Source organism: Trifolium pratense, linkage group LG6 (genome assembly GCF_020283565.1).
Source record: "Trifolium pratense cultivar HEN17-A07 linkage group LG6, ARS_RC_1.1, whole genome shotgun sequence".
In the NCBI taxonomy this organism is placed as follows: Eukaryota; Viridiplantae; Streptophyta; class Magnoliopsida; order Fabales; family Fabaceae; genus Trifolium; species Trifolium pratense.
Window position 1 is genome coordinate 45,410,580 of NC_060064.1, and position 72,089 is coordinate 45,482,668.

Here is a 72,089-nt window from a genome sequence, read left to right on the forward strand (position 1 = left end):
AAATTTTATTTAAAATTAATCAAAAAGAAAACAATTCAAATTTAAATATAAATACTTATATTCAACTAATATATAATAAAATATAAAAATAAAATATTATATATAAATTTTATCAACTCAGCTATATTAATACAAGTATACAAATGAATGGTTTAATATATATATATATATATATATATATATATATATATATATATATATATATATATATATATATATATATATATATATATATATATATATATATATATATATATATAAATTACTTATAACTTTTAAAATTTAAAAACTTTAATTTCGAACGTAGAAAAATAAAATTTCAAAATTTGGTCATTTGATCCTTGGTGAGGGTGTATATAAATTGAGATACACTTTCATTTTTGGGTGGAACAATTATTTCTCATAGGAACTGAATGATTTTAACACAAAAAATATATTATATACACCTTTAAATATAAGTAACCAAATATACATTTAAATTTATTATTAAAAAAATTACATTTTAACCTCTTTTTGATCAAAAAATTACATTTTAATCTAATTATTATTAAAATACTATAAAAAAATTGATATCATAATATAAAATAATTTATATTTTTATAAGTAAAAACAAACTCGTACATTGCACGGGTAATTTATACTAGTTATAAATATATCATAAAAAATAATGAGGTAGAATATGCTGCCACTTTTGGGGGGCCAACATTCAATAATGTCACCATCGAAATCTGAAATACAAGATGACAAATGTTTCTCAGTTAGCCATAACATTCCCAATAAGCCCCAAAAAGTCTCTCGTTGATTAGCTTCTCTCAATCATCATCATCAAATAAGATAGATTAGATTGTTATAACAAACTGACTAGGACTATGTGGCCGTTTACTCCTGAAATAATGAAAATAACAAAAAGCAAAACAAAATAACTTAAGAGATATGAGAAGATAAATGAGAATGAGAGAAAAGAAAGAAAGATGTTTCAATTTAAAGAATTCTAAGATACGTATGATTGGTTGAAGCTATAACACTGTCGCTTTGCTGACCAATCAAAATTAGTCGTTGTCCAAAACCATCGATTGCGACCAAAAACCATAATTCTGACCACCGACAAGGTTCACATTTTAAAATGCGAACTCAATTCGTAGGTTATCTTGCAAATTGTGTTTCTCCAAAATTTACGTTTTTACACACTCGCTATTTAGTCTGCGGGGGAGATAAAAATGGAAATGCAGGGACATCGCGAGACTGACGAGGGGCGCAAAATGAAATCCCCATTAAACTTTCCTTGTCATAGATGGATTAGACCTCTTGGTCTTGGTAGCCATGAACACTTCCAAATTAGAATCCTCATGAAAGATGTAATACATTCCTACATTAAAAATTAAATTGCAAATACAACCTATCATATTGAATTTTTTTTCTCCATTTTACAAAGAAGAACATTAAAGAAGAACATTTTTTCTCCAAGTTGACAAGACTTAAATTTAGCAGGATGCATTAGTAATTAATGAAAACGATTAAATACCATTTTTATAATTTAGTTTGTTTAAACTTGGATACCTTAGACCATTATGGAAAAGATCAGATTCAGAGCATTTGCTAAACGGACTCATAAAATAATAAAATAACTTTTTCCCATAATAGTACACAATCATTCACCAATCCATTAGTTAATTTGGGTTCATTAATTTTGTGATTATAGCATTTGTTTAGCACCAAATACAACAACCATGCCATAAGTTAGCATTTTATTTTATTTCCTTTATCTTATGTTATAACATATTTCATGATGTAATTTAGTACCAATTTCAAAGGCTATGTTATAATTGACCATTCAAAATTTGATCTTAGAATCAACTTAGGTGTTTCTGTCAATTTCAAACTATTCACAAAATATATGAAGAGATTAAAATTTGGAGGAAGACAGTGCATTCTAGGGCAAGGATCATGTCCCATGGGAGGCCCTGCAGTGCAAATCCAGACTGTAAATTATTTTTTTAATACAAAGTCTGCCAGCGCACAAAAAAATCAATGGTCCAGATTTCACAGGACAACATTTTATGGGAGAGGATCCGCAAAATAATTCAGAATGCGTTTTCCGAAGTTTTTCGAACCTTACTAAAAAAAAACTTAAAGTTATGGAAAATTAACCTACAATTTGGGAATATAAAAATTGAAAACAGAGCTAAGAATAATTTTTTTAAAAGGGTTAACTAAGATAATAGCTTTAAAGCATTTAACCAAGTTCCATGTACAAAATCACAAGCAACACTCCATTTACAAGTGCATTGGTATTACTTAAGCCAAAATTTTAAATTACAGAATTAGATATAGCCAAATAACAAGTAATGAGAAACCATGTTCTTGAAACCATTTAAAAAAAAAAAGAAACTATTATTTAAATACAAGTGACAATAGTTACATGCAGAATGAAAATGAATGATTAAAGAGGAAGATTAAGGCCTTTTCCAATCTCAACTCCAATCACCTCAAGTATTCCCTTGTTGATTATCTGCAAAATACACCACAATTAAGTATTCACTTAACTATGAAGATCGAAGAATAATGCTTATGTTTAAAGGAGGATTGGGAAGGTGAAAAGAGACACCGCGAGCACACATCACCTCATCACATTTCAAAGTAAAATAACAAAAAACTCAAATTTTAAGATGATATCAGAATCTATCTAAGATAGATGTCCAGACTTGAAAATCAAGGTGTACGTTAAAAGTCTTGCATTAGATGAAATATTAAGTAAAAGTGTGTCTATAAATGAGAGACATCCCTCACCTAATAAATCGATTTTGTGTTGATTAGTTAGACATAGCATTAATTTTATGATGGATCTTACCTTTTTCCCTTCAACTAAACATTATTTAACCCTATAGATTTTCTACAACCATCAATTTACAGGCTCATGTAGTTATGCAAATCAGGACCATTAATTCAATCAAAATTTTCAACCGATTTTGTTATGTAATGTGTTGTACAAGATGGTGTCAAAACTTCTTGGGAACTGGATGAAAAATTTCCTTGATAAGTGTGTATCGGAGGAGCAAACGGCCTTCGTGGAGCATTATTCTTCAAAGGCTAAGCATTACTGTTGTAGAACCATTAGAAAATTAATGAAGGAAAAAGCATTGAGAAACAGGCTGCAGATTGAGGAATGACAAGCATTACTGTTGTAGGTAATGTGGCAGAGTCGCAATAACAAAGTGTGGAATGACAGCAAATTGAATGCCTGGCAAGTTGGAATGCAAGCTATGCACATGTGGGATGAATGGGCCAAAGTTCAAGGTCTGATGATGATCAACCAACAGTCCAGCAGCTGTTAACAGAACCGGCGCTGCAGCAGTGGCAGCTTCCTCGTTATGACACTGCGGAAGCAACTGGATGGGGTGGTGCCTAAGAGACCACCGAGGTAGATTTGTTCTCGCCGGATCTATCATCAGTCAAGGAAAGCTCAACATAATGGAAGGAGAAGCTATGGCACTAAAGGAAGTTATTTGTGAAGTGATGCATAGAGGACTTTCTAATGTCATTCTTGAAAGTGTCTCAAAAATTGTTGTTGATGCTATTTCATCTAGGCGTAGTGGTACTTCCAAATTTAGTGTTTTAATTCGCCATATTAAGTCTTTATTATTATTATTATTATTATTATTATTATTATTATTATTATTATTATTATTATTATTATTATTATTATTATTATTATTATGTCCCAACTTCGAGGTGAAGTTTGTGAAGCATCAAGCGAATAAGGTTGTTCACTATTTAACAAGGGTGGCCTATTCTATGTCTAGTCATTGTATTTTCGAGTCGATTCCTTTCTGTATTGACAATTATTATTTAATTAATGAAATGAGTTAAGTTTGTTTTGTCAAAATAAAAAAATAATTCAATCAAGATTAATCAACATAGATTTAAACTCAGTCATTGACACATTTAAGTTGTGGGTCGTTTCCGATCTCAATTGTTTAACTTCGATTACTCAACCGAAGGGAATCCAAATCCTATTCCACCTAATCTCTAATTTGTTTTTAATTTTATATAACACAGTTTCATCAAATGATATATGTGAAAGTAAAATGCTAAGTGATTAAAAATGAAGATAGAAGATACTCACAAGCTCTACAATGAAAGTTCCAATGAGTCCCATCATGCATGCTCTAGAGTTCCATACTTCTGCTGTCTTTGTAAACCCAAGAAATGGTGGTTTAAATTGAGGCTGTACTTTTGGAAATTCAACCTGAAAATAATTATAAAAAAAACCCAATAACCCAATTACTTCATAAATAAAAATATTATTATAAAAAAAAAAAGGAAAATTAACAAAAAATAAGATAATAAGTCCGTGTAACTCAGTTAGTAGCTACTAAAAATATTATTGGAGGAGTCAGGGTACAAACCCCGAATCCTCCACTTATCCACATTCAAAATGTGCGAATCTAGCCACTAGATTACTTTGAAACAAATGAGAACATAAATATTAGATATATTATAAAAACTAAGAAGATGAAGTGCATACACCAGAAGGGGGTTTGACTACTGCTTGGACAGTGAAGGAAATTCTCTTTTTGTGAGGTGCTGATTGATTGAAGTTATGATTTTGAAACAAGAAAACATGGTGATTTGTAGATTGAAGTGATGGGGTTCTTCCTAAGATGAATGATGATTGCAATGTTGTTAATGAGGTAGCCATTGCAATGGTTGATAACAGTAACTATTACTACTACTACTTCATTGTTGGGGTTATCTAGTTTATTTTCATAGTTCCTATTTTCCACTTGTTTTTGTGTGGTTCTAAACAAATTGGAAAAAAGTGGGTTGACACAATCGATACGTGTTACAATAACTACGGCAGATAACTAGATATATCATATATCGATATTTTTCATATATTTTATTTTCAATCAATTGTTTTCATGTACAAAATGTTAGAATTTCTTATAAAAAAAAATGTTAGAATTTCTACTGTTTTTATTGACGAAATTCTACTTAGACTCTCTTTAGTAAAAATAAGCTATAAGCTAGCTGATAGCTGATAAGCTAACTTATAGCTGAAAAGCTAGCTTATAGCTGATAGCTAGTAGCTTATAGCTGAAAAGCTAGTAGAATAAAATTAAAGTGTTTGACAATTTTAGCTGTTGTAAGTACAAAATGACATAAAAGTACATGGTTAGTGGGTAGTTTTTTTTTTGGGTAAGTGTTAGTGGGTAGTTATTACATAATTTTAAAAAATAAATAAATAAAACTAATAAGGGTAAATATGAAATAAAATGAAAAAGCTATAAGCTCATACGCTACTTGAAATAGCATCTCAAAAAAAGCTATAAGCTAGTTAGAGAAGCTTGTTACCAAACACTTCACATTTTTATCAAACAAGCTTATAAGCTAGTCCAATAAGTTATAAGCTAGCTTATTAGACTTACCAAACAGTGCCTTAGATAGATAGTGAAGACGAAATAAATAGGCAAAATATTTCTAGCTATTGCTTTTATTTAAGAATATTAAAACTCTTTTGAACATTCTACAATCTCATGAAAGGTATAAGTTTTATCGAAAGAGACATCAGGTTTAGGAAACCAAAACAAAGAAAATATACTACTTATATAACTTAATTCCATCAAAAGTAACATTTGAGCTATGGTTGAAATGTATAGAATCTGTTTTTCCCCCGTTTCTAACGATAGATTGGTTGATAGATATATCAAGTGGAACAATAATAATCCTTGTGTTCTTAATGTGGATGGAAGTTGTCTCGGTTCTCCCGTGTGATCTGGATTTTGCGACATTATTAGAAACACCTTCGGCCACTATCTGGAAGTCTTCTCAAGTTTTATTCAAGGGTAATCTGACATTTTGCTCGCTTAAATATATGCTATCTACAAGAGCCTCTTGCTGACCAAAGATATGAATATTGATGAACTTGTTTTCTACTCTGATTGTTTACATTGTGTCAATCTCATCAAAGGTCCCCAAGTTAAGTATATTCATGTTGTATTGATCTAAGATATAAATGAGTTATTCTCTCAAATAATTGTTTCTCTTTATCAAACAATTAGAGAGGGAAATTGAAGTGCAGGTTTATTCGCTAAACTTGTCAAAGAAGAATGATAATGAAATGACTTTATGAATTTGTTTTGGCACAATCACTTATATTTATATTTATAGTGAGTTAGAGAAACACAAAATTAAATAGACTTTATGATAATTAATATAATATTAAGACTTTTTTTATATTTTTTAATAATATAACCGTTACAACTTTAATATATCTAAATGTTTATTTTAATAATATTAATTATGTAATTGATGCATTTTTTATCTAAAATTATTTTATTAATTATAATTTGTTTGTAACTAATAAATGTATTATGCCACATTTATAATAATATTATTTAAACTATTAAATTATAAATTCATGTTTTTTTATAACCGGCAAAAATTAATGTAAAACTTAAATTTAGAATATTTTTTACTTTATATAAAAATATTATAGAAAATTATTAAATGGATTAATTTTCAAATGAACCATAGAAAAGAATGCATGAGTGACAAGTATTTGAGAGGAAATAGAAAGGTAAAAAGTTCTAGTTTATACATATTATAGATAAAGATTTTTTTTTTTTTTTTTAAAAAGTAGATAATAGATATAAATGTGATTTTGAAAGAATAAAAAAATTTAGTAGAAAGAATAATAAAATATAGTAATAAATAATTATTACATTTTAATAAGTTGGAAAAATGTAACAAACTTTCTTATTTGAGAAAATACTTTGTTGACTAAAGTTTTTTATTGCTACTATAAATTAAGATTGTTGTAAATCTTGTGGGTATTATGCATACAACAATGGCAACTCCAAATTCAACTACGTTAAAATTTTCAATTCTCCTAATTATACTACTTGCATTTCAAACCAGTGCGGGTGAGGTAGTGGTGACGATTTTCAATACACTAGTGGTACCTCCACATCCCTCAAATATGACTGTTCATTGCAAATCACAAGATGATGATCTTGGATTTCACACACTACAATATACAGACTATTATGAGTTTTCATTCAAACCAAATTTCATTCGTACTACATTATTCTTTTGCAGCTTTACATGGCCTGGAAACCCCCATCGTCATTATCTTGACATTTACGATGCTCAGCATGACACATGCGAGAAATGCACTTGGAATATAAACCTGAATGGAGGTTGTCTGAACGACCATAAGTGTGGCCCTTGGAAAAGTATCGATCTAATGGATGCCGACCCTCCAACCATTTAAATTATTTAATTACATATGTATCAATGTTAAAGTCGTATCTAAGTGCTATGATTTTAGCCTTGTAACCATTGGGTACTTATTCAAATCGTAGCAAAAATGGTCGTAAAATGATCATTATTGTCGGCTTACGTAATAAAACGTTTCCACTTAAAATTACTTATTTTTTGTCAACTAAATATCTGTTGTTTCATTTAAATATATGTCTAATTGTTCAAAATAAAAGTATTGAAAATAAGAAAGGGACATCTGTCTCCATCTTCCATTGAAATTTTTTAATTGCCACATGTCATTTATCATAAGGAAATAGAGTGGATCTGGATTAAAATGACTCATTAAATACTCCCTCCGGTCCTATATATAAGAAAATATCTACTTTTTATATTCATTGTGAAATGAATGTATCTAGATTATAATGTAGTCTAGATACATCCATTTCACAATGAATTTAAAAAGTAAAAGTTTTCTTATATATAGGACCGGAGAGAGTATTTATTAACTAGTAATCCTCCGGACACAATTATAAACAAAATTCATTTTTTAGATTTATTGAAAAAGTAATGTATTTGGTTTATATTATTGACTAGGTACATTACTTTTCCAATAAACCTAAAAAATGAATTTTGCTTATAATTGTGTTCGGATGGAGCATGAACTATAGTGCTAAGCACAAGTAGGATACCTATTAATTTTTGAAATATAATTTAAAATATTGAAGAAAAAAAAAGAAGAAAACTGTCCATAAAACTACATCGGATTTCGTAAAAGTTATGGCAGTTGTGGTTCAGTTTCAATTAAAATAGGCTTAATTAGTAAAATGGTCCCTTAAAGATATTTTTGGTTTCAGATTGGTCCCTTAAAAAAACAAAGGTCCAAATAGGTCCCTTAAAGAAAAAAAGGTCCGAATAAGTCCCTTAAAGACATCTCCGTTAATCAGTTTGGTCCCTAAAAAGAGGTCTGAATAGGACCAAACTGATTAACGAATATGTCTTTAAGGGACCTATTCAGACCTTTTTTTCTTTAAGGGACCTATTCAGACCTTTTTTTCTTTAAAGGACCAATGTGAAACCAAAAATATCTTTAAGGGACCATTTTACATAAGCCATTAAAATACTATTAATGGTGCATAATATTAACATCCAGCCCTTCAACTATTTGTGGCACTTGCCACAGTCATGATGAGTTTATTTTAATTGAAATGGATATCAGATTATATAACAATTTAGATTCGAACATGAGATTTATAATATATTCACCTTAAAATAATGAATTTCTTGTCACTAGACTACTTGATAAAAAAACTCAATATATATAAATTGAAATCCGTCATCCGATATATTAAATATCTCTACAATCTTTTATCATTGATGTCACATCATATTTGTTCACTTATCTTTCAGAAGGTGTTTCTCCCTCACTTCTAACGACAGGTTAGTTGATAGATATATCAAGTGGAACAATAATATTAATAACTATCCTTGTGTTCTTAATGTGGATGTAAGTTGTCTTAGTTCTCCCGTTCAATCTAAATTTTGCGGCATTATTAGAAATACCTTCGGCCAAAAATATGAATTTTGATGAACTTGTTTTCTACTTTTATTCTTTACATTGTGGCAATCTCATTAAAGGTCCCGAAGTTAAGTATACCCAAGATGTGTTGATTTATTCGCTAAACTTGGAATCTCCTCAGATGCCGACTTCTTGACTCACGTTTGTACGTCCTCCAAAAGGCGTTCGTGATCTTCTTAAGAACGACGCAATTGGAACCTTATTTTTTCGTGAATAGTTTTTCTTTTTGTTTTGTTTTTTTTCTTTTCTTTTTAGCTTCCTTAAAAGAAAAAAAAAACCAGCTAGTTATTTTTATTCGTCTCTTCTTATTTATCTCTATATTTTTATTTTTTAAATTAAAAATACTATAAAGTATATTTTAAAATGAGCTAAATGTGATTGAAGAATTATGTAGTCATTTATCATGTTGTCGATTCCTTCAATTATTTTTTAAAAAAATTATAAAATTCTTAATTTAAATAAAAAATTCTCCTCTCACTTTTCCTCTAAAAAACATACAAGCCTAAATTTCTTATAAAATTTGTATAAGAAACAACAGGACTTTGCATTTTTTGTAGAAAAAAGTAAATTACAAATACAAGATAATATGAAATAACAATGATAAGAGATAGTACAACATTTTTATATTTTTAAATCAAATTACAAAAATATTCAATTACAATCAAATTGTCCTATGACACCATTTTCAATTGATATTTTTTTTTAAAAGAAAGTAGATTATAGATATAAATGTGATTTTGAAAGAGTAAAAAAATTTAGTAGAAAGAATAATAAAATAGTATTAAATAATTATTACAATTTAATAAGTTGGAAAAATGTAACAAACTTTCTTATTTGAGAAAATACTTTGTTGACTAAAGTTTTTTATTGCTACTATAAATTAAGATTGTTGTAAATCTTGTGGGTATTATGCATACAACAATGGCAACTCCAAATTCAACTACGTTAAAATTTTCAATTCTCCTAATTATACTACTTGCATTTCAAACCAGTGCGGGTGAGGTAGTGGTGACGATTTTCAATACACTAGTGGTACCTCCACATCCCTCAAATATGACTGTTCATTGCAAATCACAAGATGATGATCTTGGATTTCACACACTACAATATACAGACTATTATGAGTTTTCATTCAAACCAAATTTCATTCGTACTACATTATTCTTTTGCAGCTTTACATGGCCTGGAAACCCCCATCGTCATTATCTTGACATTTACGATGCTCAGCATGACACATGCGAGAAATGCACTTGGAATATAAACCTGAATGGAGGTTGTCTGAACGACCATAAGTGTGGCCCTTGGAAAAGTATCGATCTAATGGATGCCGACCCTCCAACCATTTAAATTATTTAATTACATATGTATCAATGTTAAAGTCATATCTAAGTGCTATGATTTTAGCCTTGTAACCATTGGGTACTTATTCAAATCGTAGCAAAAATGGTTGTAAAATGGTCATTATTGTCAGCTTACGTAATAAAACGTTTCCACTTAAAAATATTTATTTTTTGTCAACTAAATATCTGTTGTTTCATTTAAATATATGTCTAATTGTTCAAAATAAAAGTATTCAACAATTAAAAATAAGAAAGGGGCATCTGTCTCCATCTTCTATTAAAAATTTTTAATTGCCACATGTCATTTATCATAAGGAAATAGAGTGGATCTGGATTAAAATGACTCATTAAATACTCCCTTCGGTCCTATCAGTGACATTTTCCCACACTTTGTTATTCCTGCGCTTCCATATGCTCCACACTAATACACAAAACAATTCTTGCTTGTCTTTATTCAACCGGTGCAAAATTGAGAACAAATTTTCTGCAATATTGTTATTAGCAACCAGACCTGTACCGATATGAGCCCACAAACCTGCTTGCTGCCAGCACTGAATGCTTCTTGTACATGAAAACAACACATACATACTATCTTCGTCTCCATCATTACAAACAACACAATGCATTGGACATTGTACTCCACGGCTATTAAGCTTCTTGCGTAGGTCCATTTGAATAATTATGCGGGTGAACCAAAAATTATGCACATGTGAACCACGCGTTATGTTTTTTATCTTTTCCAAATTTCGATGTGAACCAAAAATTAGTTTAATTGTTTTTCAATGTTTGATGATGCTAAATAGTAAATTGAATATGTGACATTAAAAATATCAATGTCTTCTAGCTTTTTAAAAATTTTAAGTTAACTTTTTAAAAGTTAATATTTAAAGGTGTTTACTTTTAAGTTTATATTTAAAGGTGTTTACTTGATTATTACGGCCTTATTAAAAATATGGCAAAATTTTAAGGATGTGTTGCTTTATGACAAAGAAGGTACTATCACCTTGGATGAAGTTCAATCGGCTTTGAGGACCAAAGAGTTGATAAAGTTGAGAGATTTGAGGGTTGATGATAGTGCGGAAGGGTTGAATGTGACGATGGATATAAGTGAGAACGAAGGTAGAGGAAAGGGGAAGAAATATGGATCCAAGTCTAGGTCAAAGGGTGATAGTGGTGGCAAGTTCAAATGCTTCCATTGTCAAGAACCGAGTCACTTCAAGAAGGATTGTCCTCAGAGAATAAGGGGCAATGGTAGTTCGTCAGCTCATGTTGTCGTTGATGAGGAAGAAGGCTATGAGAGTACAGAAGCACTCATAGGTACAAGTTGGGAACCATAGAGGCTCTATCATCCTAGGGAAGCGGTGGTAATAATACTCAACATCAGCCTGAAGAGGCGGTGGTAATAATACTCAACATCGGCCTGGAGAGACGCTGGAACAATACTCGGGTTACTTGTGAAACAACAACTTCATTGTGAGAATGCGGAAGTGCTAGTGTGGTGAAGTTGGGAATCAGTGGAGTTTAAGTCGTGGACTTTGGATGCTCCGATCACATGTGTTTTGAAGAAGAAGTACTTTTGAATCCTAGAGCTAGTTGGAGGTGGTGTTTGTTCATCTTGGAGACGGGAAAGCTTAAGGTTCAAGGTATGGTTTTAAATTTGTCTTACAAGGTTTGACAATTGTGGTTGTTTCTTTGTTACATGATGTGAGGTATATTCTTGAACTTAAATGCAAAGATAGTTGGTTCTACTATTGGTTATGCATTTATTACTAGTTGTGATTCTCATGATGTGGATAAGTTGTAGAACTTCGGTTGGTTGTTAGTGACATTGGTTGGTTTTAGTTGGACTAGTGAAATGAAGTTTACTAGGTGGTGAAACTAAACCGAGAAATGTTGGAGACTAACAATGACTTCAAGTGCGCTTCGGAGTAGTAGAAAAGTTTTACGTTACAAGATGGAAGACATAGTGGATATACCGGTTTGAGGCTTTGATGGAGAAAACTCGGTTTGAGGTGGAGGTACACCAAAGTGGTATGACTATGGAGATCTTGTGTGGAAGCAATGGTGATCAAATTTGGTAACTTGTAGGACTATTGGAGGTAGTTTGATGCAAGAAGAGTTTGATATTGCGGCTTGTGGAACCACCTAAAATTCCAAAGTTGGTTGGAGGCAAGCAAATCTTCAAGAGTACGGAAAGCTACAATCCGGGGTTTGAAGAGGGTATGCCTGTATGGTTTAGCTTGTGGATTGTCCTAAAAATCCAAGGGCAATTGGAGGCAAACATTTTTTGGGAGTACGAAGAGGTAGACTTTGGAGCCGAAGAGGGTGTGGTGTAAACAAGTGGAGAGAGCAGCACGGTGGTTGATGGGAAGTTGACATCACCATCGTTTTAAAGGCAAGGTGGAAATTTGTTGTAAATTGCCTTGAAAACGAGGAAGGGAGCAAATATTACTGGTTTGGCTCCTGGGGCGAAAATTTGGTGTCTTGGGCGAAAATTTCAGCAAAACAGGAGCTGACCCCGGGCGAAAAGTCCTGTGCCCCGGGCGAAAAAAGTTGCGCCCCGAGCGGAAAACTGCGCAGTAATATATATATATATGTCACTTTGTCTGATATTTGTAAGGTGATTTTAGGGTTTCTAAAGCCAACAAAAGACTAACGTTTATTAGATAACTTCTCTTGGGCATACTCTAGGGTTGGGGATTGATTCATCACCTTGTAAACACTTATTGATTGAATCTCTTGGTCACGGGGAGAGATTCGGGAAAATGGTAGAATTTAGGATAAGGCTAAATTCTTGCAACTCTTGTATTGAATCTTTGTAAAGCTTTTCATTGATAGTGGAACGGAGAGTGGCTCTCTCCCAGAGTAGGTCGGTTTTGACTGAACTCGGTAATAACAGTTTTATCGCTTATATTTTGTTCGTGATTATTATTGCTATTTCCAAGTTTTGATTGCTTATTCGATTTGCTACACACATCAAGATTATTAGTGCGATTCAATCCGAACTCAGAACATCAATATTATAGAAAGATTAGCTGAAGTACTCAATGTCCAAGAAAATAGACGGAGTGAAGGAGCAAATACAGCAGGATGTCTCTGGGGATGATTTTCTAGGAAATACAGAAGCAAACATAAGTCCAGTTGTCGATGCTCGTATTTCCAGGCTTCTGTAAATTGATCCATCTTCTGCTGCTGTAGGTTTAGGTTGAACTAATGATAAATGAAAAAAAAATTATGATGACACGACACGTAAAGTGATGATTGTGGTGAAGCATTAGATGGACTCTTTATGGAAGTAACATAACACTATCCATTGTTGGATATATTAGTACTTTAATCAATGGATTAGGTTTATTATTGGGAACTTATTAAAACTTGAAATTTGAAACTTTCAGATGAAATTCCTCTTATTTTTGCTTATAAATATACTAGTTGCATTGATATTTGCTTTATATTCCTTGAAATTTGAGGAGATGCTACTTTTATTTTACCAGCCACTTTAGACAAAAAAGAAGTGATCATGTTTGTAATCTCTTAACATCTTTAGGACTTGAAAGAAAAAGCCCCCAAAATCTTCTGGACTTGCGGCACAATCACTGTTTAAAGAAATTTTCAACACATTTTTAGTAACATTTCTTAGGCTGGCCCTGCTTGATGCACTTGTCGCACTCGGTTGGGGCACAATATGCCCTTGTCTGGGTTGCCCTACCCTTAGGCTGGCCCTGCTTGATGCAATTGTCGCACTCGGTTGGGGCACAATATGTGGTGGTGGTGCAACAGTTAGTCGTGGAACAACAGACATTGGTGGAATAATTGCATATACATTGCTTGATGATCCAATATTGGTTTCAGTAGCTTCATCTTGATACAAGTATGCTGTATGCATGAATCAAAAAACAAAATTTGATATTTTTCCACTGCTTTGAATCAAACTCCATTTACTGTGTTTTCACCCTTTGGGATTGATCATCGTATCAGCGGTTGTTTTTCTAAAGTCGCTTGGTTATGATCTAAATAGCCACACTTCTGCTTCTAACATTGTCTTGGTGGTAGGATTCCTTAGCTCATTATAAGCTTTCCTCCGCAATTTCTTATGCCTCTCAGGTGCCCTGCTCAGATATGGTCCTAAAATTGGTGCAACATCCACAATTGGCCACAATTTTGGTCCCGGTAGTCAATATGTAAATTATTTGGTTCCTTTTTTGCATAACCATTGTGTTTATTTAGAATTTTTTTGTGCATAGGATGATATGGCATCTGCCGTGGGTGATAAATGCACGGCGCTCGCGGAGAAAGAGTTAACCGAAGATTTTGAGGCTCTTAATGTCCGTGCTAGAGTACTAAAAGGGCTGATTGAACTTGTCAAGGGAGATATTAAGTTAGGTAGTGCTAAATGCTAATGTTCTATTTGTTTTCAATTTTATGTTGTTTTGTGAATTGTGCTTATTATGCTCCTGTTGCTTGCAGCTGAACCTTTCTTTGACCAATCTCTCCACAACAAGCCATGTGACAGTATCTTTTTTTCGACCCTGGATTGTGCTTATTGTTTCTTATTCCATTTGAAGGATTTGCAGGTTATTTCTGTTTACCCTTTGAATCTGTGATGTTGCTGAATAAAAATTGTAGTTTCTTTCTCCTACTCATGAGATATTAACTTAGATACAATAAAGCTATCATTTATCTATTATACTATTAACTCAAACATGATTTTACATTTGATTCATGGTTCCGAATTGCGGACTGCATCACCTGATGCACCCACAATAATGTGGATGCGGCCAGGTGGCACCGCAACTGCATCGGAATGCAATTTTTGTGGTATAAAGTGAAATCTCAAATGACGGCCGAAATGGAAGCTGATTGACACTACATCGGACCATATCGACACTACAATAAACCAACAATCTCGAATAATACATTTGTCAGCTATTTTAACCACAATCACATCCGCGACCGCAGCTGAAATTACATGTGCATCTTGAAATCAACGACCACCAGAGAGAAGTGATTCAGTAACAGACACAGAAATATGTGACATTGTCTTATCCTTGACAACTTCTTGCTCTTGGTACCCAAATGTTAATCCAAAAGAAGATAAACTAAGCAAAGACAAATCAGGCAAAGGTATATCCCTCTCCAAATACTGCATAACTTGCCTCATACTTGGTCTAGCCAAAGGTTCTGAATGTGAACACAACAAGCCAAGTTTCAACACCAATTTAACCTCATCAGACACATAATCTGATCCTAAGTTTACATCCTTTGCCTCAAGAATCTCTCCTCTTTTCCAACATTCAAACACAAAATCAACTAGAATAACACTCTCATATTTTCCTACACGATCTATAGGCCTCCTACCACAAACAACCTCAAGAAGAAATGCACCAAAAGCATACACATCAGAAAATTTAGTAGCTTTACCTGTTCTAGTATGCTCAGGAGCAAGATAACCTACAGTTCCAGCTACATGAGTTGTATCTGGATCAGCACCATGATCATATAATCTTGAAAGTCCAAAATCTCCCAATCTAGCATTAAATTCAGAATCTAACATCACATTGCTAGCTTTTATGTCTCTATGAATCACAACTTGCTCCCATTCTTCATGTAGATAAAACAAACCTGAAGCAACACCTTTGATGATTCTAAATCTTTGACACCAATTCAAGGTCACTTTTGGTTGTTTGTGAAGATAATTATCTAAACTTCCATTAGGCATGTACTCATAAACCAAAAGTAACTCGTCTTTTCGCCTGCAATAGCCGAGAAGAGGAACAAGATTCCTGTGACGAAGACGACCGATGCTAACAATTTCCGACACAAATTCCCTCATCCCTTGTTTTGATTCATGAGACACCCTTTTCACAGCAACCTCAAGTTTGGAACTTGGGATCACACCTTTGTAGACTCTACCAAATCCACCAACTCCCAATAGCCCTTTTTCCTTGAAACCCTTTGTAGCAAAGTATAGATCTTTGAACTTAAATCTATGTGGTCCATATTCATGTTCCCAATCTTCGAGAATCTCAGTAAACTTCTTCCTTTTGATATAATACATAACCCCTAAAGTTATCATGAAAACCAAACTTAGCAAAATCAATGGCAACCCAACAGTTAAAACTTTTGACTCTTTTTTCTCAGAAAATCTTGCTAGTGTTGGAAGTTTAGAGATTATAAGGTTTTGAACTTGACCATCAACCTTAAAACTCCAACCAAGAACATCATGATTACAACTAACAAGACCGGTAGCTGATGAAAACCCAACATACATAGTATTGTTAAGAATTGGAGAAAGATCTTTGGTCGTTGATAACAAAGGTCGTGTTGGTTTAACAACATTAATTGGAGCTAAAGTAACATCAATCTTTGTTTTTTCACTATCATATTCAATCCATATCTGCATAGGATTGCCACTCAAAAGGATCAAATTCTTGAGTTGACCATCATAATATCCTGCAGGAGTTGAGATATCTGATTTCAAATCATTGATATCAATACCAATATGGTTATCATTGATATCATCAAACTCAACATTTTGAATAGTATCAAGTTCAACACCAAAAACATGGTTGTTACTGTTTCCATTGTTTGACGAATCGAATAGACCAAGGTACTGACTTGGTAGTGAATTTGGTAGCCCTTTTGTGGGAGAAACAACAAAAACAATTCCATGGCCACCAAGAGTTGGATATATAGGTCTTATGGCAAATACAAAAGTAGTTGAGAAAGAAGACACCCTTCCATCAGAAGTTTTTTTGAAAACTATAGGATTTGGATAGAAAGCATGGCCTGTTACTCGCGTGTTATCATTGGTTAGTCTTAGTAAGCCATCTTCTATTACATCAGCAGTACCATCAAGATCTAGATCTGATGATTGGAAACCATTATAGGTGAAACTGTTGTCTTTACTTGCTACCAACGTAACAAGTAAAAACAACATAAACACCAGCTTGAGAAACATGACTATATTTTGTTTGAAGTGAAAAGCAATATTTGCATATTTAATGGGGCTTGCTAAGAAATGTCCTGGTAATTACCAAACTTAGCTGCCAATTAATTAATACCAAAAAGAAATATGAAAATTAGTTAATAAAAAATAATTTGTTACTTATACCAAGGTCCATAATTTGAATAATTATGCACATGTGAACCACTTGTTATTTTTTTTATCAATTCTACTGTTATCAAATACCAATTCTACTTTTATCAAATACATCAGGCCAATAAAAAACTAAGCAAAAGATACCAAGATATAAGCACCTAACGGAAAAAATGCATGCAGCACTATACAAATGAAAATCCAATCCAGCTAAGGCTAGCAAGACTTCAACCATTGCCAGAAGGATTAGCAGCACCCCTCTGCTAAAGAAAACCAGACTAGAAATCCTTCCAAAAATAATGCGTTTTAGAATCTCGCATCGCCACTAACTAACTCTTGGGTTTTAGAAGCGGAAATGCTTCTGTCCCAAGAGAACCGGACAATGACCTTAAGATAGGCAAGCAAAACATAATATTTATAAAGAGCGATTGCACTTTAACAAAACCACTTCCTCAATCTTGAGCCTGCGCCATATCAACCAAATTAACCACAAAATGAAAGAAGACACAGGAAGTGGAGATAACAGATCCACATTGGAACATCATTATTGAAGCCTTCCTACGTTGACTCCAACACAAATAGTTGAATCCATAGATTAGATCGGGCTCTAAGGATTCTCCAAGAATTAGTCCTTGATACCACTGCTTTGGAATCATCCTATCAGCAACGGTGTTATGATCTAAATCGCCACACCTTCTCGATCTAATAGTGTGCTTGTTATGTTCCGGTTGAAGCTGAACATTTATTTTACAAATCCCTCCACACCAAGCTATGCAACAATATCTTTCTTTCTATGTGGTACTGATGGGTTGATGTTTGGTTATCCAGACACTGCTGCTCTATCGTATGCAGAATTATTAATTTTGAGACTAAATTGCTTGACCACTACCATTTCGGGACTAAAATAGGTTATACACTATTTTGTTTTATGTTAAATGGTTGGCCTATGCCATTTCTAGCTGGTGTTTCCCTACAAATTCCTGATGGCTACATTAGTTTGTATATTGATGCTGTATGATGAATAGAAAATTTGAAATTCATCACTGTATTGTTGGTATCGTATGACGTTGTCTGTGACAGTGATTATAGTTATGCCATATTATTCAATTTTAAGGCTCATTCTGCGCATGCTGATAACTTATATCCTGATACGTCCTGTATATTGATATTGATTAGTTTCTCAATATTTTAGGTGGATATGCAGAAGTACTCAGTGTCGAAGAAAATAGATAGCGTGAAGGAGAAAAGATGAAGAACTTGTCTGACTCGTTATGTAAAAACAGCAGGATGTCTCTAAAAGATTTTCTAGGAAATACAGAAGCAAACATACATATGTCCGGTTATCGACGCTTATATTTTCAGGTTATTTCTTTGTTTACCCTTTGAGTCTGTCATATTGCTGAATAGTTTAATGAGAGATACAAACTTAGACAAAATGCAATTGCAAAATGAGAACAAAATAGTTTAATAAAAAAAGCTTTCATATATCTATTAACTCAAACATGATTTTACATTTGATTTAACAAACTTTATCTGTACGTAATACATTTTACCAATCCAACACTTTACAAAATAAAAAATAGACTAATTAAGCATCGATTTCATGTATCATAAAATCAACGACCACCGGAGAGAAGTGAATCAGCAATAGATACAGAAGTATGCGACATTGTCTTATCCATAGTGATTAGCAATGATCGTATTAAGAGATGTCTAACAATAAGAGGGTCCAATACTCATGTTTCATCTGTTCTATTCCTTAATGTGTGTTTAGTGTTTATTTATTTATCTAAGATTTTGTCCTAAGTGAAAAAGATAAATTGCAAGTGTCATTTAGGAGTCTACTAAGAAATATCCTGGAACCTATAATAGGGATCATTTGAAAACTTGTGCACATGTGAGCCACAGATTTTTTCCAACTTTGGTGGATAAGTCATAAAATTTACTAGTAAGTGTTTGATGTGTAGTATAGGAAATTAAAACATCAACGTCATCTAGTTTCTTAAAATAAGTATAATGTTATATTTTTTTTCACACTTGCATGTGTGATTTGAACAGTCAGTCTATGATTTGCTTGGCGGCTAAGAAAATGATGAATGAAGACGTGGAGGAGGAATGCAAAGAGATATCGTTTTCAATTGTCAATTATTATTGATATTTGATCTTACCTTATCAGATTCATCGTGGCCGCTAAAACGCTTCTACAATACGGTGGTGGTGAAAGGGGAGAGAAGTTCTTGCAAGACACTCTGACACTCAAGTCAGTGTTTGTGTGAAGTGAGAGGTTTGAGAGTAAGAATGATACATATATAGCCATCACTGCTAGTTAAGACCGTCAACATGAAGGAAAATCTGGCAAGCTAAACATTGATGGTTGTCTTGTCGGCCGTTACATAAGTGTCAACTTCTGTGGCCATTGAATAGGAACGTGTGACCTTGGACTAGTGTACTATTGGGCTGAGCTCAACGCCGAATTGGGCTTAGGCCCAGTCTAGAACAATATCTAATCCCCATCTTAGTCCCTCCTAATTAAGATTCTTTTGTTAATTTTGAATGAATCAATCATGGGCTTGGCAGCTTGAGAAACGATGGATGATCACGTGGACGAAGACTCGAGGAAAATGACATAAAACATCACTAGCGCTATCAGTTTAATTTGACATAACTACTTATCTTTTGTTGTTTTTCGTTTATTTATTTATGGCATGATTTGAAGACTCCAACAAACAAAGTCTAACATTAATTAGATTAAAGTTTGAATATTCAACCCATTAAAAAGAAAAAATGTGAGGATTCAAATCACGTGTAGACATGTTTCTCAATATAGTTTTTTTTTTTTTTTTTGAAGTTAAGACCATGTTTCTCATTATAGTTGAATACACATGAAGTATGATACATAATCTAGAAGGAGAGTGACTCCGGTTAAAATTTTCTCACAAGAATCTCCAACTCTTCATTTTTTTATAACTGCTTTATTGATTAAAAATAAAATAAAAGGAAATGATGGGCACAACTTTATCTCTAGTACAATAATTTGGCATACAACACCTTGTTTGATATTTGAGGGTGCAAATAATGGCTCTGATTCTCTAAAGTGAATGATAATATATTAAACGTTGATTAATAAATCAAAGGTAGATATTATAAATATATCATAACAAATTATGAGGTTGTTATAATCATGAGATAAAGCCGAACATGTTGCCACTTTTGGGGGCCAACATTCAATAATGCCACCATCAAAATCTGGAATACAAGATGACAAATGTTTCTCAGTTGGTCATAACGTTCCCAACAAGTCTCAAAAAGTCTCTTGTTGATTAGCATATCTCAATCATCATCATCAAAGAAGATAGGTTAGATTGTTATGACAAACTGACGACAGACTATGTGGACGTTTACTCCCGAAATAACGAAAATAACAAAAAGCAAAACAAAATAACTTAAGAGATATGAGAGAACAGAAAGAAATATGTTTCAATCTAAAGAGTTCTAGGATACATATGATTGGTCGAAGCTATAACACCGCCGCTCTACTGACCAATCAAAATTAGTCATCGTCCAAAACCATTGACTACGACAAAAAACAAAGAATTATGACAAGACTTAACTTTAGCAGAATGCATTAGTAATTAATAAAAACGATTAAGAACTTGGATACCTTATTTATAAGAAAGAAAAAAAAAACTTGGATACCTTAAATCATTATGGAGAAGAAGATTCGGAAAATTAATCATTTCATAGCACAAATGGTTGACGAAGTATAGAAAAATTTCCAAGTCTTTTTAAAAGGGTTAACTAAGATAATAGCTTTAAAAGCATTTAACCAAGTTCCATGTACAAAATCACAAGCAACACTCCATTCACAATTGCATTGGTATTACTTAAGCCAAAATTTTAAATTACAGTATTAGATATAGCCGAATAACAAGTAATGAGAAACCATGTTCTTGAAACCATTTAAAAAAAAAAAATTAAAATTAAATACAAGTGACAATAGTCACATGCAGAATGAAAATGAATGATTATAGAGGAAGATTAAGGCCTTTTCCAATCTCAACTCCAATCACCTCAAGTATTCCCTTGTTGATTATCTGCAAAATACATCACAATTAAGTATTCACTATTGTTTGATGGAATGACCCATGAGCTGCTCAATCAATGTTTATTTCTCCTAATTTCTAGGCAATAAAGTTTAAACTAGTTATTGGGATCAGAATAATTAAAGTCTCTAAGTATCAGTTACATAGTAAATGTTTTGCCTTTTTATTTTTCCTTATGGCTGTATAAGTACCAAGTTTTGCTGCTCAATAATACAACAAGCCTTTTTGCAGTCAGATTACATCTTAGTTCTTGCTTATACAATCACTATATTTCACTAAATAACCAACAAATTGGTATCAGAGCAATCTTCTTACGGGATCTGTGAAATGGATGCCGGAACAAATTTTTCGCAGGTTGCTCCACCTATTTTTGATGGAGAAAGCTATGACCTTTGGGCTGTGAGGATGGAATCCTACCTAGAGGCTTTAGATCTTTGGGAAGCTGTAGAAGAAGATTACGATGTTCCGCCACTAGGAGAAAATCCAAGCATGGCTCAGATTAGAAATCACAAACAGAGAAAAACCAAGAAGGCAAAAGCAAAAGCATGTCTATTTGCTGGTGTTTCAAAAACTGTATTTACTAGAATCATGACTCTCAAATCAGCGAAAGCTATTTGGGATTATCTGAAAGAAGAATATGCAGGAGACCAGAGGATACGAAGCATGCAGGTGATAAATTTAAGAAGAGAATTTGAGCAACAAAGAATGAAAGAATCTGAGACAATCAAAGAGTACTCGGATAAATTACTCAACATTGCCAACAAGGTTAGGTTGCTGGGTGCTGAGTTTCCTGATTCAAGAATTGTAGAAAAAATTCTTGTGACAATACCTGAAAGATATGAAGCATCTATAGCCACCTTGGAGAACACAAAAGATCTATGCGATATTACACTGGCAGAAGTATTACATGCACTGAAGGCACAAGAGCAAAGAAGGCTTATGAGGCAAGAGGAATCTATGGAGGGTGCATTTCAAGTCAAGTTGCAAATCAACAAAAAAGGAAAAGGTCGCAACAACTCTGAAGGTTTTTCAAACAGCAAAAACAATGATCAAAACAGTGACACTCAGTTGTATCCATCCTGCCCTCATTGCAAAAAAACTAATCATCCAGAAAAAAAGTGTTGGTGGAGACCAGATGTAAGGTGTCACAAGTGTGGTCGGTTAGGGCACGTGGAAAAAATATGCAAATCTCAACAACAACAACAAGAAGTCAAGGTTGCTGAGGATGAATCACAAGATGAGCAGTTGTTCACTGCATCATGTTTTGCTTCCAATTACTCCACGGAAAGTTGGCTAATTGATAGTGGTTGTACAAATCACATGACTTATGATCGTGAGCTATTCAGAGAGCTTGATGAAAATGTTCTCTCTAAAGTCAAGATTGGAAATGGAGCATACATTGAAGTAAAAGGCAAAGGAACTGTGGCCATTGAAGGTCACACAGGTTTGAAACTTATCTCTGATGTTTTGTTTGTTCCTGAAATAAATCAAAATTTGTTGAGCGTTCCACAGTTGCTGGAAAAAGGTTATAAGGTGTTTTTTGAAGATAAAAATTGCATGATTAAAGATTCAGAAGGTAGAGAGGTATTCAAAATTCAAATGAAAGGCAAAAGTTTTACCTTAGATTTCATGAACAAGGAGCAGGCTGCAATGCACAAGGAGGTTAGCAGTACAATGCTTTGGCACAAGAGATTGGGCCACTTCCATCATGCTGCTCTAATTTTTATGAAGAAGAACAACTTGGTGAATGACTTGCCAAAATTAGAAGTTATGCCTCCTGAATGTATCGCTTGCCAATATGGGAAACAAAAAAGGCTTCCTTTTCAACAAAACAATACTTGGAGGGCCACACAAAAGCTGCAATTGGTACACACAGATGTGGGAGGACCTATGAAAACACCATCATTGAATGGCAGTAAGTATTACATTGCATTCATTGATGATTATTCAAGGATGTGTTGGATTTATTTTATGAAGTTTAAATCTGAAGTTTCTGGTATTTTCATGAAATTTAAAGCTTGGGTTGAAACTCAAAGTGGAAGCAAGATGCAGGTGATCAGGTCGGATAATGGAACTGAATATACCTCTGAAAAATTTAATAAATTTTGTGAAGATGCAGGCATTGAACATCAATTAACAGCACCGTACACTCCACAACAGAATGGTGTTGTAGAGAGGAAAAACCGAACAATTATGGAGATGGCAAGGTGTATGCTTCATGACAAAGGGCTGCCAAAGGAATTTTGGGCAGAGGCAGCAAATACTGCAGTTTTTCTTTTGAACAGACTGCCAACAAAAGCCGTCCAGAAAAAGACTCCATTTGAAGCTTGGCATGGCAGCAAACCAAAGCTAATTAATCTGAAGACATTTGGCTGCCTTTGTTTCTCTTATATACATCAAGTTAAGAGAGACAAGTTGGATAAGAAAGCAGAACCAGGAATTTTTGTGGGCTGTAGCTTAATTGCTAAGGCCTATAGAATATATTTGCCACATCAAAACAAAATAATTGTCAGCAGAGATGTAAAATTCATGGAGTTAGATAGCTGGAGCTGGGAAAATGACAAGATTGAATTCCAAGAGGTGAATGAAGATGTCGATGATGAACCTGTTAGAGGAGAAAGATCACTTTCTGACATTTATCAGAGGTGTAATGTTGCGATCATGGAACCTGCTGGATATGAAGAAGCTGCAACAGATAAAAAATGGATGGATGCGATGAAGGAGGAGCTCAAGATGATTGAAAAAAATCAGACATGGAAATTGGTGGACAGACCTAACCATAAGAAAGCTATTGGAGTCAAATGGGTTTATAGGACCAAGCTTAATTCTGATGGTTCCCTAAACAAGTATAAGGCAAGACTTGTTGTTAAGGGATACGCCCAAATCTTTGGGGTAGATTTTTCTGAAACATTTGCTCCAGTAGCTAGATTGGATACCATAAGGTTGTTGCTAGCTCTAGCTGCACAAAATGGTTGGGTTATACATCAAATGGATGTCAAGTCAGCTTTTCTGAATGGATACTTAGAAGAAGAAATATTTGTTGAACAACCAGAGGGCTTTGTTGTTGAAGGACAGGAGGAGAAGGTATATAGATTAAATAAGGCTTTGTATGGGCTAAAACAAGCACCAAGATCATGGTATAGCAGAATAGATAGACACTTGATGAACTTAGGCTTTGCAAAAAGTCCAAGTGAATTTACCTTATATGTTAAAAAGGTTGATAATGAAATACTTGTTGTATCACTCTATGTTGATGATCTGTTCGTTACAGGAAGTCATGAGGAACTTATTTGCAAGTTCAAGGAGGAAATGAAAGGTGCTTTTGAGATGACAGACCTTGGAAAAATGACATTTTTCCTTGGAATGCAGGTGCAACAAAAGCAAAATAAAATATTTGTGTGCCAACAAAAATATGCAAAAGAAGTTCTCAGGAAGTTCAATATGGAAGAATGTAAACCAGCTACAACTCCAATGAATCAAAAAGAGAAGTTTTGCAAAGAAGATGAAGCTGAAAAGGTTGATGAGAGATTGTACAGAAGCATAATAGGCTGTTTGATGTATTTGACAGCAACTAGGCCTGATATCATGTATGCTGTAAGTTTATTATCAAGGTACATGCATTGTGCTAGTGAAATTCATTTTCAAGCAGCTAAAAGAATTCTTAGATATGTCAAGGGCACACTTGATTACGGAATAAGGTTCAGTCAAGTAAAAAGTTTCTGCCTTCTTGGTTATTCTGACAGTGATTGGGCTGGATGTGTTGATGATATGAGGAGCACATCAGGTTATTGTTTTACAATAGGTTCTGGAGTTTTTTCATGGTGTTCAAAAAAACAAGAAGTTATAGCTCAATCGACAGCAGAGGCAGAATATATAGCTGCTGCTGCTGCTGTGAATCAAGCTATTTGGATCAGAAAGCTCATGACAGACTTGCACATGAATCAAACAGAAAGCACAAAGATATTTGTGGATAACCAAGCTGCAATTTCAATTGCTAATGATCCAGTGTTCCATGGTAGAACCAAACACTTCAAGATCAAGTTTTTCTATCTAAGAGAAGTTCAAAAGGATGGAGAAGTTCAGCTTGTCTATTGTAAAACAGAACATCAGAATGCAGACATCTTAACAAAGGCACTTTCAAAAACCAGATTTGAGTTCATGAGGAAAAGGCTTGGAATATGCAGCTCTAGTGCCAAGGAGGAGTGTTTGATGGAATGACCCATGAGCTGCTCAATCAATGTTTATTTCTCCTAATTTCTAGGCAATAAAGTTTAAACTAGTTATTGGGATCAGAATAATTAAAGTCTCTAAGTATCAGTTACATAGTAAATGTTTTGCCTTTTTATTTTTCCTTATGGCTGTATAAGTACCAAGTTTTGCTGCTCAATAATACAACAAGCCTTTTTGCAGTCAGATTACATCTTAGTTCTTGCTTATACAATCACTATATTTCACTAAATAACCAACAACTATGAAGAGTGAAGAATAATGCTTATGTTTATAAATCTATCAAAGACACTCCGAGCACACATCACCTCATCACATTTCAAAGTAAAATAACAAACTCAAATTTTAAGATGATATCAAAATCTATCAAAGATAGATGTCCAGACTTGAAAATCAAGGTGTACGTTAAAAGTCTTGCATTAGATGAAATATGAAGTAAAAATGTGTCTATAAATCGATTTTGTGTTTATGAGTTATACATAGCATTAATTTTATGATAGATCTTACCTTTTTCCTTTCAACTTAACATTATCTCACCCTATCTACTAGACATAGATTTTCTACAGCCACCAATTCACAGACTCGTGCAGTTGTGCAAATCAGGACTATTAAATCAATCAAGATTTTCGACCGATTTCGTTATGTAATGTGTTGTACAAGATGGTGTCAAAACTTCTTGGGAACTGGATGAAAAATTTCCTTGATAAGTGTGTATCGGAGGAGCAAACGGCCTTCTTGGAGCATTATTCTTCAAAGGCTAAGCATTATTGTTGTGGAACCATTAGAAAATTAATGAAGGAAAAAGCATTGAGAAACAGGCTGCAGATTGAGGAACCATGGGAGAGAATTTGGAAAATTCAGGCTTCCACAAAGGCCAAGCATTACTGTTGTGGGTAATGTGGCAGAGTCGCAATAACAAAGTGTGGAATGACAGCAAATTGAATGCCTGGAAAGTTGGAATGCAAGCTATGCACATGTGGGATGAATGGGCCAAAGTTCAAGGTCTGATGATGATCAACCAACAGTCCAGCAGCTGTTAACAGAACCGGCGCTGCAGCAGTGGCAGCCTCCTCGTTATGACACTGCAGAAGCAACTGGATGGGGTGGTGCCTAAGAGACCACCGAGGTAGATTCAGTCAAGGTATTATGAACAGAGAAAAAAGGGAACAAGGATGAACATAGAGAAAGGAATCGGAATTGTTCGGTGGAATCGGAGCTGGAGTCGGAGCAACACGGGGAGGCATGGTGAAAGTTCAACGAGATTGCAGAAAATTGAAGAAATCAATGGTGAATTGAGCAAGAAGCTCAAGGAAGAAGATGAAGATTGCAGCGGAAAATGGTTAGAAAACGGTTAGGATCGTAACAACCTTCCAATTGAAGGAAGCTGATACCATATTATGAACAGAGAAAAAAGGGAACAAAAGTCATTCTTTCATTGATTTGGGAATGAATACAGTGTTAGTATATATACAGTAGCTAGGGTCTATACTAAGTATTGAATACACGCAAGTACATAATCCTGTACACTAAGGCTAATTAGCACGTGTGGTATTTAACTTGTTATCAGATGAAGCTTCAGTGTGTATAGGTTCCAATACAAGGAAAGCTCAACATAATGGAAGGAGAAGCTATGGCACTAAAGGAAGTTATTTGTGAAGTGATGCATAGAGGACTTTCTAATGTCATTCTTGAAAGTGTCTCAAAAATTGTTGTTGATGCTATTTCATCTAGGCGTAGTGGTACTTCCAAATTTAGTGTTTTAATTCACCATATTAAGTCTTTATTATTATTATTATTATGTCCCAACTTTGAGGTGAAGTTTGTGAAGCATCAAGCGAATAAGGTTGTTCACTCTTTAACAAGGGTGGCCTATTTATTCCATGTCTAGTCATTGTATTTTCGAGTTGATTCCTCTTTGTATTGACATTTATTTGATTAATGAATTGAGTTAAGTTTGTTTTGTCAAAATAAAAAAAATAATTCAATCAAGATTAATCAACATAGATTTAAACTCAGTCATTGACACATTTAAGTTGTGGGTCGTTTGATCAAGATCAAACGATCTCAATTGTTTAACTTCGATTACTCAACCGAAGGGAATCCAAATCCTATTCCACCTAATCTCTAATTTGTTTTTAATTTTATATAACACAGTTTCATCAAATGATATATGTGAAAGTAAAATGCTAAGTGATTAAAAATGAAGATAGAAGATACTCACAAGCTCTACAATGAAAGTTCCAATGAGTCCCATCATGCATGCTCTAGAGTTCCATACTTCTGCTGTCTTTGTAAACCCAAGAAATGGTGGTTTAAATTGAGGCTGTACTTTTGGAAATTCAACCTGAAAATAATTATAAAAAAAAACCCAATAACCCAATTACTTCATAAATAACAATATTATTATTAAAAAAAAAGGAAAATTAACAAAAATAAGATAATAAGTCCGTGTAACTCAGTTAGTAGCTACTAAAAATATTATTGGAGGGGTCAGGGTACAAACCCCGAACCCTCCACTTATCCACATTCAAAATGTGCGAATCTAGCCACCAGAGTATTCTAAAACAAATGAGAACATAAATATTAGATATATTATAAAAACTAAGAAGATGAAGTGCATACACCAGAAGGGGGTTTGACTACTGCTTGGACAGTGAAGGAAATTCTCTTCTTGTGAGGTGCTGATTGATTGAAGTTATGATTTTGAAACAAGAAAACTTGGTGGTTTGTAGATTGAAGTGATGGGGTTCTTCCTAAGATGAATGATGATTGCAATGTTGTTAATGAGGTAGCCATTGCAATGGTTGATAACAGTAACTACTACTTCATTGTTGGGGTTATCTAGTTTTGTTTTCATAGTTCCTATTTTCCACTTGTTTTTGTGTGGTTCTAAACAAATTGGAAAAAAGTGGGTTGACACAATCGATACGTGTTACAATAACTACGGCAGATAACTAGATATATCATATATCGATATTTTTCATATATTTTATTTTCAATCAATTGTTTTCATGTACAAAATGTTAGAATTTCTTATAAAAAAAAAATGTTAGAATTTCTACTGTTTTTATTGACGAAATTCTACTTAGACTCTCTTTAGTAAAAATAAGCTATAAGCTAGCTGATAGCTGATAAGCTAACTTATAGCTGAAAAGCTAGCTTATAGCTGATAGCTAGTAGCTTATAGCTGAAAAGCTAGTAGAATAAAATTAAAGTGTTTGACAATTTTAGCTGTTGTAAGTACAAAATGACATAAAAGTACATGGTTAGTGGGTAGTTTTTTTTTTGGGTAAGTGTTAGTGGGTAGTTATTACATAATTTTAAAAAATAAATAAATAAAACTAATAAGGGTAAATATGAAATAAAATGAAAAAGCTATAAGCTCATACGCTACTTGAAATAGCATCTCAAAAAAAGCTATAAGCTAGTTAGAGAAGCTTGTTACCAAACACTTCACATTTTTATCAAACAAGCTTATAAGCTAGTCCAATAAGTTATAAGCTAGCTTATTAGACTTACCAAACAGTGCCTTAGATAGATAGTGAAGACGAAATAAATAGGCAAAATATTTCTAGCTATTGCTTTTATTTAAGAATATTAAAACTCTTTTGAACATTCTACAATCTCATGAAAGGTATAAGTTTTATCGAAAGAGACATCAGGTTTAGGAAACCAAAACAAAGAAAATATACTACTTATATAACTTAATTCCATCAAAAGTAACATTTGAGCTATGGTTGAAATGTATAGAATCTGTTTTTCCCCCGTTTCTAACGATAGATTGGTTGATAGATATATCAAGTGGAACAATAATAATCCTTGTGTTCTTAATGTGGATGGAAGTTGTCTCGGTTCTCCCGTGTGATCTGGATTTTGCGACATTATTAGAAACACCTTCGGCCACTATCTGGAAGTCTTCTCAAGTTTTATTCAAGGGTAATCTGACATTTTGCTCGCTTAAATGTATGCTATCTACAAGAGCCTCTTGCTGACCAAAGATATGAATATTGATGAACTTGTTTTCTACTCTGATTGTTTACATTGTGTCAATCTCATCAAAGGTCCCCAAGTTAAGTATATTCATGTTGTATTGATCTAAGATATAAATGAGTTATTCTCTCAAATAATTGTTTCTCTTTATCAAACAATTAGAGAGGGAAATTGAAGTGCAGGTTTATTCGCTAAACTTGTCAAAGAAGAATGATAATGAAATGACTTTATGAATTTGTTTTGGCACAATCACTTATATTTATATTTATAGTGAGTTAGAGAAACACAAAATTAAATAGACTTTATGATAATTAATATAATATTAAGACTTTTTTTATATTTTTTAATAATATAACCGTTACAACTTTAATATATCTAAATGTTTATTTTAATAATATTAATTATGTAATTGATGCATTTTTTATCTAAAATTATTTTATTAATTATAATTTGTTTGTAACTAATAAATGTATTATGCCACATTTATAATAATATTATTTAAACTATTAAATTATAAATTCATGTTTTTTTATAACCGGCAAAAATTAATGTAAAACTTAAATTTAGAATATTTTTTACTTTATATAAAAATATTATAGAAAATTATTAAATGAATTAATTTTCAAATGAACCATAGAAAAGAATGCATGAGTGACAAGTATTTGAGAGGAAATAGAAAGGTAAAAAGTTCTAGTTTATACATATTATAGATATAGATTTTTTTTTTTAAACAAAGTAGATAATAGATATAAATGTGATTTTGAAAGAATAAAAAAATTTAGTAGAAAGAATAATAAAATATAGTATTAAATAATTATTACATTTTAATAAGTTGGAAAAATGTAACAAACTTTCTTATTTGAGAAAATACTTTGTTGACTAAAGTTTTTTATTGCTACTATAAATTAAGATTGTTGTAAATCTTGTGGGTATTATGCATACAACAATGGCAACTCCAAATTCAACTACGTTAAAATTTTCAATTCTCCTAATTATACTACTTGCATTTCAAACCAGTGCGGGTGAGGTAGTGGTGACGATTTTCAATACACTAGTGGTACCTCCACATCCCTCAAATATGACTGTTCATTGCAAATCACAAGATGATGATCTTGGATTTCACACACTACAATATACAGACTATTATGAGTTTTCATTCAAACCAAATTTCATTCGTACTACATTATTCTTTTGCAGCTTTACATGGCCTGGAAACCCTCATCGTCATTATCTTGACATTTACGATGCTCAGCATGACACATGCGAGAAATGCACTTGGAATATAAACCTGAATGGAGGTTGTCTGAACGACCATAAGTGTGGCCCTTGGAAAAGTATCGATCTAATGGATGCCGACCCTCCAACCATTTAAATTATTTAATTACATATGTATCAATGTTAAAGTCGTATCTAAGTGCTATGATTTTAGCCTTGTAACCATTGGGTACTTATTCAAATCGTAGCAAAAATGGTCGTAAAATGATCATTATTGTCGGCTTACGTAATAAAACGTTTCCACTTAAAATTACTTATTTTTTGTCAACTAAATATCTGTTGTTTCATTTAAATATATGTCTAATTGTTCAAAATAAAAGTATTGAAAATAAGAAAGGGGCATCTGTCTCCATCTTCCATTGAAATTTTTTAATTGCCACATGTCATTTATCATAAGGAAATAGAGTGGATCTGGATTAAAATGACTCATTAAATACTCCCTCCGGTCCTATATATAAGAAAATATCTACTTTTTATATTCATTGTGAAATGAATGTATCTAGATTATAATGTAGTCTAGATACATCCATTTCACAATGAATTTAAAAAGTAAAAGTTTTCTTATATATAGGACCGGAGAGAGTATTTATTAACTAGTAATCTTCCGGACACAATTATAAACAAAATTCATTTTTTAGATTTATTGAAAAAGTAATGTATTTGGTTTATATTATTGACTAGGTACATTACTTTTCCAATAAACCTAAAAAATGAATTTTGCTTATAATTGTGTTCGGATGGAGCATGAACTATAGTGCTAAGCACAAGTAGGATACCTATTAATTTTTTAAATATAATTTAAAATATTGAAGAAGAAAAAAAGAAGAAAACTGTCCATAAAACTACATCGGATTTCGTAAAAGTTATGGCAGTTGTGGTTCAGTTTCAATTAAAATAGGCTTAATTAGTAAAATTGTCCCTTAAAGATATTTTTGGTTTCAGATTGGTCCCTTAAAAAAACAAAGGTCCAAATAGGTCCCTTAAAGAAAAAAGGTCCGAATAAGTCCCTTAAAGACATCTCCGTTAATCAGTTTGGTCCCTAAAAAGAGGTCTGAATAGGACCAAACTGATTAACGAATATGTCTTTAAGGGACCTATTCAGACCTTTTTTTTCTTTAAGGGACCTATTCAGACCTTTTTTTCTTTAAAGGACCAATGTGAAACCAAAAATGTCTTTAAGGGACCATTTTACTAATTAAGCCATTAAAATACTATTAATGGTGCATAGTATTAACATCCAGCCCTTCAACTATTTGTGGCACTTGCCACAGTCATGATGAGTTTATTTTAATTGAAATGGATATCAGATTATATAACAATTTAGATTCGAACATGAGATTTATAATATATTCACCTTAAAATAATGAATTTCTTGTCACTAGACTACTTGATAAAAAAACTCAATATATATAAATTGAAATCCGTCATCCGATATATTAAATATCTCTACAATCTTTTATCATTGATGTCACATCATATTTGTTCACTTATCTTTCAGAAGGTGTTTCTCCCTCACTTCTAACGACAGGTTAGTTGATAGATATATCAAGTGGAACAATAATATTAATAACTATCCTTGTGTTCTTAATGTGGATGTAAGTTGTCTTAGTTCTCCCGTTCAATCTAAATTTTGCGGCATTATTAGAAATACCTTCGGCCAAAAATATGAATTTTGATGAACTTGTTTTCTACTTTTATTCTTTACATTGTGGCAATCTCATTAAAGGTCCCGAAGTTAAGTATACCCAAGATGTGTTGATTTATTCGCTAAACTTGGAACCTCCTCAGATGCCGACTTCTTGACTCACGTTTGTACGTCCTCCAAAAGGCGTTCGTGATCTTCTTAAGAACGACGCAATTGGAACCTTATTTTTTCGTGAATAGTTTTTCTTTTTGTTTTGTTTTTTTTCTTTTCTTTTTAGCTTCCTTAAAAGAAAAAAAAAACCAGCTAGTTATTTTTATTCGTCTCTTCTTATTTATCTCTATATTTTTATTTTTTAAATTAAAAATACTATAAAGTATATTTTAAAATGAGCTAAATGTGATTGAAGAATTATGTAGTCATTTATCATGTTGTCGATTCCTTCAATTATTTTTTAAAAAAATTATAAAATTCTTAATTTAAATAAAAAATTCTCCTCTCACTTTTCCTCTAAAAAACATACAAGCCTAAATTTCTTATAAAATTTGTATAAGAAACAACAGGACTTTGCATTTTTTGTAGAAAAAAGTAAATTACAAATACAAGATAATACGAAATAACAATGATAAGAGATAGTACAACATTTTTATATTTTTAAATCAAATTACAAAAATATTCAACTACAATCAAATTGTCCTATGACACCATTTTCAATTGATATTTTTTTTTAAAAGAAAGTAGATTATAGATATAAATGTGATTTTGAAAGAGTAAAAAAATTTAGTAGAAAGAATAATAAAATAGTATTAAATAATTATTACAATTTAATAAGTTGGAAAAATGTAACAAACTTTCTTATTTGAGAAAATACTTTGTTGACTAAAGTTTTTTATTGCTACTATAAATTAAGATTGTTGTAAATCTTGTGGGTATTATGCATACAACAATGGCAACTCCAAATTCAACTACGTTAAAATTTTCAATTCTCCTAATTATACTACTTGCATTTCAAACCAGTGCGGGTGAGGTAGTGGTGACGATTTTCAATACACTAGTGGTACCTCCACATCCCTCAAATATGACTGTTCATTGCAAATCACAAGATGATGATCTTGGATTTCACACACTACAATATACAGACTATTATGAGTTTTCATTCAAACCAAATTTCATTCGTACTACATTATTCTTTTGCAGCTTTACATGGCCTGGAAACCCCCATCGTCATTATCTTGACATTTACGATGCTCAGCATGACACATGCGAGAAATGCACTTGGAATATAAACCTGAATGGAGGTTGTCTGAACGACCATAAGTGTGGCCCTTGGAAAAGTATCGATCTAATGGATGCCGACCCTCCAACCATTTAAATTATTTAATTACATATGTATCAATGTTAAAGTCGTATCTAAGTGCTATGATTTTAGCCTTGTAACCATTGGGTACTTATTCAAATCGTAGCAAAAATGGTCGTAAAATGATCATTATTGTCGGCTTACGTAATAAAACGTTTCCACTTAAAATTACTTATTTTTTGTCAACTAAATATCTGTTGTTTCATTTAAATATATGTCTAATTGATCAAAATAAAAGTATTGAAAATAAGAAAGGGCATCTGTCTCCATCTTCCATTGAAATTTTTTAATTGCCACATGTCATTTATCATAAGGAAATAGAGTGGATCTGGATTAAAATGACTCATTAAATACTCCCTCCGGTCCTATATATAAGAAAATATCTACTTTTTATATTCATTGTGAAATGAATGTATCTAGATTATAATGTAGTCTAGATACATCCATTTCACAATGAATTTAAAAAGTAAAAGTTTTCTTATATATAGGACCGGAGAGAGTATTTATTAACTAGTAATCCTCCGGACACAATTATAAACAAAATTCATTTTTTAGATTTATTGAAAAAGTAATGTATTTGGTTTATATTATTGACTAGGTACATTACTTTTCCAATAAACTTAAAAAATGAATTTTGCTTATAATTGTGTTCGGATGGAGCATGAACTATAGTGCTAAGCACAAGTAGGATACCTATTAATTTTTCAAATATAATTTAAAATATTGAAGAAAAAAAAAGAAGAAAACTGTCCATAAAACTACATCGGATTTCGTAAAAGTTATGGCAGTTGTGGTTCAGTTTCAATTAAAATAGGCTTAATTAGTAAAATGATCCCTTAAAGATATTTTTGTTTCAGATTGGTCCCTTAAAAAAACAAAGGTCCAAATAGGTCCCTTAAAGAAAAAAAGGTACGAATAAGTCCCTTAAAGACATCTCCGTTAATCAGTTTGGTCCCTAAAAAGAGGTCTGAATAGGACCAAACTGAATAACGAATATGTCTTTAAGGGACCTATTCAGACCTTTTTTTCTTTAAGGGACCTATTCAGACCTTTTTTTCTTTAAAGGACCAATGTGAAACCAAAAATATCTTTAAGGGACCATTTTACTAATTAAGCCATTAAAATACTATTAATGGTGCATAATATTAACATCCAGCCCATCAACTATTTGTGGCACTTGCCACAGTCATGATGAGTTTATTTTAATTGAAATGGATATCAGATTATATAACAATTTAGATCCGAACATGAGATTTATAATATATTCACCTTAAAATAATGAATTTCTTGTCGCTAGACTACTTGATAAAAAAACTCAATATATATAAATTGAAATCCGTCATCCGATATATTAAATATCTCTACAATCTTTTATCATTGATGTCACATCATATTTGTTCACTTATCTTTCAGAAGGTGTTTCTCCCTCACTTCTAACGACAGGTTAGTTGATAGATATATCAAGTGGAACAATAATATTAATAACTATCCTTGTGTTCTTAATGTGGATGTAAGTTGTCTTAGTTCTCCCGTTCAATCTAAATTTTGCGGCATTATTAGAAATACCTTCGGCCAAAAATATGAATTTTGATGAACTTGTTTTCTACTTTTATTCTTTACATTGTGGCAATCTCATTAAAGGTCCCGAAGTTAAGTATACCCAAGATGTGTTGATTTATTCGCTAAACTTGGAACCTCCTCAGATGCCGACTTCTTGACTCACGTTTGTACGTCCTCCAAAAGACGTTCGTGATCTTCTTAAGAACGACACAATTGGAACCTTATTTTTTCGTGAATAGTTTTTCTTTTTGTTTTGTTTTTTTTCTTTTCTTTTTAGCTTCCTTAAAAGAAATAAAAAACCAGCTAGTTATTTTTATTCGTCTCTTCTTATTTATCTCTATATTTTTATTTTTTAAATTAAAAATACTATAAAGTATATTTTAAAATGAGCTAAATGTGATTGAAGAATTATGTAGTCATTTATCATGTTGTCGATTCCTTCAATTATTTTTTAAAAAAATTATAAAATTCTTAATTTAAATAAAAAATTCTCCTCTCACTTTTCCTCTAAAAAACATACAAGCCTAAATTTCTTATAAAATTTGTATAAGAAACAACAGGACTTTGCATTTTTTGTAGAAAAAAGTAAATTACAAATACAAGATAATATGAAATAACAATGATAAGAGATAGTACAACATTTTTATATTTTTAAATCAAATTACAAAAATATTCAATTACAATCAAATTGTCCTATGACACCATTTTCAATTGATATTTTTTTTTAAAAGAAAGTAGATTATAGATATAAATGTGATTTTGAAAGAGTAAAAAAATTTAGTAGAAAGAATAATAAAATAGTATTAAATAATTATTACAATTTAATAAGTTGGAAAAATGTAACAAACTTTCTTATTTGAGAAAATACTTTGTTGACTAAAGTTTTTTATTGCTACTATAAATTAAGATTGTTGTAAATCTTGTGGGTATTATGCATACAACAATGGCAACTCCAAATTCAACTACGTTAAAATTTTCAATTCTCCTAATTATACTACTTGCATTTCAAACCAGTGCGGGTGAGGTAGTGGTGACGATTTTCAATACACTAGTGGTACCTCCACATCCCTCAAATATGACTGTTCATTGCAAATCACAAGATGATGATCTTGGATTTCACACACTACAATATACAGACTATTATGAGTTTTCATTCAAACCAAATTTCATTCGTACTACATTATTCTTTTGCAGCTTTACATGGCCTGGAAACCCTCATCGTCATTATCTTGACATTTACGATGCTCAGCATGACACATGCGAGAAATGCACTTGGAATATAAACCTGAATGGAGGTTGTCTGAACGACCATAAGTGTGGCCCTTGGAAAAGTATCGATCTAATGGATGCCGACCCTCCAACCATTTAAATTATTTAATTACATATGTATCAATGTTAAAGTCGTATCTAAGTGCTATGATTTTAGCCTTGTAACCATTGGGTACTTATTCAAATCGTAGCAAAAATGGTTGTAAAATGGTCATTATTGTCAGCTTACGTAATAAAACGTTTCCACTTAAAAATACTTATTTTTTGTCAACTAAATATCTGTTGTTTCATTTAAATATATGTCTAATTGTTCAAAATAAAAGTATTCAACAATTAAAAATAAGAAAGGGGCATCTGTCTCCATCTTCTATTGAAATTTTTTAATTGCCACATGTCATTTATCATAAGGAAATAGAGTGGATCTGGATTAAAATGACTCATTAATTACTCCCTCCGGTCCTATATATAAGAAAACATCTACTTTTTAGATTCATTGTGAAATGAATGTATCTAGATTATAATGTAGTCTAGATAAATCCATTTCACAATGAATCTAAAAGTAAAAATTTTCTTATATATAGGACCGAAGAGAGTATTTATTAACTAGTATTCCTCCGGACACAATTATAAACAAAATTCATTTTTTAGATTTATTGACAAAGTAATGTATTTGGTTTATATTATTGACTAGGTACATTACTTTTCGGCTTAACTACACATTTGGTCTCTTACGTTTATTTTATGTTTCAATTTGGTTCCTTACGTTTAAAAAGTATCAATTTGGTCCCTTACGTTTATTTTAGGTATCAAGTTAGTCATTTCCGTTAGTTTTGCCACTAACATCGTTTGAACAGTACACGTGTTAGTGTGTCCAAGTGCCACGTGTCATGCAAATTGGCTGCCACATGTGACAAAATTGACGGAAAGGACTAACTTGAAACCTAAAATAAACGTAAGGAACCAAATTGATACTTTTTAAACGTAAGGGACCAAATTGAAACCTAAATAAACGTAAAGGACCAAATGTATAGTTAAGCCTTATTTTTCCAATAAACCTAAAAAATGAATTTTGCTTATAATTATATTCGGATGGAGTATGAACTATAGTACTAAGCACAAGTAGGATACCTATTAATTTTTTAAATATAATTTAAAATATTGAAGAAAAAAAAGAAGAAAACTATCCATTAAACTACATCGGATTTCGTAAAAGTTATGGCAGTTGTGGTTCAGTTTCAATTAAAATACTATTAATGGTGCATAATATTAACATCCAGCCCTTCAACTATTTGTGGCACTTGCCACAGTCATGATGAGTTTATTTTAATTGAAATGGATATCAGATTATATAACAATTTAAATTCCAACATGAGATTTATAATTTATTCACCTTAAAATAATGAATTTCTTGTCACTAGACTACTTGATAAAAAAATTCACGTATATATAAATTGAAATCCGTCATCCGATATATCAAATATCTCTACAATCTTTTATCATTGATGTCACATCATATTTGTTCACTTATCTTTTTATTTTATTATTTTGACTTAGTTAATTTATCTTAAGGATGTCAATATAAGGTGCGTTCGTCGAAACTTTCATAAGGTGTTTCTCCCTCACTTCTAACGACAGGTTAGTTGATAGATATATCAAGTGGAACAATAATATTAATAACTATCCTTGTGTTCTTAATGTGGATGTAAGTTGTCTTAGTTCTCCCGTTCAATCTGGATTTTGTGGCATTATTAGAAACACTTTCGGCCATTATCTTGCAGGTTTCTTTGGCTTCATTCAATGATCATCTGACATTTTGCTTGCAGGACCTTGCTGGCCAAAAATATGAATATTGATGAACTTGTTTTCTACTTTTATTATTTACATTGTGGCAATCTCATTAAAGGTCCCGAAGTTAAGTATATCCATGATGTGTTGATTTATTCGCTAAACTTGGAGCCTCCTCAAATGCCGACTTCTTGACTCACGTTTGTACATCCTCCAAAAGGCGTTCGTGATCTTCTTAAGAATTAACGACACAATTGAAACCTTATTTTTTCGTTAATAGTTTTTCTTTTTGTTTTATTTTTTCTTCTTCTTTTCTTTTTAGCTTCCTTAGAAGAAAAAAAAACCAGCTACTTATTTTTATTCATCTCTTCTTATTTATCTCTATATTTTTATTTTTTAAATTAAAAATACTATAAAGTATATTTTAAAATGAGCTAAATGTGATTGAAGAATTATGTAGTCATTTATCATGTTGTCAATTCCTTCAATTATTTTTTAAAAAAATTATAAAATTCTTAATTTAAATAAAAAATTCTCCTCTCACTTTTCCTCTAAAAAACATACAAGCCTAAATTTCTTATAAAATTTGTATAAGAAACAACAGGACTTTGCATTTTTTGTAGAAAAAACTAACTTACAAATACAAGATAATATAAAATAACAATGATAAGAGATAGTACAACATTTTTATATTTTTAAATCTATTTCAAATTATATTATAATACAATACAAAAGCAACTAATTAAAGTATACTCATTAAGGATACAAAAAAATATTCAATTACAATCAAATTGTCCTATGACACCATTTTCAATTGATATATATTTTGAACTCATCTACCACCAGAAAGAAGTGATTCAGCAATTGAAGAAGTATGTGAAAATGGTCTATCCATAGAAGAAGAAGCATAAGACATACCAAAATCTTGAAAATTCTCACACTGTCCAGAAGTTAATCCCATTGAACTTAAACTAAGAAAACTCAAATCAGGAAGTGCCAAATCCCTTTCCAAATACCTCAAAACTTGTCTCATACTTGGTCTAGCCAAAGCTTCACAATGTGAACATAACAAACCAAGTTTCAAAACCAATTCAACTTCTTCAACAATATAATCCACACCTAAATTTACATCTTTAGCCTCAACAATGTCACCTCTTTTCCAACAATCATAAACATAGTCAACTAATATTACACTCTCACATTCTCTTATTTGTTCTATAGGTCTTTTACCACAAACAACTTCAAGTAAAAAAGCACCAAAAGAATAAACATCAGAACTTGTTGTAGCTTTACCTGTTCTTGTATGTTCTGGTGCTAAATAACCAAGTGTTCCAACAACATGAGTTGTTTGAGGATCTGTTCCATGATCATATAATCTTGAAAGACCAAAATCACCTAATCTACCATTTAATTCAGAATCTAATAAAACATTACTAGCTTTAATATCTCTATGAACTACTACTTGTTCCCATTCTTCATGTAAATAAAACAAACCAGAAGCAACACCTTTAATGATTCTAAACCTTTGACTCCAATTTAAGGTAAACAATCTTTGTCCTTTGTTGTGTTTGTGTAAATATTTGTCTAAACTTCCATTAGCCATATAATCATAAACCAAAAGTAACTCGTTTTTCCGCCTGCAATAGCCGAGAAGCGGAACAAGGTTTCTATGACGAAGACGACCGATACTAACAATTTCCGCGACGAATTCCTTCATTCCTTGTCTTGATTCATGTGAAACTCTCTTAACAGCTACTTCAAGTTTTGAATTTGGCATTACACCTTTGTAGACTCTACCAAATCCACCTGTTCCTAATAGCTCCTTCTCTTTGAAACCATTTGTTGCAAAGTATAAATCTTTGTACTTGAATCTTTGTGTTCCATAGTCTTTTTCCCAATCTTCATGAAGTTCAGAAAACTTTTTCTTCCTTTTGATGAAATGAAAGATTCCTATAGCTACCATTAGAATCAAACATAGTGAAATCAAAGGCAACCCAATAGTCAAAATTACCTTAGAATCTTTTTTTTCACCTAAAGTTGGTAGCTTTGGAAGTTCTGAGATTTTAAGGTTTTGTGCTTGACCATTAACCTTAAAACTCCAACCAAGAACATAATGAGAGGTTAGAATTGAACCTGTTGAAGATGAGAATCCAACATACATAGTATTTTTCAAAATTGATGAAAGATCTTTGTTCAATGATAACAAAGGTTGTTTTGGTTTAACAACATTAATTGGAGCTAAAGTAACATCAATCTTTGTCTTTTCACTATCATATTCCAACCAAACTTGCATTGGTAAGCCAGTAAAAAGGCTTAAATTCTTGAACTCATTATGATCAATGTCATAATATCCTGCAGAAGCTGATTTTTCTGATTTCAATCCATTGAGATCAATTCCGACATGGTTATCATTGATATCATCAAACTCTGTATTCATAATTGTATCAAGTTCTAACCCGAAAACACGGTTTTCGGTGTTTCCAACGTTTGATTCATTGAATACACCAAGATACTGACTTGGTAATGAATTTGGTAACCCTTTTGTTGGAGAAATAACAAAAACAATTCCATGGCCACTAAGATTAGGAAACTCTGATCTTATAGCAAAAACAAAAGTAGTTGAAAAAGAAGAAATACCATTACTACTTCCATTGTTGAAAACTATAGGATTTTGATAATAAGCATGACCCTTTTGTTGTTTTGTATCATTGGTTAATCTAAGTAAACCATTTGAGGTTAAATCAGCAACACCATCAAGATACAAATCATGTTCATGTGATGATTTGAATCCATTATAGATGAAACTAATATTGCTATCTTCACTTGCTACTAATGACACAAACATGAAAATTATTGCTACAAGTTTTGAAGACATTGTTTGGTATATTTTGAAATATGATTCTTGTTATGTTGAATTTGTTATGTTTTGTTTTTATGGTTTGCTTGTATTACACATTTGAATTTTCATATGAGGCTTACGTGGAAAGATCTTAGCACTTTCATAGTAAGGAAACCTATTAACTTAGGAAAGGACCATTCAAGTGTTTGTGATTGCAAAAAGACGAAATACATCACTTTCAATTTGAACATTTATTGTACTTTCTTTTCAAAATGCTATGTCACAATTTAAATTCAAAAAAGAAGTTATCATCATCCTAAAGAAACTATGTTATGGACAAAAGTAATATTCCCTTGGTGTCTTAATTTTGGTAGTTTAAATTTTTGTGAATGCTCCTACTTTGGAATATTTTTTTTTTTCATTATCAGTATCCTGCCCACTAAACCGCCTAATCTGTTTCGAAGGTCAGTTCTGACATCAAAGTGATTTCAGCCTCCTTTCGATCATAGTTGCGGAAGATTGAACTATGATTCTCCCCACGAAATTCAACGCCAGTCATCATTGGAGCATCTAACTATTGGTTCATACTTTAGAATTTAATTGTGTATGTACTTATCATTCATCAGTTATTTAATGTTATGTTATATTTTTATATTAATTTAAATTTTAAATAAATTTTATTTGTATAATAAGGGTATCGAACGAAACTTTAAAAGATTAAGAAATTATCCTTAATTACAAAGTCAAACACTTCTAGTTGAACTACACATCGTAGACAAATTTTAGTTGTTTTAAAAAAGTAAAGATATATTAAAAAATTGAGTCAGGATCCGTTGACACCAACTAGTTTGACACCAAATATTACACCTCTCAATAACGTTTTAACCGATATAAATTTTATAAAATCCACCGTTGGATTGAAAGTTTACATCATATAGATCATTTGTGTAAAATTTCAAATAAATCCAAAATCATTTGATATGTTATTGAGATACATCAAAATTAACGGTTTTTGTATTTTTTTAAATGCCGTTAATCTTTATGTGTCTCAATAGCATATCAAATGATTTTGGATTTGTCTGAAATTTTACACAAATGATCTATATGATGTAAACTTTCAATCCAACGGTGGATTTTATAAAATTTATATCGGTTAAAACGTTATTGAGAGGTGTAACATTTGGTGTCAAACTAGTTGGTGTCAACGGATCCTGACTCTAAAAAATTAGCTATATTATTAGAAAATCGATAGTTAATGAAGATTGATTCGGTTAATAAAAACAGAAGTATATTCATATCTCACAAATGTGTGGGTCCAATTCTCGGCTACAGCTATTTGAACCAAACTTTTTTACTATCTCCTCTCTAAGTTTTTGTTTGCATTAATCAAGTGATCGAACTTAAGTGAAAGTCTAAAGGAAGAAAAGAGAATTCATTAAGTGCTTTTTAAAAGAAAAAGAAATAAAAGGATATTTGTTAGGTGATACTATTGAATTTGAACAATAATACGTAGTTTTCAAATTAAGATACATAACTATCCACAACTTGAAATTGCAAATTTTATTGGTACTACTACAAGTTAGCTAAGGGAGAAATTAATAGGAACACGAGAAATTGGTTTCTAGGAAGGTTCGTTACTCATAATATAAATGTTTGCAACTAAAGGTCAAAATAAGGAGGGGACCCTATCTCTTTACTAGATGATGTAATGTAATGTAATATTCATTCAAAATTTCAGCAGAAAAAGGTGACAGAAGAGGAATAAATAAAGCTTGGTTATTCTTGCTTTTTAATTTATTTTTGCTTTGTCAAATTTAAATTGGCGCTTTATTTGGAATATAGTGAGACGAATAAAGTTGGCTCTCTCTTTTCTGTGGTTTTTGCCGGCCCATATTTGTGTAAACAAAAGAGTTGGCTGTGATTCTTTAATGAGCAAGGATCATTTTTATTTGAAAGTTACTTCTAGCGCCCCCAATAGTCATGGTCACCCCCTGAAAATCTCATTCTACCCCTCTCGCTACTTAGGAAGCAAGTGTATAAATATAAAAAATGGGGGGGGGGGGGGGGGGGGGGGGGGGAGTTCGTTTTCTAGAATGCAAACTGCAGCTGAGTTCGCTTTCTAGAATACAAACTGCAGTCAGTTCGCTTTCTAGAAGGCGAACCACAACTGAGTTCGTTTTCTAGATAGCAAGCTGAGTTCACGTTCTAGAATGCAAACTCTTTTTTTCATGATTTTTTTTCATTCTAGGGGGTGGATTTGAGCTAAAAAATTGACACTCGCTACTTAGAGTGCAAAAAAGTGCTCACATCCTAGAAAGCGAGAGGGTTAGTTTGGTAATTACAGGAGGTGACCGACTATATTTAGGGAGTGCGAAAAGTTCAAATCTTTTTATTTTACGAAGAAATAGAAGGTTCTATTTGAATAGAGATAAACAAAAGTTTAATCTATCTTAATAAATATTTAATATTGATATAATCTATTTAGTAGTGGAATCACTACTATACATAACACTAAAAAATATATATATAGTGAAACATTAATTTGTTTCAATTTATTGGAGATTTTGAAAGAATAAAAAAAATTGACTAGAAAGAATAATAAAATATGGTACTAAATAATTATTACACTTTAATAAGTTGGAAAAATTTAACAAACTTTCTCAACGGAGAAAATACTTTGTTGACTACAGTTTTTTATTGCTCTATAAATTAAGATTGTTGTAAATCATGTGGGTATTATGCATACTATAATGGCAGCTCCAAATTCAACTACGTTAAAATTTTCAATACTCCTAATTATACTACTTGCATTTCAATTCAGTGCGGGTGAGGTAGTGGTGACGATTTTCAATAGACTAGTGGTACCTCCACATCCCTCAAATATGACTGTTCATTGCAAATCACAAGATGATGATCTTGGATTTCACACACTACAATATATAGACTATTATGAGTTTTCATTCAAACCAAATTTCATTCGTACTACATTATTCTTTTGCAGCTTTACATGGCCTGGAAACCCCCATCGTCATTATCTTGACATTTACGATGCTCAGCATGACACATGCGAGAAATGCACTTGGAATATAAACTTGAATGGAGGTTGTCTGAACGACCATAAGTGTGGCCCTTGGAAAAGTATCGATCTAATGGATGCCGACCCTCCAACCATTTAAATTATTTAATTACATATGTATCAATGTTAAAGTCGTATCTAAGTGCTATGATTTAGCCTTGTAACCATTGGGTACTTATTCAAATCGTAGCAAAAATGGTTGTAAAATGGTCATTATTGTCAGCTTACGTAATAAAATATTTCCCCTTAAAAATACTTATTTTCTGTCAAATAAATATTTGGTGTTTCATTTAAATATATCTCCAATTGTTCAAAATAAAGTATTCAACAATTAAAAATACGGAAATGCTTAATCTCGCGAAGAAAGATTTCGTGAAACAAAGCGAATGATGTGGCAATGGCTAAACCGATTTAAAAACTGAGTATTTTTTTAGTCTTTTTTTTTTCTTCTTTCTTTATTTGAATGGCAGGTACTTTTCTTTGTCTATTCTTTCCTCTTCTTGCTTTACTGGTTTGTCCTATCTTCTTGATTTAAAATTTCCATTTCAATTTCCCATCAATATTTCTCCCATCCATGTGCACTTACACCAATCTCTATTTCACCTGCAATAACACCAACGGCTCAATCTCGGCCTTCGCCGCCAAACTGTCGTGTCGTCGCAGTTGAATTTTTTGCACAATCAACTCCTTTGGTATTTTGGGGAATTAACCCTTTTTGCTTTAGTTTCATGTTTCAAGACAAATCAATACGTAGGAAACTGAATTTTACTGGTTGATAGATTTAGGTAAGAATACTATTGTTTGTACTTCAAAAGACGAGACAATAATAGATTTTCTAAGGGACCAACTTGAAAACCTAAAATAAAATTAAGGAACCAAATGTGGTAATCTTTTTTTATTGTGTTAACGTATATAAATTACAAACAATATTTTTTTTGTAAAAACCTTATTTTTATTCAAATTAACTTTTGTGTAATTTAGGTTTTTATTTAAATAAAAATTATATTTTACGTGTGTTCGTACACATCATATTTAAAATAGCACATTGAAATGAAGCACATAAAACACCAAACAACTATTCAATTGCATTTATAAAAGCATAGTTGTCTATTATTTAATATATTAAACTCGATTACCACCAAAATTACTAATTTATCCTTAGTAGTTTTAATCACATTGCAAGTTTTATATCCTTCATTGTAATTTCACGAATTTTTTTTTAAAATATATATACATACAACATAAGATTAATACCAAAAAAAAAAAAAAAATAGAAAAAATATAAAAAGAATAAGATGAGTAAAAAAAAATATAGGGAAGCCCTATTATGCACCTCTTTTTCTTTAGACCACCGATGCACCTCTCTATTTTACCTGCTATAGCAGGTTGCCCAGTTTTTGGACAGTGGGACCCACAAGAGAGAAAGAAAAAAAAATTTAAATGAAAATGGGTTGATTATGTTTTTGTCCTTGGTTGATATCCCCGATCTTATTTCTTTCATTCATTTGCAGAAATGTTATCTTTCTCTTCTTTCTTTTCCAATAACAACAGCAACAATAAATCAAGACCCAAATTCAAACCCAAAATTTTCATCACCGAATTTGTAAAATACCAGACCCAATAGTCTTCATCGTCGCACAGATTTATGCTCCTCTATCTTATCATCATCGCATTCTTTTCATTTTCGGTTGTGTTTCGCCCAAATAATATCCAAATACGCAACGTCTTGGCAAGTTCTTCAACTTCCGAAACTTGTGACGTGGACACCTCTCAACAAAAACAAGTCGCAGTTCAAAATCTCAACTCAGAGAATGATGAAGACGAAAGCGATGATGCCATGCGTTTTGAAGAACTGGCCAATGCACTCTATCAAGCTGGGACTTTGGCTTTTTTATTTATTTTTTATTTGCAATATTAAATTTATAATTTATACTATTTGTAATTTGTTAATTTATTACTATTATTTTTTTTAAAACAATTTATTACTATTATTTAAAATTATATTTAAGTAATTTATGTACAAAATAGTGACATGGAATCTTTTATTTTTTCAAAATTATTAAACACAAATATCCATCTTTTTGTTAATGGAATAACAAAAACTGCACCTAAAGCAATGCACGTAAATTTTGTCCATTAAAAACTATCGATTTTTACTGAATATTTCGAATTTCATCAATCTGACCGTTCAATATCACCTAATTGAACTAATGAGAATAAGAATTTATGCTTGTTTTTAAATGTTTGTTTGGAAACATGGTTACTTCCGTTTCTTGGGTCCAAGTAATTTTGGAAATAATCAACCATTTTAAAAAAATTATAGATCCAATAATACATGATTCTTTACTAATCGAAAAACAAAATTATACAATAGGTTTTGTTCTCCAATTTTTGATTCATTTTAATACTGGATAAGAAAAAAAATGAACAAATAAAAAATCTCATAAAATTTAAAAACCAATATTCTTTCAGACGAAGAAGAAGATTAGAGCATGTTAGAATGAGTTATGTCAAGAAGAGATTATGAAGTTGCAGATCTATGACAAGTTAAAGGGGCAAAAACGTAATCAACCACTTCTCTCTTTAAAAAATTTGTTTTTTTTCTTTTACAAATTTCATGGGCCCCACTGACCAATAAAAGGAGCAACCTGCTATAGCAGGTAAAATAGAAGGGGTTCATTGTTGGACCTTTTTTGGGGTTCATATTAGAGGGACCCAAAAATATATTATATAGGAATCTATGCATAAAAATAGGAAGAAAAAAAAAACAATAAAAAGATCATACAAAGTTTAATCAATAAAAATAAATTATTGAAAGAATATAGAAAAATAAGTTGAATACATAAAAATAGGAATATAGAAATAGAAACATAAACAATAACTATAACGAAATAAAAAAAAGAAACATAAATAATATTTTTCATCAAAAATAAAATAAATAATATTACTACAAAGTTTACTACTAACTATTAATGATAATAAGAATATTTATAAAAAAAAATTATACGGGACCATTATTTGTCATTAAAACATAAAAAATTGGACAAATAAGTTTTACAAAAAATAACACAATAGTTTCACTTATAAAAATAACCCAAAAAAAAGGCCATTTCTGGCCAGAAAACAAAAAAAAAAATCTTTGGTCAATGGCGGAACTGCCATTTCTGCCATCACCCTACACATGGCGACGTTGTCAGTTCCGCCATCAATGGGAACCTCAACGCATCAGTTTTTGTCCCAAAAGAGGAGTATTACGAAAATAATTTTGAAACTAGGGGTATTGCTGTAAAAAAAAGAAATTGCGGGTGATAAGTGCCAAAAAGTAGTAATTTTACATATATAATTTATGCACTTATTGACTTATTTTGCAAGATTTGTGTATATAAGTCCCCAAGAACTTGTACATATATGTGTTGATCTAATTTTTGTTAGTTTATCTTTAATCCCAACCATTTTGACAGGTTTTTGTAATTAAAGTTGAATTTTTTATGAAGAATTAATGTTTGAATTTATATATGCTGGCTGGGCTAGAGAAAGCTAGAAATCTGTTGGAATTGGCAGAGAGTTTCTGGCTTAAGCCAGAGAAAGCTACAAATCATGTTGAATTGGCAGAGAGTTTCTGGCTTAAGCCAGAGAAAGCTACAGACCCTGTTGTATTGGCAAAATATTTCTGGCTCCAGCCAGAGAAAGCCAGAAGAGCTGGGAGGTGACTCAGAGGACACGTGTTAGCAAACCCAGTTATGAAGTAAGGTAGCTAGCTGAGCCAGCTATAGCTGGCTGGGCCAGCTTAAAAATCTAGTTTCAATATAAATAGACAACAGATGCAGAAAAATAGAAGGATACCATTCCCACCACTCAAATTCATCAAGGAGAGACCTAGGAGGCAGATTCAAGGGGTTTTGGAGGTGGATACACAACAATAGTTGAGGAATCATCATTGTAATGTTTGTTCATCTCTTTTCTTCTTAATCTTTTGTAAAGTTCTCATGAATATGGGTAACTAATTTCTCTTGTTGTTGGGATTGAATGTAAATTACTCTATTAGTATGTGTTTTTCTTGATCATGGCGTTATATATATTCTAGTTACAAATCAATATTGATGTTATCCTTGTTGTTATTGTTTTCATCTTTGGATTTGAAATGGTATAGGAATATATGTTTTGAATCTTGCTCTAGGATAACATCTATTAAAAGCTAAGATCTAGGAATAGACTTAGATTTAATATTCACTTAAAGTATTGGAACTTAATGCTATTGGATCGATTAAGCACCCGAGGGATTGGGGTTTGATAGGTTTAATAGATTTCTCGACGTTATCTGGGGACGAAAACGTTCGATGAGTAAATACGTGAAGATATTGATAAGTAGCTTGAATATGTGTAACTGATTAAGGAAATATGTATGAATGAGTAGTTGAAGTGTAATCCCAACAATTTAATCTCTCTATCAACTTAATCATCGTTACGATTTTCATGTTTTCGCAAGATTTCATTAACAAACTCTTTCAACCACTTTACTTAAAAGTATATTGATTGTTGAACGGCATCGATATCGCACCAGTCCCTGTGGAGACGATAAAAATATACTTACTTTTGTACTTCAACAGCGGGTAGTACGAGAAAAAAAAAGAGAGAAATAGAGAATTGTTATTAAAGAATTTATTAGAGAATTTGAAAGAATAAAAAATGTTGACTAGAAAGAATAATTAAATATGGTATTAAATAATTAGAGTCAGGATCCGTTGACACCAACTAGTTTGACACCAAATGTTACACCTCTCAATAACGTTTTAACCGATATAAATTTTATAAAATCCACCGTTGGATTGAAAGTTTACATCATATAGATCATTTGTGTAAAATTTCAAATAAATCCAAAATCATTTGATATGTTATTGAGATACATCAAAATTAACGGTTTTTGTATTTTTTTAAATGCCGTTAATCTTTATGTGTCTCAATAGCATATCAAATGATTTTGGATTTGTCTGAAATTTTACACAAATGATCTATATGATGTAAACTTTCAATCCAACGGTGGATTTTATAAAATTTATATCGGTTAAAACGTTATTGAGAGGTGTAACATTTGGTGTCAAACTAGTTGGTGTCAACGGATCCTGACTCTAAATAATTATTACGTTTTAATAAGTTGGAAAAATTTAAAGACGTTTTTTAATTGAAAAAAATACTTTGTTGACTAAAGTTTGTTATTGCTCTATAAATTAAGATTATTGCAAATCTTGTAGGCATTATGCATACAACAATGGCTGCTCCAAATTCAACTTCCTTAAAATTTTCCATACTCCTAATTATGCTACTTGTATGCAATATGCATACAACAATGCCGGTAACAGTGACAATTATCAACGGAGTAAGGATACCTCCAAATCCCACAACTATCACTGTTCATTGCAAATCCAAAGATGACGATCTTGGATTTCACACACTACCGTATACAGGTAGTTATACGTTTACATTCACTCCAAATATCTTTTATACTACATTATTCTTTTGCAGCTTTACATGGCCTGGAAACCCTCATCGTCATTATCTTGACATTTACGATGATAAGCATGACAACTGCAATGAATGTGTTTGGCATATAAACCTGGGTGGAGGTTGTTTGAACGACCATAAGTGTGGCCCTTGGAAAAGTATCGATTTAATTGATGCCCAGCCTGCTACCTTTTAAATTATTTAATTACCTATATATCAATGTTGACGTTGTATCTCAGTGCTATGATTTTAGCCTTATAACTTCTAGTTACTTTGTTCAAATCCTAGCAAGAATGATTCTAAGATGATCATTATTGTCGGTTTATGTAATAAAATGTATCCTCTTAAAAAAATTATTTTCTGTCAATTAAATATCTAATTTTTCTTTTATATATACCATATAATTGCTCAAAATAAACACAAATTCAAATTATCTTAATAAATATTTAATATTGGTGTAACCTATTTGACAGTGTGATGACAGCCAATTAGATTATATTTTTAATAGTAAAATAGTATAGTTTTAATAGCAATTGAAGTCCAGAGGCAATCAAATAATCGAAAAAGAGAAGATGCATGGCTCAGAAACAAGAAAAATGAAAAAAGCATAAAAGGGCAAAAACGTAATAAACAGCGCAATTCATCGTACCCACGATGAGATCCGACGTGGCGTGATGAAAGACGAAGGAAAAATGAAGAATATCTTTTCCATCGTCCCCCAATGGCTTGCCATCGTGGCACGATACCGACTTGAAAAGCACGCAGAAGATCTGAGGAAATCTTTCATCGCACCATGATTTGATCCATTATGGCCACGATGAGGCGAAAATACACGCCATCGTGGCCACGATGGGTGCGATGGATGCGCAGAAAAGCCCAAAACCCAGCTGGAAAACTATAAATAGTGTCTTCCTCCTCCACTATTATTCATTAAGAAATATTGAACACAATTCAATATTCACAAGAGAGTTAGGAGAACTCTAATTAAGGAGGAGGCAAGGAGGGCTCAGGTGCTCCGAGGGCATAAGGGTAATCTTTATGCTTAATTTTCTTTATTGTTTTATTATGGTGTTTAGTAGCTAAACCCTATCAGGGTTAGGTCAAGTAGATGAACTCCCCTAGGAATGCTTGAGACATGTAATCTGGTTATTTTTCAAGTTTATATATAAATTGCAATTCATTTATTGTCTGTTAGTATTTGTATTTATTGTTTTATACACTAGCATATATGATGTACACATATTCTGTTAGTAACTAGGGCCGAAGTGGATATCATGACACATCTAAGACTTCGGAAACAAAGGGATGCTATAACATACTTATATGATACCATTAAATTCAGTATCTGCGGTTAGGTTTGAGATTAAGAATCACACATAGCTAAATTATGTACTGATATTAGGGAACCAGACACACTAGAGAACTTGTTAAATTAGGAACCTCTAAAGGTAAGGATGCCTATTTAAGGTTGAACTCGTTAAGGTAAGGACAAGAAATAATGAAGGTTAAACCTATTTTTGACTGAATTGCCCTAAGCATATTACAATAGAAGTAAGTATAGTTCTACTGGGCTTATTTTAATAGAAATTAATCTCCAGATAATACGTCGATAGTAAGCAGATATAACGCCAGTTACCAAGCAGGAATAAGGGAGGAATTCGAAAAGTACTTAACCATTTGTTCTCATCTGAAACCCAGCTCATATTTACTACTGCTTTTTACTTTAATTGCCATTTATTTTTAGCTATTCAAACCCCCTTTTAAATAAACAAAGCGAATGCAAAGTCTTTTACTTTATTTAATTTTAAAAGCATAAATTCCTAAATAAAACTGATAACCTTGGCACAATCCCTGTGGAGACGATAACTTACCACTTTATTACTTGGTAGCGATTTTGTACACTTGCAGAGCCGACCGTCACGGTGGAATCACTACACGAAGTTGGCGGTGGAACCAATTGGGCTACGTAGCTCAATTGGTAGTGGGAATGGATTGAACACGTACTTGAACCCCAGGGTACGTGGTTCGATTCCCACGGGAGGCAAAAACTCCACTAGAGAGGGGGGTGGAGAAGATCGTGAGGTGACAGCCGGGATTGCCTACTAAATATGTAGAAAAGGGGCCCAGACTGTTTTATATATATATATATATATATATATATATATATATATATGATGTATATTATGAGAACGACAAGTTATATGAGAATATGAGAATGAATTTTCAGCCTTTAGATTAAAATTTTTGGCTTAGATTAACATGTGCCTCTCTTTTTGCAATGTACCCAAATCTCCTATTCTTCTTCCACATAGCCACGAGTCGACGACCCACCATATTCATCACTCTCTCACGACAAGATCTGACCCTTCTTCTTCCCTTTCCACCACTAGTTCCGATCGGTGGCTTTCTTCCCTATTGTCGTCGTAGTTTGCCGGCTTAAGAATAGGGTTGCTGTTTCCGATTGTTGAAGGATTGGAAAAAAAAAACAACCGGAAAGTGATAACAATTCACTTCATACGATTCCTCTCCCGATCGTTGTCATATCTGATTCCTCACCCGACAGGCCGACACTTCATCATCTTCTTCTTCTTCTTCAATTTCAATCATCTAATTTCGATTTTTTAATCATTTTGGGATTTAGAGACTTGTTGATGGGATTTATGAATTCTATATAAATCTTTGAAGGAAACCCAAATTCAAAAAGTCACAAACATAATAAGAATAGTGAGCAATGAACCTTATTCATTAAGGGAGAGGCTTTGAATTTGTTACTTTTATAATAGCTTCATCAATGGTGAAAAATGGTGATAGCTGCTGAACTAAAGTGAAACGGCGACAGTGTCTTGTGCAATTGAACAATTGTGTGAAGTATATGAAAATAGGTTTTTAGTGGAATCTTTTAATCTCAACCCTTCATTTTAATCAAATGGCTGAAAATTCATTTTCATATAACTTGTCATTCTCATAATATACATTATATATATATATATATATATATATATATATATATATATATATATATATATATATATATATATATATATATATATATATATATATATATTTGTTTGCGTGTAAATTTAATAATTTGAAATTATAGCTTAGGGTGTGTTGTGACACTCCTACACATGGAGGTTGTGCATTTAACTCCCGCAACACCTACTTTTTTTGCATTTTGTTCATTTTCTTTTTAAAAAATAATTTTATTTGTTTTCTAAAAACTATATAAGGTTACATACACAGTTCGCATTTGAAAATGAAATTGGCAGAGAGACGTGGATTGTATGGTCTTTTTCTTCTTATGAATGAATGGATATACAGTATTTTTTAATTTAAAAAAAAAAAAGCTTAAATATGTTTTTAGTTACTATATTTTGACGGATTTCTAAAAATAATCGATATATTTTTGTTTTAATTATATTTTTAGCCTCTTACACGTTTTTACCGTTTCCAACATTAGTCCCTACTCTGAAATTCTGATTGACTGGAAAGACGAAAAATGCCACATAAATGCAACACAAACTCATTTAATACATACTTTTAGCGCATCTACGTTATTAAATAAATGGCATCTATGTGACATTTTCTGTCAGTCCAACCAAGCAAAATCTCAAAGTAGGGACCAATGTTGGAAACGGCAAAAACGTGGGGACTAAAAATATAATTAAAAAATGTAGTGACTATTTTTAAAAGTCCTCCAAAATATAGGTACTAAAAACATATTTAACCAAAAAAATTCTAACACGTGTCCCATGAGTTCTTTTTAATCAAGCCAAAGTTTGAAAGCAAAATATATCTTCACTAAGATAGTTGTCCAAAACTACATAGAGTAAAATCAATTTTGATACTTTCCAAACTAAACATACAAATTTTCCACTTTGATTCATAGTGTCCAAAACTTTTTAGTTTTTACAATACAACATGTAAGAAAATTGGAACTTGCTAATTTTCCAATTTCAAACATCATGCCTAAAACCTCAAAATCCATCTTAAATCATGAGTATATAATGTAGTAGAGGAGTGCTAGCAACACACTCTTTAACAAACACACTCTCTTCTATTGGTTAAAATTTATATGGGTCCCATAAAAATTATATGGGTCCACATTTTTTTATGGGACCCATGTGAATTTCAACCAATAAAAGAGAGTGTGTTGGAGTGTGTGTGTTAAAGAGTGTGTGTGTTAAAGAGTGTGTTGCTAGCATTATTCAATGTAGTATATATATAGTCACCTTGTTTCTCCTCTAGCATTGAGAATTGATTGAGGTGAATTACCAAAAGTGATAAAACTAGTATCAATATCTCTATTTCCAATATATGAACTTGAACTCATCTTATCAAATGAAGAAGATGCAAGAGAATGCAAGAATTCATCAAACCCTTCTTGTGAATCAATACCTCCTGGTTTTCTCAATTCATTTGGCAACTCTACTTCTCCATCCAAAATCCTTACTACTTGTCTCATGCTAGGCCTTATAGTAGGAACATCATTTGAACATATCAACCCTAATTTCACCACCGCCATTACCTCACTTTCGACAAAATCACCATTCAATTTAGGATCTACTACTTCAAACGTTCTTCCTTCCTTGAACCTTTCCCAAACCCAATCTACTAACACCAACTCTTCTTGTAACGCCTTAGGTTCAATAGGCCTTCTTCCGCAAACAACCTCGAGAAGAAGCGCGCCGAATGCAAATACGTCGGAGCTTGTTGTTGCTCTTCCGGTTCTAGGTAACTCCGGTGCCAAATATCCTAAGGTTCCCACCACTCTTGTGGTGCCGGGATTTGCACCATGCTCATATAACCTTGCCAAACCAAAATCGCCTAATCTTCCGTTGAGTTCAAAATCTAAAAGCACATTGCTAGCTTTAACATCTCTATGTATTACCACTTGTTCATACCCTTCATGTAGATACAAAAGACCCGAAGCAACACCCTTTATTATCTTAAACCTTTGTTCCCAACTTAGCACAAATTCTGTATCTTCAAACAAGTACTTGTCTAAGCTTCCATTCGCCATGAAATCATACACAAGTAAAAGGTCGCCTCTGCGGCGACACCACCCGAGTAACATAACCAAATTCCGATGGCGAAGCCGACCTATGCTAGCGATTTCAGACACGAATTCCCTCAGCCCTTGTTTTGATTCATGTGAAACTCTCTTAACAGCTACTTCAATCTTCGATTTCGGCAACATACCTTTGAAAACTTTGCCAAAACCACCCTGCCCAAGTAACTGTTTCTCCTTGAAACCTTTTGTAGCTTTCTTGAGCTCTTGATACGAGTATCTATGAGGCCCAACTTCAAGCTCCCAAGCCTCTATCACATCAGCATTCTTAATCTTTCTAAAAAGGTAAAAACCAAATGCTACAGAACACAATGCAATAACCGAAGCCGCAACCGAAACACCGATTATCAAAGAAGTGTTTTTCTTCTTAGGTTGTGGAAGTTGTGGAAGTTTAGACAAATCAAGAAATGGTGCTGGCCCATTAATTTTGAAACTCCAACCCAAAACATAATGAGAGCTAGCAAGTAAACCAGTTGAAGCAGAAAAACCAACATACATAGTATCCAGAAGAATAGGTGATAAATCCACACTAAAATTCAAGATTGGTTTTTTAGGTTTATTTGAAGTTGGTGAAAGTGTAACACTAATAAGATTAATTGAAGAATCATAATCAACCCAAACTAAAATTGGTTTACCACTTTTAATACTAATATTTTGTACTACTAAATCATCATTATAATAACCAGCAGTAACAGAAGCATTTGACTTCATACTATTGATGTTTATACCAACATGATTATCATTAATATCACCAAACTCAAAATCTTGAACAGTATCAAACTCAACAGCAAAAAGATGGTTAGAGAAATTACCAACATCACTAGAATTAAGAAGACCAAGATATTGACTAGGTAAAGCTTTAAGATCTTTAGAAGGTGCTAATGTAAAAGCCATGCCATGACCACCAAGTTTAGGATATTCAGGAACAACAGTAAGAGCAAAAGATGAAGAAAAAGAGAAAACTTTACCAGTTGTTTTGTTCTTTAGTTGAAAAGGTAAAGGATAAAAAGCATGACCCAATAATCTGCTTGTTTCATTTGTTAATCTTATTATACCATTTTTCTCTATCTCAGCAATTCCATTCAAGGTTAGATTTTTAGGACTAAGGTTCTTGAATCCTGGATATAAGAGTTGGTCAACTTGAGATAAAATTGGTACAAAAAAGAAGAGAAAAAATGGTAACAAAAATTGAAGATGGGTTTGCATGATTTTAGCAAAGGAAATTGAAAGGGATGTGATATGTATGATGTAATTAAGAACATGTATACTATACTAGGTTGTGTTGTGTTGTGTTGTGTTGTTGTGATGTTGTGTTTTTGAGTTGAGTTTAATGAAGTTGGTAAAGTAGATCTGAGAGAAGGAATTATGAAGGGTTATTAGGTGGAAATTGGAATGAATGTGTCTTAATTGGTCACATGGGCCAGCAGGTATTAGAGAGGACAGAGTGAAAGTGAAGGCTTTTTGGCTTTGGGGGTATATATGGTATGGGGGTAAAGGGAAATGGATTAGGTGCGGTTGAAATTTTGGTGTAGTCACTTTATAATTGTTCGATCACGATCGGACGGTTTAAATAAATATAGTTAATAAATAAGCTTTTAAATTATGATTGTCCGATCTTAATCGGACAGCTACAAGTAGTCCGACTGCACAACTGCACCGAAAAACGAATGCATGCAATCCAGGTCCGGGGTAAAGTATATGGTAGCTTTCATAAGGTCACTCTTTCAATAAATTATGTGATAATGGAAACAACGTCCATGTCTATCTTTGTACTCAACATGGTCATTTTTGGTAAAACACGGTTTTGATATCTAGAAATGTAACTTGCTTTCACATTAGTTAGTTGTCTAATATGAATGAAATAAGTTTTTTTTACCATGATTTTGGTACAATATTTTCACACTGATCTCTGTTGGGAAACTTGTGATGTATATAATGAGTTATCTCCTTTCAACTGACTTTTTATCATACACATGAGTCAGCAATCAAATGCTAATCATATACTTAGGGTGTGTTTGGTAACACAAATAAGCTAGCTTATAGCTTATTCTATGAGCTTATAAGCTTATTTCAAAAACTTAGAGGTGTTTGGTAACAAGCTTTTTTTATTAGCTTATAGCTTTTTTCCAGATGCTATTTCAAGTAGCGTTTGAGCTTATAGCTTATAGCTTTTTACACTTTATTCCATTTTTACCCTTTAATTTAATAACTACCCACTCTAAAAAATAAACTACCCACTATCAATTATGTCATTTTATATTTATTAACCACTTCAAAAGCTAATTTTACCAAACACTTTAATTTCAATTAACTAGCTTTTTAGCTATCAACTATAAGCCAGCTTATCAGCTTATCAGCTAGCTAGCTTATTTTTACCAAACAAACCCTTTAATTTAATAACTACCCACTCTAAAAAATAAACTACCCACTATCAATTATGTCATTTTATATTTATTAACCACTTCAAAAGCTAATTTTACCAAACACTTTAATTTCAATTAACTAGCTTTTTAGCTATCAACTATAAGCTAGCTTTTCAGCTATCAGCTAGCTTATCAGCTAGCTTATTTTTACCAAACAACCCTTAAGGAGATCAAAATTCTTACCATTTGGATCAATAATTTATTGTTGGTAGTGAGATAAGTGTTTTATTATGTACAAGTTTAATTGATTATTAGATTAATATATCACCTCACATTTAATTCAATGATGAAAGTAAGTTTGTGGATGGTGAAAAATTTATTTCATTTGTATATCATAGACGTGATTGTTCTTGTAGTATAAAAATTGCAAATATATTCGCACATTCTTTTTATTACTCCATCAGTTCTAAATTGTAAGTCATTTTGAGAAAAAATTTGTACCAAATTATAAGTAATTTTACATTACCAATGAAACATTTCATGTTAGTTTTCCTATTATACCCTTAACTATTTATTGCTCTCTTTTCTTTTAATTCTTCAATTTATCTTTCCTATACCATTAATGAAGAACAATTTTGTAAACTAACTCATAATTTCTGTTTTCCATACAACATTAATTACATTTCTTAATTTGTGTAATTTGTCCAAAGTGACTTACATTTTGGAATGGATGGCGTAGTAAGTTTTGTTTTCAAATTTGTTCTAGGTAATTAATTTGGTTTTTCAATGTGATTTTAGGTAATTAATTTAGTCAATGTAAAATTATTAACAAAAGAGAAACTAGAAAATGTGTTTATAATTTTAATACTTTAGATTATAGTAACATCTCACACATTTGAAGAGTACATCTCTCACAATTTCACACAACAATGATTGAATGCACAAAATCGCTTCATATTCTCCCCCAAAGTTTAAAATGTCGAAATATTTGTCGATGCAACTAAACGTATGTCTTGGAGTTGACACTTATCGCTAAAATCAGGTAGTCTGTGTCTCTATTATGAGTGACTTACATTCCCTCTTGGTTGCATTCTTCGTTAGTTTTTGGGCTTCACCTTTTTTGGAGTTTGTAGTTGTTCTTTTATTTATTCAGTATCTAGTCCACTAGCCGCCTAATGTGAAGTCAGTTATTACATCAAGTGATCTAAGCTCCCTCCGATCGCAGTTTGGAGGGATCAAAACGTGGTCCTCTCTACTAAGTCTAGTGTCAATCATCACTAAACCAACTAACGATTGATTGATTGTAGTTGTTCTTTTTGAATGATAAGAATATCCCTTATACTTTTTTTTTACGGTAGAATATCCCTTATACCTCTTCCATTGCAGTTGAGTTTTTACTATTTATACTTTGTTCCACTTTTAATTAGTAATAAATCATCCCACCGACTTATGTTCACCTTAACAATGATTGAATAAACATCATTTTCAACCTCATTACACAATGGTAAGATCCGTGATCATTCATTTTCGTGCGCACTTTGCTGCATAAAGGATATGGCAGGCACTCAATCTTACCCCTTCAACCCTTTCAAGTTCAAATATATACTCATCCGTCCCAAAATACAAGTAAAAGTTGGTCAATAAAAATGAATGTATTCAGTCCAAATCTTTAACCAAATACATCAAGTTTATTTGACCCACTTTTATTTATATCTTGGGACGGAAGGAGTAGACGAATTGGGAGTCACATGTGATGTGAAGTTTTGATGCTTTGCAATATTACATGTCCCTATTACTAAGATGATTTATGACTTAGAAATCAAAGAATGAAGAAGAAAGCAAACTGGCCACTTTTGACTTGGATGCTTCTTCAACTAATCCGTACTCTTAATTTCTACGTTTCAAGACTTTTACAACTAAACAAGTAAACGGTATCATCAAGAATGTAAGCCATTGACTTGAGGTCGGCACAATGCACTTCTAAATTAAGACGTCAGTGAATGAGATGGGGACAAGACTCAAGAGTACTCTTCCATTAAGACTACATACAATGGTTTCAACACCAAAAAAATATTCAACACCCACTTTTTCACTCCACATCATTTTCTCTTTCTTCCACCTAATCATTCAACACACATTCAACTTTTACCTTCTCCAATGGTTTTTATATTCAACACCATATTAGTTTTATTTTTTTTCTTTGGGCTTAGGCCCTCTTTTGTACCAAAAAAAATTTCAATTAGTTTTTATTATTAGTTTTTGTCAAAAAAAAAAAGTTAAATAGAAGAAATATTGTCATTTAATTTTCACAATTGTCTTGAAATAAAATCCATAATCGAATTATAAATGAAATTTAGTTTTAATAATAATAAGAATAACTTTTTATTCATGTTAAGACCTTTTTGGTAATTTACACATTTAAAAGCGATTTTGACTCAAATTACTCAAACAACATCAAATGTTGAGAATCAACCAAACATAAATAAATTATGTTCAACTCACTTTTAACCAAAATCAATTATGTCAAATTCAATTCTGTTAAACTCAATTTTTTTACTGCAGAACCAAACACATACATAGATCATTACAAATTCAAGATTGCTAAAAACTAAAAAAGGTGAATCTACAAACAATCTTGCAGCACCTAGGTTAATAGCATACAACGGCATCATGAAAGTGCCTACAAATATGACGAAATAAATGTAACCGGAATATTTATACTCCCGGATCTGCAACGTTGATGTACAAGTGTTCATCAAATCTATAATGAGTTGAGGTGGATATGTCAATTTGAATCAACGAAACACGGTACCAAAACGAAAAACCAACAAACGCCACACAAGACGACGACAAACACAACGCCGCACAAAACAACGACAAACAAACAGAAAATCACAAAAAAAAATAAAAAGATGTGAAAATCACTTATTTGATTAAAAAGAAAGAAAAAAACAATTTAGAGGGTGATTTTGGGTCAAAAATTGACCATAAAACCACCCCTCTTTTGGTGAATGAAGAAGAAGAGAAATTAAGGTTTGAGGAAAAAAAAGTGGCGGCTGTGAGAGGAATTGTACCGACACTCATCATTTTTTTTTTTTAATGTTAAATGTCTGTTCTGATTATAACAGCTCAAACGTGTGCATATCAAATTATATACTTATTTTTACATTCACACAAAAATTGAGAGTTGAGTAATAATTTACCCATAAAAAGAGGAGGTGAAAGTCTAACTTAGGCCCAAACCCAATATTTCATTGTTAGGCACACTCACATAAAGAAGCAAAAAATTAAAAAGAAAAAAATTAAAATGAGATTGATTGATGTGACTATTATATTTTTCTTTTAATTTATTAGATTTGTATGTGCGCCTAAATAAAATTAATTTTTCACCAAAAAAAATAAATAATTAATTTGTGATTATACCCATAGAAAAATTCCTCTAAAAAAAGAGCAATTCTTGTGTCTATCAAAATATTTAGACACATTTTTAGACGCACTTAATAAAGTACTCCTGACAACAACAAAAAAAGTACTCATCATGTATTTATTTAAAGATACAAATTATTTAATTTTTTTTATCAAAAGATGTGTCTAAATTTTGTTAGGAAACTAAAATAAAATTCAGTCACTACTAGTTACCTTCCTTCCACTTTCTTCATCCTTGATAATCTCTAAAACCTGTTCTCTCTTTTGCCTACAACTTCACCCTAATCTACCACTAATTAACTTTTACAATTTAAGTGCTTGTTGATCGATCAAAGGACTAATTAACTTTTGTTGGTACGTTTCTTACTACCAAGATCCCTTCCACCAGAATCAATTAACTATTTAGAGATTTATTTTTTCACCCTATCCATTTTCTCAGACGATATTTTTCAAAAAATTCTCATTTTTATAACATTTGCTAATTAAATAGAGGAAGGGTAAAATGGAAAAGACGTAGGGCACGCGAGAAACTGGTAGGGTGGCAGAAGTAAATCTCAACTACTTATTGGACATACATGATACTCATGGCCCATCACATGCTCACGGCCCAACAACTCCTTACATGTAGGTATGGCAACAGAACCCGTACCCGCGGGTACCCGCCCAAACCCACCCCGAGTTTGACGGGGAAAAACCGATTTGACTGGGTTTGGGTTCGGGTTTGGGTTTTCCCCGATTTCAAAACATGGGGATGGGGCGGGTAACGGAGATATTGGTACCCACCCCGAACCCGTCCCCGAACCCGCCCGTTTATATAAAATTACTATATTTTAGAATATTGGTTTGTACCGGTACTATTTTATAGTTTTGATAATTTTGGTTTGATATTTTGGAATATCATTTCATTTGTATGTTTAATGCATTGAAATTTTGGTTTGTACTTTATTATTTGAAATTTTTTGTATTGTATGTATGTCAGCGTTTAGGAAAATTTAGCGTTTAGAAAAATTTTGGGTTCGGGTAAGGTTCAGCAGGGCAGGGCAAAGTTCGGGGATACCCGAACCCATTTGGGTATACCCGAACCCATTTGGGACGGGGATTGGGTTCAATTTTTCATCCCCGTCGGGTAATGGGCGGGGAACGGGTATTTATCAATGATTCGGGTATGGGGAACGGGGAAGGTAAAAACCGTACCCGCGGGTACCCATTGCCATGCCTACTTACATGGAGAAAATTTCTCTTCTCCTCCCTCCATTCTTTTTTCCCCAAAAAATCTCAAAATCTCTTTTTTGCCCCTAAGTTTATTTCGGAATCTATTTTCTTAAACATAATTTTTTTCCGGAAAATAAATTTTGAAATTCTTGTTTTAGTAACAGAGCCAGTTACGTTTCATTCATGTTATGAAGAACTAAAATTTCTCTCGCGATCCATATATTCTATTATACTAAGTTGTGTCTTTTGTTATACCACTCACCATAATCTTCATAGTCAAAATAACCATCACAAAGAGAGCACCTCATTGGGAAAATGAGCACCCTATTGGCTGCATTTTATTCTTTCAATTCTACTCTTTATTTTTTTATTTTAAAAAAACTTGGTTTTTAACTACTGGTGTAATAGATCCGGCTTCTCACTTGAATTTTGAGCTAATGTGTTGTTTTGCACTTTTACAATAAAAAATTCTCAAAAAATCTCACGATGTCTAAAAACCTTAATACCCAACTCACAATCTTTCATTTTTCAAAAAACCACCTCTCTGATTCAAAAAAACATAAAACCACCTCTAATTCATCTAATTTGTCAAGTTTGAACATATAAGTTAGTACCCATATTTTTCTAATATTTCGTTTCTATTGCAGCATTTTTTTCTCTCATACACCGGTCTCATACACCGGTATTATTCATATTTTAAAATTTGAAGATGCGTTTATGTTATTCGAATTTTAAAATTCAAGATACTTTCAGAGTTGTTAAATGCATTTTTTTTCCTCAGATTTTTTATTTTATTTTAAAAAGTCCTCAGATTTCTCTTGTTCTATTGTTTTCTATATGTTTTATAAATGGAGAGAAATGTTGAGAATCCCGATAGAAATGGGGGAAATGGTCGTCAATTACTGCATGTTCTTGCCAAAAGTAAGAAGTGACAAAGACTTGAAAGAAGCGAAGCTGCTCGACCACATTCATGATGGTCACCATGGATTGATTCAATTTGTAAAGGATTTGAACCTCTTAAATAAGTGGTCACGGGTTTAATTAATATCTAATTTTTGTGTATGAAAAAAATTTAGTATTCATGTATTCTTCACATTTTTTTAATTTTTGTATTCATGTTTAACAACTTAGTTCTCATATGGAGTACGTGATTAATTTAAGTACTAGTGAAAGCAAATATCTTTTTGTGACCTCATATACGTGATAAACTAGAGAATATCACCTTCATACAAATATTTTTCAATTAACACCTCTTCCCTCTTAATCTTAATAACACTCTATATTCAAAGTCAACGATATGATGGACTCTTTCCAAGCTGACGAGTATCTCCTACACAACCGGCCTCTATAGAAATTTTAGGTTCCGTTTGTTGGAAGGAAAGAAAGTGGAAAGCAAGAAAAATACAAAAAATCGAGGGATGAATTTGAACTAAAATTTAGTTTAAATTCATTCAGGTTTTTGTGTTTTCCTTCCTTCTTATTTTTTTTCCTTCCAACCAAACGGATAAGGTAATCTTTCCATACATTTTAAAAATTAAACGTGATGAGTTTAATGGAAGAGTAGGCATAGCAATGAGCGAAGACAATTTTTCCCCTTCCAAATCTAAATCTATAAAACTCGGATATGAGGATATCCCTATACATATCCCAATTTTAAGCGGAGATGAAGAGTAGAACTATAAACTCATATCCGACAGGTTTCAGGTATCTCTGTCCTGTCCCATCCGACATGAACATATATTGTATTTTGATATTTCTTTAGTAAAAATATTAAAAGGTTAAAACTATTTGATTTCAACCGTATGATTTTATTAGTTTTTTTATAAAAAAAATAAAATAAAAAACAGTGTGATTTTACTAAACAAATAAAAAATACAGAAAATGATTTGTTTAATACTCAAATTAAAAATAAAAATAATCATACGCTACATGAAAAAATATACATAAAAAAATACATGGTACCAACTTATTAAAGGTATGGGAGAAAGAATCCACCAATTTTTTTTTTGAATAGACATGAAGAGGTAGCATTAAGGTGTATTTATTGTTTAATTGGATTTTCATTCTCTTTTTCCTTGAATGTAAGCTCTTTTTATATAAATTACTATGTACCTAGATGTTCAAGTGAAGAAGTTGTGTTCCTTCCTAGAAAGTCTTGTAACATTGTTGCTGTTGCATTCACCTTGATCATAGTTATGTGATGAGTGATGACCTCAATAAGGATGGAAATTGCTTCGAACATCGATAAATCTTCTGTGTTTGTTGTTGACATTTTGCAATCTTTTTTTTTTGTATTGTGTTCCTATTACTCTCTATACAATGAAACCAATCAAATTGATCAGATTGTCATTTCTATTCTTGATGCTGGCCTCTAAATCCTTCATTGCAGAATCAAAATGTAGCAAAACTTGTGACTTAGCTTTAGCTTCCTGTTATTTGTTGAAAGGTACAAACTTGACATATATTTCGGATATCATGAAATCCAAGGTTCTTTTAAAACGCGAAGATATTGTGAGCTACAACACTGACACAGTACCAAATAAAGATAGTTTCATAGGTGATTCAAGAGTGAATGTTCCATTCCCTTGTGATTGCATCAATGATGAGTTTCTTGGTCACACTTTTCTCTACCAGCATCAGCAAAAAGATACATATGCTTCAATTTCTGAGTTCACTTTTAGCAATTTGACCACTAAGGAGAGAATGGAGAGAGACAACGTTTATGCAGAAAACTCTATTCCTAAGTTTGTGAATGTTAATGTTAATGTTACTGTTAACTGTTCCTGTGGGAACAGAAAGGTTTCCAAGGATTATGGATTGTTCATCACATATCCACTTAGAAAGGAGGACACTTTGGAGTCTAATGCAAATGATACCGAGATTGAGGCTGATTTGTTGCAGAGGTATAACCCTGGTGTTAATTTCAGCCAAGGAAGTGGTCTTGTTTTTATTCCAGGGAAAGGTTAGATTTTTATTTTTCTGTCATGGTTTGGTTATCGGATATTGGAAATTTTGTGCGCGTTCTGGTGTTGGCTTTCCATTTGTACAAAAGGGTATTATTCTGTTGATCAAATATTTTGATTTTAGTAAAAAAAAATTGTTCTTAATCTTCCCTTTCCTATGAGAAGGTCAAGGGCCCTGTTAAGCTAGAGTGTGGTTGGAAGATGTAAAGTCTTTAGCGAGGATTCAAACTCGAATTCTCCCAAACATATGTATGGACCTATTTGAGGTCAACCACTTGGATGATTTTGGTAAGGTTTGGTTATTTATATTATGGACCTTATAGAAAAGGCAAACTTATATGTAGTAAAGTTTGATTATAGTATAGTTGGTCTTCATAAAATCGGTTACTTTTGAATTTCAATTCCTTTTAAATTTTGTTATGTTTTAGTAGAAGTTCTTTAAAATGTTACTAAAAAGTAGTTCTTTAAAATTACAAAAACGATGTGTTATTTCAGTTGCATTGTCCAAGAGGTGTAAACTTAATGGTAAGAACTTGACTTTGTAACGTCAAGGGACATTATTTGTTCCTCTATGTTAATGAAAAATGCATTAAGAACTCGACGTGTTTATTGATTGTCACGTTTGGATTTTAGAGGTATGACTATTCGTTCTTTTATATTATTTTTTAAAATTTTGCAGATGAAAATGGAGTTTATGTTCCCTTGCCCTCTAGCCCTAGGTAAGTTTTATTGTGTAACTCTTCAATAAACAATGAATATTCATTTATGTTTGGTTGCATATCATTATTTCTATTACCTTTTCCCTCGCAGAAAAGCAGGTTTGGCCTTCAAACTTATCAGAGAATTGGCTATATATGATGACTATTTATTTTTGGCATGTTCACAAACATATGAGAATTGAATTTCTATCTAAATAAGCAGGTCATTTAACTAGAAGTTTAGTTACTGCTGGAATATCTATTGGAGGAATATGCATGCTTCTGTTATTATCAATTTGTATATATGTTAAGAAGAATATAGAGAAGTCTAAATTGACACCAGAAGATTCAACGGCACCTTCAACTAAAGGTGGCACATGTAATTTTTTTTAACTCAAATTCCTTATTACCTTCAACTAAAGAATATAGTGAATGAAGTGATCTAATATTCATGAGTTGAACTTGCTTATTTTATTCCTGTGACAACTGATAAAGATTCCAATGGTGATACTGAATCCAAATTTATTGTGGTGGACAAATCACCTGAGTTTTCGTACGAAGAATTGGCCAATGCTACAAATAACTTCAGTTTGGCTAACAAAATTGGTCAAGGTGGTTTTGGAGAGGTCTACTATGGTGAGCTGAAAGGAAAGGTTTGTTATAATCATAGCATTGTTAGTTTAATAGTTTTACTTTCCATTGAAAATTTGAAAGAAAAGTTTAAATAGAAAGATGATAACCTCCATGTCATGTGTCTATCATTATGTGTCTATCTTATTATGTAAGTTGTCTTTGATTGCATAGAAAACTGCAATAAAAAAGATGACGATGTTAGCGACAAGAGAATTATATTGCTGAAATGAAAGTCTTAACAAGTGTTCATCACCGCAATCTGGTAAGTTTTCAAACATATTATCACAAGTGCTCATAGGATTGTTTTAAATTATTGTTATACTAAATTCTGTTATACACATATAGGTACGCTTGATTGGATATTGTATTGAGGGATCTCTATTCCTTGTGTATGAATACATGGACAATGGAAGCTTAAGCCAACATCTACATAATTCAGGTGATATATAAACACATGATGAAGATTATCTATTTTCATTGATGTTTCATTAAAGTGAATATTGTTTGCAGCGAAAGAACCGCTGACATGGTCTACCAGGTTGCGAATTGCTCTAGATGTAGCGAGAGGCCTCGAGTATATTCATGACCATTCAGTGCCTGTATATATCCATCGCGACATAAAATCAGATAATATTTTATTAAATGGAAACTTCAATGGAAAGGTATAGTAATAGTACTAATGACTCAATATTTTGTTTCTATTTTCCTTCCTGAGATAATTGTTGTGATCATATATTATTCCTATTATTACAGATTGCAGATTTTGGAATGACCAAACTGTCTGATGTTGCAAGTTCAACGGATAACACTGATCATGTCGTTGGCACATTTGGTTACATGCCGCCTGAGTATGATGAATTCTGCTCTTCGTTTTATGTGTTTGATATAAATATCTTAGGTTATAGGATTTGGAAATGCCTTAGTTACTGTCATCGATATAGCTTCTTTGTACCGATTACAAAGAAGTTTTCTCAGTATTAGCATGATAAATCCAAATTCTTAGTAGTAATCAACCAGTTATAACTCATTAGATGGAAAAGTAAAAACTAATCCTCTTCCTTAGTTTAATTCAATCGTTCGCCTAGTTTAATTCAATCATTCGCTTTTGAGCAGAAATGCGTACGGACATATTTCTCGCAAGATAGATGTGTATGCTTTTGGAGTTGTTATGTACGAACTAATTTCTGCAAAAGCAGCCGTGGTCAAAATTGATAAACCTAGTACTGAGTTCGAGCTCAAGAGCCTTGAGATGAAGACCAATGAATCTATTGATGAATACAAAAGCCTTGTAGCTTTGGTAATTCATTGTTAATTCCCATATCTTTTATTCTCAGTTGACAGCCTGATAGTTTATACATAATAATTAGTACCTTTCACATATTGTGTTATTTTTTTCTAAAAAAATCTGATGATATATGTATGGCAGTTTGATGAAGTTATTGATCAAGATGGAGATCCTATAGAAGAAGGTTTAAGAAAACTAGTGGATCCAAGGCTAGGAGATAACTATTCAATTGATTCCATCAAAAAGGTATGTACTATTTATGAATCATAAACATTTTTATATTTCTGATTTCAGTACTATCAGACAAGCTATACACAAGTTTTACCTGTTTTTCCACTTGCAGATGACACAACTTGCCAAGGCTTGCATAAACCGAGATCCGAAACAACGTCCAACAATGAGATCTGTTGTGGTTTCTCTTATGACACTAAATAGGATAGATAGTGCAGCATTGAGTCTGGCTATGGAGCATCACTAATACTATTAGGGCCCGTTTGTTGCACAGGATAAGAGACAGGATAGGATAACTGTATCATATCCTGCCGCAATCCAGTGTTTGGTGATACAGCAGGATATGATAAGTTAATCCTGAAGCTTATCCTATCTTGTCTCTCTAGTTATAATTCTTATCCTAAATTTGAGCTGGGTTACCAGCAGGATAGGATAAGAAGAAAAAAAAATTACTGATTTATTTTATAAAATATATTTAAAATACATAAAATAAAATTAATAAAATATAAATAATTAAATAATTAATTTTTAAATATATATGTGATTTTCTCACAGGGGTAATTTTGTAATTTATATATTCTAAAAAATCAAAATTTTACTAAAATTACAATATTTTAAAGTAAAATGATTATTAAAAAATTGACAAATAGGAATATTAATTTAAATTTTATAAAAAATTAAATATAATTCTTTTGCAATAATAGTTTTATTATTTACGTATGAGATATATCATATATTTATTTGGCTTATCTAATATGTATATATTATTGAGTTATTTATTTGATCATGATTCATATAAAAAATTAAACTTGATTATTTTCTCATGATTTTTATTTTAAATTATATAAAGTTATTTGATTACTTATTTATATTTTTTATTTATAAAATTCAAAGTATTACAAAATAATTTTAAAAAAATAACAATTGTTTTACAAGAGTAATTTTGTCAATTAAATATGTTATATATCTTATCATATTATTATGAGCAAGTATGTATTAGAAACAAAATATAATAGTTATCATGTTTGTTATCCTGTGTGCACCAAACATATGATATGATAACTGAGTATAACTGTTATCCTGCTGTTATCCTATCCTATCCTTATCCTGTTTTATATCCTATCCTGTCACTATGCTATCCTGCGCACCAAACGGGCCCTTATAGTTTGTACAGGTTGTCAAATTTATCATAAGAGAGGAATAACAGGAAGAAAAAAAAAACATTAATGTTAGATAATGGTTTGTTGAAATTTGCATGCATGATTTGTTTTTAATTACAAAGAAATTAAGCTTGGAACCAAATTGCATGATTGGTCTATACCAAGGTTAGCTTGTACCTAGTTGTTCCGGATTGGACTAAAATCCAATAATGTAATAAGGCGTAAAGCTCTAATACATGTTAACAAGCATCAGATCACTCCTCTCAATACAAGGACACTCACGTTCTCCTTAACACATGGCCTCAACCAATAGGAATCCAATATAGTACTAAAACAGTACTATTCTTAGCCCCACTAAGGTAGTGGAATTGCCACTCAATTTCCTTAGTCTGAGTTTAGTCACGATCCTCGAGGGATCACAATTCTCGAGGGATCGATAATCTTTTATACTACTTGATAATCATTTAGTGCACTTGCTAAAAGAACCATCAGCTCCCAGGAGAAGAGGGTCGATAATCAAGAGTTCGGCCGCAAGATTAAGAAAGTCTGGCCATATATTATATCCCCGAAAATTGAACACGAGTCCTCCCGAATAATCCGTCCTAGAGGGAGTTCATTAACCACTTGAACCAATGTCTTGATTAAAGCCAAAGTTTTAAATAAAAAAATTTATTTTTTAAAAAGACATTGTCCTCATCACTGTTTAACATTTTCCTACTTCAAATTAATATTATAAACATTTTTAGTCAATTAATTAGACTTTGCATTTATGACATTTGATTAATGGGAATAATTTTGTAAATTTGTTACATTCAATTATTTATTTATAATTTTTCAATGGTCAGAGGCAACGTGGATGTGATGTGGGTCCCTTTGCACACTGATAACACCGAAAAATGCACTATTTTATCACTATTATTTCTTTAAGTATTTTAATATTTTATCTAATTTATCCTAGTATTAATAAAATAATTATTGTTTTTTTTTATGAAACTACAGATGTGCCGAGACCAAAAAAAATATCAAAGAAACAAAGCAAAACAAGTGGCACCAACCACATGAATACAAGGCGCCAGCCATGTATTTAAGGGACACAAATTTTGTGCTAGCCACAAGATTTAAGGTGCTAGCCACAAGATTTAAAGTGCCGGCCGTGAGATTTAAGGTGCCAGCCGTGGAATTTAAGGCGCCAGTCACACAATTCTGTTACACAAAATATGGCGCCAGCCTTGAAAATTGTGGCGCCAGTCAGCTATTGTAAAGGAACACGTGCAAAATTTAAACAACACATGGCGCCGGTCGTGAGCTATTCTTCAGCAAAAATATCAGTCTCATCTTATCAAGTCAGTTGCGAATCGTGGGGAGAAATTAAAGGAACTGAAAGCAGAAAAGGCAGGACTCCTCAGCCTATATATAGATGCATTCAGAATGAATTAAGGAGGATCTTTCACTACGTCAAGCTGAAGAGAAAAAACACATACTTTAAATTTTTAGACTTAAGTTTACTGCTTTACGTGTTGAGAGCTGCAGCTTGTCCTTTGTTTCCTGTTTCAATTCCAGTTTCGGTTGTCTGTAAGTTTACATTAATCAATATATTTAAGTTTATTTTCCAAATTCCAGTTACTATTACTGCTCACTTTAATTATTTTAAATCCATATCTATGTTTTCTTTTTCCCGTAACTACTATTATATTTTGCCTTTATTTATAATTATGTCCAACTAATTTAATATAACTGGTATGTGAAATAGGTGTCTGATATGAGTTCGGTAATTAAACTGTGAATTAAATTTTCAAGTCTAGTTTTCTGTTTCAGTTTTTAATTAAACAATAGATTATAATTTTGCACGATAGTGAAAATTAATTAAAGTATCAATTAACAGAACGATTGTTTGAAATTTATACTAGATAGTAAAAACATTACATTAACTTTAATATCGCGATAGCTCTTTAAGGTTAATTAAATTATATTAGTTTTCAAAAAGTATTTTATGAACTAATGATTGAGCGATAGCAAAAACATCTTATTTATATAATATAATATAGTCCAACAGTGTGATGACATGAGTTCTATATTTTTAAACTAGTTTTGTGAAAACTAGACCCTTTTAGTAAAATTTAATTGATTTCCAAACAATATTTTTATAAGTAAATGTTATAGCGAAAGTGATACATTTATTTTATCATTATATAATATAACTCAATAGCGCGAAAGTGTGAGACGAGTATTTTTAAATCAATTTTAAAAGACTAAACTTTTCAAAACATAGTGTTTATTACCGAACCCATTGAAGTACCTAAAGTAACATTCCAGTTAGTTAAAATCCAACTTATTTAAAACCAATTCTTAATAGTCACTGTTATTTAATTTGATTATTTTATTTCTAGGTAATTATTTTACAAACCCCTTTTTAATTATTATTAAGCCTTAACCTTACATTATATTAAAAACATAAGCGAAATTTTAACAAATAGTCCCTGTGGGATCGATAATCTTTTATAACTACACGATAAGTCTGTGCACTTGCAGAAATATCGCAACAAGTTTTTGGCGCCGTTGCCGGGGACTAATTTAGTCAATTTTCGCTACTTAGTTTTTAATCTGTAACGATTAAGGCAACCCTTTTACTTAGGTTGTATGCCCAGTACTCGTACCTCCGAGAAATCATTAGAACAACCTATCCCAGAAATAGAGCGTTATATTCATTTACAACGCCGAATCCGCGAATTTCAAAAACAATTTAACCTCATACCGATGGCTCAACGTGAACGTCCTCTCAAGCCGTTGCCGGGGACTAATTTAGTCAATTTTCGCTACTTAGTTTTTAATCTGTAACGATTAAGGCAACCCTTTTACTTAGGTTGTATGCCCAGTACTCGTACCTCCGAGAAATCATTAGAACAACCTATCCCAGAAATAGAGCGTTATATTCATTTACAACGCCGAATCCGCGAATTTCAAAAACAATTTAACCTCATACCGATGGCTCAACGTGAACGTCCTCTCAAGGACTATGCCGTTCCCTCCGAAGAGGAACCTCATTCGAGTATCGCGCCCCCTAACATCGAAGCAAGGAACTTCGAATTGAAACCCGCGCTGTTGCAAATCGTGCAACAAAACCAATTCTCTGGTTCGCCGACGGAG

General features: G+C 32.2%; 6 protein-coding genes and 1 pseudogene across 6 annotated transcripts in view; 2 read left to right on the plus strand and 5 right to left on the minus strand.

Annotated features, from left to right (window-relative positions):
* Positions 1 to 2,269: 2,269 nt before the first annotated feature.
* On the minus strand, positions 2,270 to 4,837 carry LOC123889156 (light-harvesting complex-like protein OHP1, chloroplastic). Its single transcript, XM_045938379.1, has 3 exons — positions 4,526 to 4,837; positions 4,124 to 4,246; positions 2,270 to 2,509 (listed from the first exon to the last, which is right to left on the minus strand). The coding sequence occupies exons 1-3, from the start codon at positions 4,697 to 4,699 to the stop codon at positions 2,441 to 2,443; spliced, it is 366 nt and encodes a 121-aa protein (XP_045794335.1). The 5' UTR covers positions 4,700 to 4,837; the 3' UTR covers positions 2,270 to 2,440.
* A 9,960-nt stretch (positions 4,838 to 14,797) lies between these two features.
* LOC123889153 (L-type lectin-domain containing receptor kinase IV.1-like) lies at positions 14,798 to 18,957 on the minus strand. The gene has a single exon (XM_045938377.1). The coding sequence runs from the start codon at positions 17,141 to 17,143 to the stop codon at positions 15,167 to 15,169; it is 1,977 nt and encodes a 658-aa protein (XP_045794333.1). The 5' UTR covers positions 17,144 to 18,957; the 3' UTR covers positions 14,798 to 15,166.
* Positions 18,958 to 21,139: 2,182 nt separating this feature from the next.
* On the minus strand, positions 21,140 to 28,540 carry LOC123889154 (light-harvesting complex-like protein OHP1, chloroplastic). The gene is made up of 3 exons (XM_045938378.1): positions 28,234 to 28,540; positions 27,833 to 27,955; positions 21,140 to 21,375 (listed from the first exon to the last, which is right to left on the minus strand). The coding sequence occupies exons 1-3, from the start codon at positions 28,405 to 28,407 to the stop codon at positions 21,307 to 21,309; spliced, it is 366 nt and encodes a 121-aa protein (XP_045794334.1). The 5' UTR covers positions 28,408 to 28,540; the 3' UTR covers positions 21,140 to 21,306.
* Positions 28,541 to 39,129: 10,589 nt separating this feature from the next.
* On the minus strand, positions 39,130 to 41,484 carry LOC123893002 (L-type lectin-domain containing receptor kinase IV.1-like). Its single transcript, XM_045942915.1, has one exon. It carries the CDS (start codon positions 41,362 to 41,364, stop codon positions 39,322 to 39,324), a length of 2,043 nt encoding a protein of 680 aa, XP_045798871.1. The 5' UTR covers positions 41,365 to 41,484; the 3' UTR covers positions 39,130 to 39,321.
* A 12,244-nt stretch (positions 41,485 to 53,728) lies between these two features.
* Positions 53,729 to 56,425, minus strand: LOC123890210 (L-type lectin-domain containing receptor kinase S.4-like). Its single transcript, XM_045939775.1, has 2 exons — positions 54,117 to 56,425; positions 53,729 to 53,912 (listed from the first exon to the last, which is right to left on the minus strand). Exon 1 carries the CDS (start codon positions 56,178 to 56,180, stop codon positions 54,132 to 54,134), a length of 2,049 nt encoding a protein of 682 aa, XP_045795731.1. The 5' UTR covers positions 56,181 to 56,425; the 3' UTR covers positions 53,729 to 53,912; positions 54,117 to 54,131.
* A 7,869-nt stretch (positions 56,426 to 64,294) lies between these two features.
* Positions 64,295 to 69,209, plus strand: LOC123888790 (annotated as a pseudogene).
* A 2,718-nt stretch (positions 69,210 to 71,927) lies between these two features.
* Positions 71,928 to 72,089, plus strand: part of LOC123892377 — a 2,571-nt gene continuing 2,409 nt past the window's right edge. The window contains exon 1 of the mRNA XM_045942163.1: positions 71,928 to 72,089. This exon is cut by the window's right edge and continues 2,409 nt beyond it. Coding sequence (XP_045798119.1) covers positions 71,928 to 72,089 — 162 coding nt within the window.

What these genes read in the sequence shown, in the direction of transcription:
- LOC123889156 (XM_045938379.1), bottom strand. Translation starts at nt 4,699, where the DNA reads ATGGCTACCTCATTAACAACATTGCAATCATCATTCATCTTAGGAAGA. An exon ending in TAGTCAAACCCCCTTCTGGT is followed by an intron (nt 4,247 to 4,525) that starts GTATGCACTTCA and finishes AATTATTTTCAG; the next exon opens with GTTGAATTTCCAAAAGTACA. An exon ending in GAACTTTCATTGTAGAGCTT is followed by an intron (nt 2,510 to 4,123) that starts GTGAGTATCTTC and finishes TGTATTTTGCAG; the next exon opens with ATAATCAACAAGGGAATACT.
- LOC123889153 (XM_045938377.1), bottom strand. Translation starts at nt 17,143, where the DNA reads ATGTTTCTCAAGCTGGTGTTTATGTTGTTTTTACTTGTTACGTTGGTA.
- LOC123889154 (XM_045938378.1), bottom strand. Translation starts at nt 28,407, where the DNA reads ATGGCTACCTCATTAACAACATTGCAATCATCATTCATCTTAGGAAGA. An exon ending in TAGTCAAACCCCCTTCTGGT is followed by an intron (nt 27,956 to 28,233) that starts GTATGCACTTCA and finishes AATTATTTTCAG; the next exon opens with GTTGAATTTCCAAAAGTACA. An exon ending in GAACTTTCATTGTAGAGCTT is followed by an intron (nt 21,376 to 27,832) that starts GTGAGTATCTTC and finishes TGTATTTTGCAG; the next exon opens with ATAATCAACAAGGGAATACT.
- LOC123893002 (XM_045942915.1), bottom strand. Translation starts at nt 41,364, where the DNA reads ATGTCTTCAAAACTTGTAGCAATAATTTTCATGTTTGTGTCATTAGTA.
- LOC123890210 (XM_045939775.1), bottom strand. Translation starts at nt 56,180, where the DNA reads ATGCAAACCCATCTTCAATTTTTGTTACCATTTTTTCTCTTCTTTTTT.